The sequence below is a fragment of the Pagrus pagrus genome (genome assembly GCF_965226575.1).
Source record: "Pagrus pagrus genome assembly, chromosome: 11".
NCBI lineage: Eukaryota > Metazoa > Chordata > Actinopteri > Spariformes > Sparidae > Pagrus > Pagrus pagrus.
Window position 1 is genome coordinate 29,206,834 of NC_140195.1, and position 72,089 is coordinate 29,278,922.

The 72,089-nt window shown below is 38.8% G+C and overlaps 4 protein-coding genes across 7 annotated transcripts in view; 2 read left to right on the forward strand and 2 right to left on the reverse strand.

Annotated features, from left to right (window-relative positions):
* The first annotated feature begins 3,636 nt into the window (after positions 1-3,636).
* LOC311264987 (mitochondrial carrier homolog 1-like) lies at positions 3,637-18,701 on the forward strand. Of its 3 annotated transcripts, none has more exons than XM_084366255.1 (12): positions 3,637-3,945; positions 7,630-7,714; positions 7,803-7,909; positions 9,187-9,249; positions 10,650-10,707; positions 11,249-11,300; positions 11,491-11,550; positions 11,651-11,744; positions 12,130-12,177; positions 12,261-12,328; positions 12,993-13,068; positions 15,083-18,701. In XM_084366255.1, exons 1-12 carry the CDS (start codon positions 3,793-3,795, stop codon positions 15,155-15,157), a joined length of 939 nt encoding a protein of 312 aa, XP_084222381.1. In that variant the 5' UTR covers positions 3,637-3,792; the 3' UTR covers positions 15,158-18,701. The 3 variants fall into 3 exon arrangements, with proteins under 3 accessions (XP_084222381.1, XP_084222382.1, XP_084222383.1); XM_084366256.1 differs by having other exon boundaries at positions 9,190-9,249; XM_084366257.1 differs by having other exon boundaries at positions 3,858-3,945; positions 7,808-7,909.
* An 825-nt stretch (positions 18,702-19,526) lies between these two features.
* On the reverse strand, positions 19,527-38,345 carry LOC311265820 (sodium-coupled neutral amino acid transporter 3-like). Of its 2 annotated transcripts, none has more exons than XM_084367841.1 (16): positions 38,174-38,345; positions 32,712-32,846; positions 32,518-32,587; positions 32,217-32,332; positions 31,001-31,074; positions 29,485-29,577; positions 28,795-28,876; positions 25,788-25,870; positions 25,445-25,503; positions 24,892-25,008; positions 24,619-24,698; positions 22,911-23,011; positions 22,654-22,778; positions 21,792-21,936; positions 20,559-20,662; positions 19,527-20,415 (listed from the first exon to the last, which is right to left on the reverse strand). In XM_084367841.1, exons 2-16 carry the CDS (start codon positions 32,774-32,776, stop codon positions 20,311-20,313), a joined length of 1,419 nt encoding a protein of 472 aa, XP_084223967.1. In that variant the 5' UTR covers positions 32,777-32,846; positions 38,174-38,345; the 3' UTR covers positions 19,527-20,310. The 2 variants fall into 2 exon arrangements, with proteins under 2 accessions (XP_084223967.1, XP_084223968.1); XM_084367842.1 differs by lacking the exon at positions 38,174-38,345 and adding an exon at positions 34,118-34,220.
* Positions 38,346-41,176: 2,831 nt separating this feature from the next.
* dedd (death effector domain containing) lies at positions 41,177-54,165 on the forward strand. Its single transcript, XM_084367843.1, has 5 exons — positions 41,177-41,544; positions 43,939-44,579; positions 50,392-50,496; positions 50,734-50,871; positions 52,621-54,165. The coding sequence occupies exons 2-5, from the start codon at positions 44,015-44,017 to the stop codon at positions 53,025-53,027; spliced, it is 1,215 nt and encodes a 404-aa protein (XP_084223969.1). The 5' UTR covers positions 41,177-41,544; positions 43,939-44,014; the 3' UTR covers positions 53,028-54,165.
* A 4,600-nt stretch (positions 54,166-58,765) lies between these two features.
* The window catches only part of LOC311265014 (voltage-gated potassium channel subunit beta-2-like), a gene marked incomplete at its 5' end in the record, with an annotated part of 27,170 nt that continues 13,846 nt past the window's right edge, over positions 58,766-72,089 (reverse strand). Inside the window, 11 exons of the mRNA XM_084366295.1 lie at positions 58,766-59,351; positions 61,185-61,273; positions 63,182-63,302; positions 63,865-63,959; positions 64,838-64,958; positions 65,617-65,702; positions 66,899-66,985; positions 67,093-67,136; positions 68,222-68,266; positions 69,320-69,364; positions 71,291-71,370. Coding sequence (XP_084222421.1) covers positions 59,262-59,351; positions 61,185-61,273; positions 63,182-63,302; positions 63,865-63,959; positions 64,838-64,958; positions 65,617-65,702; positions 66,899-66,985; positions 67,093-67,136; positions 68,222-68,266; positions 69,320-69,364; positions 71,291-71,370 — 903 coding nt within the window. The 3' untranslated portion in view covers positions 58,766-59,261. The remainder of the gene's footprint in view (positions 59,352-61,184; positions 61,274-63,181; positions 63,303-63,864; positions 63,960-64,837; positions 64,959-65,616; positions 65,703-66,898; positions 66,986-67,092; positions 67,137-68,221; positions 68,267-69,319; positions 69,365-71,290; positions 71,371-72,089) is intronic.

The window sequence follows — 72,089 nt, forward strand, 5'->3', positions numbered from 1 at the left end:
CACTTCATCTACAGCCGACTGAAATCAATGGAAATAAAAACTGAGAGTTGACTTCAACACAGCTTATATTTCAGCATGGGGCTAATCCTTTTGTCTTTTGATTTTTAACTCTGTCAGTCCATCACCTTGGTCCAGACTGAAATATCTCAACAAATGTTGGACTGATTGCTGTGAAATTGCAGGCATCGGTGGTTCTAAGAGGATGAATCCTACTGATACTGATGATCCACTGAGCGCTCATATACTGTAACGACACTGGCAGGTTGACAATTTGTACAATAAAACATCTTGAAAGCTATTGGATGTATTGTCTTGGTCTCTCATACTGTAAATGATGATCCTCTCAGGATGAATTCTAATAACATTGGTGCTCCTCTGATTTTTCATCCAGCAACATCATCATTTTCTCCAACAAGCTACTTTAGACTAAAAAACTGCAAAAACTAATGACAAAAAACCCTCATCTTGCACAGCCTGTTATTAGATTTTAGGAACCAGTGAGCAGTATCCGTGTATCCAACACGAGTGTACACTGACCACACCGTCTGCCCCATACTTCTATTTTACTATTTGACAATCTTTTAAAGCTTTTCAAGTCTAACAAATACATGACCAACTCTGTTAAATACCACGATCATATTACATAAGCAAAATAGTCGTCATGAATGTACCTCAGTCCAAAAAGGCTAACTGGCGTGACAGTGCTCACGTTAGCCGCTGACTGGCTGTCGCTGCCACAGAAGCGCTGTTCTCCGGCTGAGGGACTGTGCTTTGTGTTACTCAGGGCCTGTGTACTGAGAGCGAAGCTCATTGTTGTCATCGCTAACTGTCCATTAAGGCTACCTCATGTCTCATTCAGATGTAAGAGAAGAATCATCATAATCAATGTAAATAACGAACATGGCTATTGTTAGTGCTCAATGCAGTCGAGCTACGTAGGTGTTTGAACATTTTGGCTGCATTTTATCTGCTATTCTAGTGCTACTAGCTAGCTTAGCTCTAGCAACGATCCACGCCGAGCTGATTGAGGCTTGTGGAAGATTCTGTTCATGTGCTGTGTGTCGGCCAGCAGGTAGACTGTCATTTGAAATGATTGAACATGCTTGTTAGAAGTCTGTGACTTTTTTTTCAGAGCATTTTATTTATTGATTGCTGTTTGGATGTTAAGAGATTTTCTGCAAATATCACAAAAACTAACTAAAATATAACTTAACAGCCCTTTCTTAGATATAACCATATTGATAAAAAAAAAATCCTGATTATTTAGCTTGTTTACATCTCTCTGGTGTGAATTCATACCAGACATGACTACAGCATAATACGTAGTGTCAGACTGACAAAGACGCATGAGGTGATGGAAGAAAGGATTGGCTCTTAAAGCCTCATTTTTACTACCACTGCATCACTGCTTACACAGCAGCCTTATTAAATAAGTGATGTATCCATCTTCAGTCTGAGGGCTTGAGTCTGTCAGCGTGAATGGAAACGGTCAGTGGGCTGAAACCAGCATCTGCCATGATGACAGTAAATCAGCTGACCCACAGGGCCGGCGACTAAATCACACTTGTTTGTGAGGTTTGTGTGTGAAAGGGAGTGTGTATGTGTGTGAATCCTCTCCTCATACCAATCAAACTGTTTGTTCCAGACACTTCATATCTGACTTTCTGGTCTGATTTCATATGTGGAAAAAGAGGCTGTAAGCATGCATATGAACAGATGTTGACTAGTTTGCCATTAATGAGATGGTAATAAACCATGCACGAACAATGACACCAGATGATATGTTAATTAAAGTGTCTCGTTGACATTTCCAAAATCTATTACTCTTTTGTCCATCACGGAATGAATGGTCTATTTCATGAATGAATCAGTGTTTCATTCGGACTGTTTGTAAAATCACGAGTCTGTTATTGGATAGGAGAAATGGGATAAAAGTCCACATTAGCCTTCATGCAGCATGAAGCAAGCCACACACCTCTAACATCTAACACGGTCTGTTTTAAGATCATTTCCCAGCATTTAACAGTCAGAAATAATAGTATGATCAACATCTTGATATCCAGCTTTGAACTAAGAACTGAACTTTTAATGCCACACTGCATCGTGAAGACAATCGCATCAGAGTCACTTAATAAACACTGAGACGGGGGGGCCCTGCTCTTGCTGCACCCACACCTTTAGAAGGTGCTGACTAGTTGGAGGTGACACCCTGTTCACTCAATGTATACTCTCAAAATGTGTATTTGTTGTGGCCTAGCAGCATAAGCTACTGAAGGTTTTCATTTTTGTTGATTCTGGCAAAAAAAAAAGACGATGAAGGTGAAAGAAAGTAAAACTTTGTCTTGGTGCTGTACCACCAGAGCACAGAGCAGCTTCTTTCCTCAGGCTGAGACTCAACTCATCCTCAACACTGAAACCATAAAAAAAATAGTTATAATGTCATGACATATTCAACTTGGACTATATTTTCATATTCTCACATTGTTTCAAGTGGTCTGAAGGTTTCCACAGCACGTTCTTTTTAAAATCCCAATAACTGTCAGTTTCAATCCACACTTTTACAAATCGGTCTGGTTGACTTCTGTATTTTCATCCCAACTCAATAAAAACAAAAACAAAAACAATAGAATCATTATCCAAAATGACAAACATCTAAAAACTTGATTTCGGTTGAATGTGAACACCATTTACATTGAGCCATGTGTTACACTACTGCTGCTGTTTGGGTCCTGAGATGAAGAGAGGACACCCACCGAAAGACTCACAGCACCACCTGCTGGAATTAAAGCACTTCTCTATTCAAACTCATCGTAAAAGACCCATGCCACATATAAACAAAGCAGAACAGTATGGAATTGTGTTGTCCTTTAAGGTCAGTTTGTTTATTCAGTTTATTCAGTCATGAAAACAAAGAGAGTTTGTTTATTTAGTTTCTTTCTAATCTGATTAAAATGTCTTCCCCAAAACTACATAGTGCACCTTCAGTTTGCGGATTGCATGCTGCAGGAGAGCTCAGATTTGATCAGAAATCAGATTCAAATTTGTTTATAAATAAAAAAAAACCCTCATTCCGATGTTCAAAATATAATATAATGCAAAATATTGGATCTGATCATTGGCCGGGGGGTGGAGGGGCTCTTATAGTGCAGGCTGTAGCATCTACAGTATACAGCACAAACACGTAGGCCCTAAATGTAGCCTATGTATAATTTACTTTTACTCGTACTTTTCATACTTGAGTAAATGTATTATTATTTATTATTATCATTTTATTATTATTATTTAAAATTGATTTGAGGTACTTGTAAACATTTACTCTAGTAGACTGCTATTTGTTTGAGTGACTTTCAATTTGAACCAACGCGTCTCTGCTGCCATCAGACTATCTGTGCTGCATGTCTCCGTGAATCACCTACCGTTAACTCATAACATCTGTCCAGGCTCCAGCTCGACGGAACTGAAGTCTGGACACTTCAGATAAGATAAGAGACAAGTGTGTGTGCGACACACGTGTGTTTATGTTGTGGCTCGTCAGACTCCGCCCATGTGTGGTGGAGCCGCTGTCACATGACAGACGTGCTATTTTTAGACAGAAAGCTCTGAAATCACAATATATGTATAATATGCGCCATAAAGTCGTGTACTTTAACTGCACCGAGACAGACAACAGGTCAAGTCACCGCTGAAGTGCAGAATATTATTTTGAAGGTTCAAAGCGGAAGTTGGTGTTGTAGTAGTCCGGCTCCAGACTGAGCGGTGATGAAGTGTGTCGCTCCTTCGAGGTAATTAAAGATGGAATCAGCAGAGAACCTGTCCGAGCAGGTAGTCGGTGCTGAGCAGGATGCTGCACCGGCCTCCGTGGATGTCGACACCGCAGTGTTGCTGCTGGGAGCGGGAGTGACAGCCATCACACATCCGCTGCTATATGTGAAGCTGCTAATACAGGTAGCTGATGTAGCTAGCTAACAGCGAACATAGTGATGTTATCAGAGCGCCGCTGCTGTGTTGTTTTCAGAGTCCTCCTGATGCTCATGTGTCTCATGTACTCATTCAACTGACCGACCCACAGCACACAGCCGGCCTGCTGGTCGGTACACCAGGGTCCATACCCAGGCAGAGAGCCGTACTGCAGTGGGTTCTTCCGGTAGCAACAGATGCAGGAGGCTCCGGCAAAGAACCGCTCCAGAGAACTGAAGTTTAAACACACTTTGTTGATGTTTCGTTTCTCAAACAATTTAGATTAGTAGATTAGTTTTTTTTCTTTCTCAAATAAGGATACATAACTGTACATCTGACCATATCTCAAACGTTTCCTCAGGTTTTAATTAAAGGAGCACTGTGTAGTTTTGGAGAATACATTTTATTGACAAGAGAAAGATCTTTATTGACTGATTTGTTTTTATGTCTAAACCAACTAAATAATCAAACTCTCTTTGTTTTCATGACTGCATAAACTGATTAAACAAACTGACCTTAAAGGACAACACAGTTTCATGCTGTTTCACTTTGTTTATATGTGGCGGACCCTGCCACCTCTCTAGCTTCAAACAGTGTTCTGGGACCTTATTTTCCTCTGAGAACAGCTTGTTTATTGAACATTTCTGAGATTGTATTATTACCTCATTTAAGTGTCTACGAGGAACATTTAAGTGTCTACGAGGAACATTTAAAGGATAAGTACCGTTTTTTACAACCTGGACCTTATTTCTGGCAAAACATATGGTCATTTACTCACCCAGATAACTTTGGTGTCATTCGGCGTCGTTCGGACGAAATTAGATCCAGTGTAGCGGCGATATATCCATATAATGGGAGAGACGGGGCAGCGACACACAGCCTCTATATAACGCATTATCTGCCACGAAACTAGTTAATTTCATCAATATTTTGTTATGAAATGCTAGCGCTATTAGCCTCTGAGTCCGGGCTCGTCTATTGTCAACATCCGGGGTCTGTAGGCTGAGCTACTACCTCTGACCTGGAGGATGTCGTCTCTGAGCTGCGCGCGCACCCGCGACAGCGCGGCTTGTTTACCTGTAGCTGCTACTGCTAGTTTGACCCCGGATGTTGATAATGGACGAGCCCGGACTCAGAGGGGAATAGCGCTAGCATTTCATAACAAAATATTGATGAAATGAACTAGTTTCGTGGCAGATAATGTGTTATATAGAGGCTGTGTGTCGCTGCCCCGTCTCTCCCATTATATGGATATATCGCCGCTACACTGGATCTAATTTCGTCCGAACGACGCCGAATGACACCAAAGTTATCTGGGTGAGTAAATGACCATATGTTTTGCCAGAAATAAGGTCTAGGTTGTAAAAAACGGTACTTATCCTTTAAGTGTTTATGAATCTTGTGATTCCGCTGATTATTATAAATGACCTGTAACAGCAAACGAGACCATCAGTGAAAAGACTGCTATTTTATATAGTTATTATTAATGCCTGTGCTCGGGTCCGATCAAATATATCACATATAAAATCACATATAAGTACATTACCTCGTTGCGATCCATCCTGCGGTCTCTCTGTGACTTGCTTCCAAAACAGCAACAAAGATCTTTACAACAGCAGACACTGTGCCTTTGTCAGAATGGACCACTAGAATCAACAAAAACGGAAAGTTCCCCATAGCCACTTTAATATTGTATATTAAAATTCTGAGTTTGAATTTCTTCTCCAAAACTACATTCAGTACCCCTTTAAAGTAAACATGTATCCTCTGCTTCCCCTTACTTCTATTAGCTAAAGGAACTGATACTGCATATTCAAACAATATTTTAAACATCCCAGGAATGCATTATCTATATATGTTCCCTTTTATATCAGCCCGATAACCAATTGTCCTGTCAAGTCGACAGTTGCTTACTGTCTTGCGTTGTGTGTCAGTGGAAGACGTTCAGCAACTCTGGGGCTTTACAATGTCCTGACGAATAGACTAACATGTCAGAATTTCCCTCTCAGTGTGACAACCTCTACAGCGAGTTCTGTGATACTAACCAAAAGGAGCACACAGCGCTCTTCTGTGGCAAATCAAGAGAGGAATGATCTTAGTGCTGTCAGTTAGAGTGGATCCCCAGCATCTCACCATCATCATCACATTGAAAGATGGCAAGCCATGTCTCTCAGCCAAGTCACAGCATGAATATGTGACTCTGTGATCATCTTAATGACAAAGTGATCATTTTAAAAGACAGAGACATAGTGTATCTGATACGAGCATAAATCTCTTCTTCTTTGGCAACTTTTCAATTGGCAAACTACAACACTGTCAACCTCTGATAAGAGGTCAGCGCAGTATAAGCTGGTTAAACCTCTGATTGTTCCCCTCCTGCTCCCTGTTGGTGCTGACAAGCAAATTAATGATGTAGTTATTCTCATATACACGGAGAAAATACTGATTTGATAGAAACTCCTGAATACTACATGTTAACCAGCAGGCATTCCCAATCAGCTGTGCTGCCATAGTAAAATCATGTTACACCTATTTTCCAAATAAACAAAAAAATACAACCATACACCATTTGAATTCAAGTTTCTTTACCAAACTAAGATGCCTTTTGCTCCCTGTTGTGTTCCTCGGACCATTCCTGACCAGTCTTTGTGGTGTGTCGGGGTGCATTATCCTGCTGGGGGGACACATTGTGGTCTAGGGTGCCGGGGCTGTACTTGGTCTGCAGTGGTGTTCAGATGGTTGGTGTGTGTTGGGTGCCGGGACACGGGGTTGCCCAGCAGAGCCTTGCACTGTGGTGGGGTGGCCAGTGTTGTTCACTCCGCCTGTCAGTAGTTGTGATGCTGTGGCTGATCGTTGTATATATATGTGTATACTATACACATGTATGCATGTATTTATGTATATATGTGACTGTGCTTTTGTGCTTTCTTTTTTTTGCCTTCTTGTTTAACTTGGACTAGATTGGCTTGACTGTTATGTATCCTGTTATCTTCCTGAGTGTCCTGTTTTAGTTCAGTCAAAGCACTTTGTAAACTCTGTTTAAGGTGCTCTTCAATTTCTTTTAATTATCATTATTATTATTATTATTATTATTATTATTATTATTATTATTATTATTAGACAAACCTAATTGCCTCTCATTCAACTGAGACATGAACAAAATAAAACTCATCAAAACAATCTTGTCTACAATCACCTCTGGTTTGGTCAAAATAGCAATTGCTGTAAATCGCCTCTGTACTGTTTTCCCTGTCTTCACACTGACCTCAGAGGCTGTTTTTAGTCCCAGTCTGGTGGCCCGCTGTGCTCACTGGGTGGAGGCTGAGCCTGGTTGAGCTGAGCCCTGTTGCCTGTGATGACTAACCCTGTAATCCAAGGTTGTGGTGCGGGCTGACTCCTGTCCCATTCAAATTCTGGCCATGTCTTACAAATTACACATTTAAGCATTATCCACTCTGGATACCCTTTTGGAAAAAGACTGTTTTGGGATCAGAAAAGGATACCTTTGAATGGACTGAGGCCATAACACAGAGAAAGAGATTCATTTTTAAATGTAATTCTGTGGAGATCCCAGGTCCATTGTGTTTTGAGTCATTCCAGCAGTTGTCAGTGTTATCATCATTCCCATTAAGCAGACAGGCTGTGTTTAATCTCAGTCACTGTTGTTTCCAGGTGGGTCATGAACCTCTTCCCCCAACTGTGGGCACAACTATGTTTGGACGAAGAGTCTTATACCTGCCTGGCTTCTTCTCTTATGGTGAGTGAGGTGTGATTGTTATCATTAGTCTTATTGTTTAACTGCGCACATGTAAAGAGCAGTTGACAGGAGATGAATGTGTTTTCAGCACAGTACATTGTGAAAGTGGATGGAAAGAGAGGACTGTTTCGTGGCCTCTCTCCTCGAATCGTCTCCAGTGCCATCTCCACTGTTGTCAGGAGCAAAGTTAAACAGGTAAGCAAGGACTTTACAGATATCATGTAAGAGATAATGCCTAACAAGGTGTCCATTGTCAGGAATTAATGCATGATTTCAAGGCCAGTGTTCGCAGAGTCCATTAAATCCTGATTATGGACACCTTGAAGGACATTATCCTATTGCCAAAAAAACCAAACAATTAATCATACATTGATTTATATTTTCATGCATTGTGCAATCAAAATCCCAAAATCTCTGAGGTTTGACCAACAGCTGGAAGAGACGTTATGATCTCATAAAGGTTCTTTTGAAATGGAGGTGTTGTTTACTGCTCCAGTAAATAGGACAAACTTTAGAGATGACCTGACAATGGGAGATAAACTAGTCCACTCAGCTCATAGAACCCTTTGGCTCATTAGGCAGAAAGCTAACAGCATGCTAGCCAGATTCAAAGTCAATAACACAGTGTACAGTTGACAAACAGTAAATATAATCTGACGGTATGTTTAATAAAAAAGAGTTGGTAGCTAGCCATATCACTGTCCTTAGCACTACCAATTTTCACGAACAAATGATAGATGATGGTTGTATAATACAAGCTAACTGCTAATATGAAGACTTGCCAATATATTTATGAAATATTTTGTATTCAGCACTTTTCACTGGAGAAAAAATCAATTATAGTTCAACACGGGCTAAAGACATTTACACAATATGTTCTAAGACATAAAATACATCATTAAATGTCCCAAAGTTTAATTATAAAGTGCTTACATGTCTTAATAATGGTGGTTGCTAACAAGTGGCTATAGGAGACTACAGATGTTGTCACAGACATTAAATGTCATCACACCGAGCATGGAGACTCATCTACTCACTAGTCAGTCTTTCCAGGCCGACTTCAGTTGCAAATTGATCAATTAATCAAAAATGTGTATTGTAACTGTGTAGTAAAAAGCTTAGTGGTGGTGAGGTTTTAGTCATGTGACTGTAATGTAATCTGTTTATAGCCTAACATTAGCTTTTTACTTCAAGCATTGTAATTTACAGTACACTAAGAAAATCACATCTTTATTTGTGAAAATTATCTTGCTGAACAAAACGTTAAAAATAAAACTTCCTCTTTGCCTCAGAGCTTATTTTCAGTGATATTCCAAAATCCAATTTAAAAAAATCCCACAGCCTTTTTATTGAGGGTACCGGGGTGATGCTAACTTCCGGGTTAGCCTACAAAAATCTGTCATCCCTACACAACACTATGCAAGATTGGGTCAAAACCTGTTTTGTCAAAGTAATTTGAGTTCTTGATTCAGCAGGTGGAGCTCCTATCCAAGAGTAATGACATGAAGACTTCACTGAGGAAGGTGGTCCAAGAGGTGAGAATTGGCCCTGAATTACATAAACAAGTAAAATCTGTGTCTTTCATTTAGAGTCGAACTGAAGTTATATTATTAAAATGATTTGTAACACGTTCGGTAATATGCCACTTAACTTTGGTATTAAAATGTTCCATTATGAAATTAATCTAAGTAGTTCCCAAACATGTACCAGGTTAAGGTTCAACACCATGGCAGAGAGGACGGATGACTGTCAAGTACTGTCTTGTCAGATTTGTACTCTTCTTTAATCAGTTTTGACCAGGCAGCTTAAAGATACAATATGTAAGATTTCTGCAATAAAATGACTAAAGACGGCTTGACCTTTGATATATATTTTGGCGAGTTGTGTACTTACATTATCCCAAATATTTCCAACAATGTTCAAACCCAGAGAAAGTTTACTTAAGGTAGGGGTGCGTTTCATTTAGTCACCTGTCGCTAGAACTATAGATATAGAGTCGGAGAGTGAGGAAGGAAGTTAGTGAACGAGATGAAACGTAATGTGAATAAAACTAAAACATTATCAGTCAGTAAACATTTATACACGAGTTGCATAAGATAGATTTTCAATACACAGGTGGTGGTTGTTTGAGAGGATTTTCCCATTGCGTGACTTGCACGAGTGTTTATTTGCCCCAAACAGCCAGATTACTTTCCTGTATATTAGCTGTAAGACGGGGAGCAAAGGTACGCACAAAAGGTGTGTGTGTGTGTGTGTGTGTGTGTGTGTGTGTGTGTGTGTGTGTGTGTGTGTGTGTGTTGAATTCATGTCAACTGCTCACTGAACTCAGCTCTCAAAAAGACTCAAGTTCTCTCTCTTTCGTTTTTCCCCTCTCCTCTATGTAACATTGCGTTTATGAAGTAAAGTAAATTTTCCCTCCAGAACTTGATAATCAGGAGTGAAGGTAAATCCACTTTTTAATCCCAAAAGTTAAAAAGCAGTGTCTGAGCTCTCCTGTTGGTTAATGGCTCTGGATCAGAGCAGCATCAGATGCGACTCCGGGTGTTTATTCCTCCAGAAAGGTCTGGCCCTCCCCACACAACACGCTGCTTACGTATTTTTCTAGTGGTAGAAATGACTTATTCTCTTATTTTGTTGATAATACATTTATTTCAGGCAAATTGTCTGTATAGTAATTTGTGCTTATTTACATATATTAATTACTTTAGTGTCTTATGTCAATTTAGAAAAAATATGTCGTTCCTCAAGATAAGGTACCTAAAGAAGTTTTATTTGGGATCAAAATTGAAACACTGGTATTAGTAAGAAGTTTTTTAAAACTATATACCTGCACTACTAGACACATTAATCCATCATAATGGACCTGATGCTATAAAGATTCCTTTATATCGCTTGGCTTTGGAACAAATCTTTTCAAATTTTTTCCTCTCTCCAGACCTCACATGAGATGATCATCCAGTGTCTTTCCAGAGTAGCCACTCATCCTTTTCATGGTATGTCATCACTGTCCAAGTTGAATTCATCATCAAAAGTGTCTTTGATTACGCAGCTATTTTCTGGAAGCATCTGCTTCATCTAAAAAAGCAATGTCACAACTGAAAGTAGGGCTATGGCTACTTATTTTCATTATCACTTGGTTGTTATTTTTTTCAGTTATTCCTGTAGTCTATTAAATGTAGAAATATTGTAAAAAATGGCCAGCACAAATTCTCCATGGTGACGTCTTTAAATGTCCCGTTTTGCCCAACCAGCTAAAACCCAAAGATACTTGGTTCCACAATGACATAAAACGGAAAACGAGAAAATCCTCACATTGAAGAAACTGAAGCCAGTAAAGGGTTGACTTTTTGAAATCATTCTTAAATGATTAGACCATCCGTTTGCACTGCCTACACTACTGTATGAGCCATGTTATCAATCCCCTTAAAGCTGATATTACAAGTGTCATATACTGGCTGAATTAAATGAAACATCTTAATATCAAAGAGGTAAGCGGGTTGTTTAGCTGTTCATCTGTTTTGTTTCCTTTTGCAGTTATGTCAGTGCGGTGTATGGCCCAGTTTGTTGGCAGAGAGGTCACGTATGGGTAAGACTAGTGCTGCAGATATGCTTCAATATTTCCCTTAAATCATTAGTTTCAAATCTCAGGTTAAAATTACAAAAAAGATTTCAGTGACCTCACCGAGCAATCCCAGTGATAAATACGCTACATGACATGTTCATTTTACACTGTCGACATTCTGCACATATTAAAGGAGTTTGTGTCATATTTGCAGGTCGATGTTCAGTTCGATCGTCAAGATTTTTAAGGAGGAAGGAGTCGCTGGATTCTATGTGTGAGCCATACCTATCATTTTACTTTTCTCTCATTTCACTCACATTTTTACCTTGACCTTTGACCTCCATCAGTCTGAGCAGCGCTTTGTGTGTTTGCAGTGGATTCGTACCCCATGTGGTGGGAGAGGTTCTCTTCCTGTGGTGTTGTAACCTCCTGGCTCACTTTATTAACACCTACGCTGTAGACGATAGTGTAAGTCTCTCACCTTTTTAGACCGTAGAGAAGTAAGTGTTAGAAAAACAACAGTAAGCCTAATTTTGTGTTAACACAAGGATTTCTTTATTGATAAAAAATATTGTATAAGTAAGCATATACAAATAAACATAAACAGCAGCATTTACGAGTGGAATGGCTGCTTTTGAACCGGTCACACTTAGAACAAGATAATGTCCACCTTCTCTGGGTCAGTCAACTTTTACAGTGTTCAGGGACTACAGCCAAATTTAATTGGGGGATCATTAATTTAGATGCAGTTTTAACCATTTTCCCTAATGCATTAATTTCAGTAGTAGTCAGGCTAGCAAGCTGTGACAGAGAAAGGTCTGCCTGTTTTCATTTGCTTGTTTTTGCGTTGCAGTTCAGTCAGGCCTCAGCAGTCAGAAGCTACACGAAGTTTGTGATGGGCGTAAGTTCAACATTCAAACTGTGACTCGAAAAGTTTCACATTTGCTGCATTACTACATATTAATGGTGTGTGTTTGTCCCTAGATTGCAGTGAGTGTTCTAACATATCCATTCATGCTGGTGGCTGATCTTATGACCGTCAACAACTGTGGGTGAGTCACTCTTTGAGACATTAGTACACCCACTATATGATAATCAGGAACATCTGCATTCTGATGGACAATGTACTGCAACAGGTAGTCAGTTCATTCAGTCTGGTAGCACGTAGAGAAAAGGGAGGAGGGAGTTAGCAACCTCAAGAAAATGATGTTCTGTAGTTACATATGGTGGATATATTCAAGTATATTTGGAATGAATCTGTTTAGATTTGACGACTTTAAGCATGTGATTCTGTTAGTGCTGGGTAATATGTTGTGAAAGCCTACCAGCAGCCATCCCTACCACATGACACAATATTGTTATCGAGGAATTCCATCAAAAACACTGTGATATTTGATTTTGTCAGCATTTGTAAAGCATTTAGTGCTTTAGAGGAGATTCCAAAGTAATGACGTATATATTGTATATTTCAATATAGGCTAAAAATATCACCATATCACCCTAGCCCCAGAATTTGGTTCCTGGCAGCATGCAGAACGCTTTAAACCTGCATTTAGACTTTCATATTGGGGTATAAAAATTTACAGAAAATATTAACAGGATTGAATGAAATCAAATCCTAATGACTGAACAAGTTCCTTTTGGTTCTAACACTCTTTGTATTACTGAAATCAGGCTACACTACTGACACTGATTGGTTCTGGTTTGTGTTCTCAGCCTTGCTGCAGGTCTTCCTCCTCACTCTCCCATCTTTAAGTCCTGGCTGCACTGCTGGAATCACCTGAGCCACAAGGTACAGTCACACTCATTCTATTAATCCTGTGGAAACTCACAACACCTCAGTCTTGCCTCAGACTGGCCCTAACTTTAGCAAATGTAGTGAGCCCACATTAGGGTTGCTGGGGTTGTCGGTGTTACCAGTGTTACACAGTGTTCAGGCATACACTGATTGCATTACTTGTCCTCATTTTGCTTTTTTCCTGACGATGGACACTCAAAACACAACTGAAAGTGTCTGCACCATACAGCAGCAGCAGAGCCACAGCACAGAGGACCAAGAGTTACATTTAATTTATCACATCAGGAGATTAAAGAGAGTTAAACAACACCAGTGGAGGAGTTGTTGTCAAAGCGCAAAAAGCACCCACAGTATTTGGTATTATTTCAGTGTTAATCCCAATGTTGACAGAGACCCTGATAACATTAATGAGGGAAAAGGAGTTGGTTACCTCACAGAGAAGTTGGAGGTGTGCAGCCTGTCGCCTGCAGCTCTGAATCTAACAGCTACCTGAGGCTGCTCCCCTTCCGTTACTCACACAGACTGTATAAACTACTCCCTGAAATTTTAAACCGACCCACTGTCAATAAATGCCTAGAAATGTTTTGTCCTGTAGATGCATTTTTGATGAACGATAGCAGTGAACATGTTGTATTTCCTGTGACTGTTTCATCATATGATATTCAATATTTTTTGGAGTCCTTTCCTGGCAGTGTTGATGAACCATACTGTTTGCCAAATATTTTTTTGACAATTAACTTTATTTTGTGCTCAAAGTCACAGAATTTGAGCTGTTGCTAATATGGAATAATGATGTATGACTATAGTAGAATCTGGGAGTCAAACATTGTCCTCCAATAGGGTTATAAAAGCAGCGCAGTGGTCAAGCAAGAGAAGGAGAGATAGTTCAGGTGGTTGCTTTCAGATCAGACCGGAGTTAGTGAGAGAGCAGAGGGGAAGTTGAGCAGAGAGGTTGTCTCGTGGCAGTAAATGTACAGTACAGGTTACAGTTTGATCATGAATAAACTCTGCAGCTCCTCAATACACAACAGGAACTTCAGTTTGAGTGACGGCTATCACTATCCCTGCTAATATTCATGCTGCTTGTCCATGCTAATATCGATGCCATCGCTAATCCATGCTAGTGATGTTTATCCTGCTAGAAGGGCAGTCTGGTTGCGATCGTAATAGCTACGTATGACTATAAACCACGCCCCCATTCTCTGAAAAAACATTGACCGTTAGACAGGAAGAAAAAGTGACTGGAGATGGGCTTCAAATGCTTTTAATGTGAAGCTGCAGCAGTGGGAAATGAACACAGTGCTCTACAGAGATAGTGAGCATCTTTTCTTTTATAAAGTCCAGTGTAGTCTGTAACACCAGGTTGGAACATTTCATCAACATGGCAAGCCTACACCGCATGACACAGAAGAAAGCACACCTTATGTTCCTACCTTGATCTTAATCTCATAATTGTTTCCATTCTGATCACTGATCCAAACCAGCCTCACCCTAGTTTGTTTACTTGTGTGGGTCGTTGTCTAGAGACAGCTAGAGTTGCCACAGCTAACAACAGAAGGTGGGTTTTTCCTGAAAAGTTCCAAATTGGTTTTGTCCTTGAAAGATAAAATTTAAAAAAAAAAGAAAATTGATCATTTTGATTCTGGTCATTCTTTGTGATGTCAGTTAATAACTTGTCAGTTGACCTAACTGCCCCTTAACTGTTGGGGTACAAATGGGGATACATCTTAAAATCCTGATGCTTTGTCTTCTAGTCAGCGACAGTAATTAATAGCAATCCATTATATTATTGTGAGTATATTAGAAAGTGTTTTTTCTATGTCGAGGGGAGGGTCCAAAGAACATTATCCAAAAAAAGCCCTGCTTCTTCAGAACTAGCCTCACCCAGATCATTTTTAAGACAGTCCCTGAGTTTGACCAGTTTTTTGAAGACTCTTATTTTGGATTGAAGTTGTCAATATTCAGTATTCCAAAGCATTTAAAGTCTGTATGTGTCCCCTCCTGTCAGGGCCACCTCTTCAGAGGATCCAGCTTCTTTTTCCGCCGGGTGCCTGCAATCTCCCTGCCTCCCATCGAGGAATGACATCATCATCATCATCAGCAGCACCTGCTGGGATGTTCTTCCTCCTCCTGCTCACAAACATTTCCCAAAGACATGGCCTCCACCACCCTGCCGATCAGCCTTTGCTGCTGTCATCCGCATGTAGCAGGAGCAGCAGAGACACAGTTCATGGAGTGCCAACAAACTTTTCTTTACAGGAGCTTCGGTTCAGATCAGCGCAGTGAGAACAGAGGTGGTTCTCTTCAGAACTATGGGGCAATGTTTTGTTCTTGACTGCAGTGACCAAACATTGTGAATCTTCTTCAACTCTAGCAACAGCTACTGAGGATTATGGGTAATGAAGTCATAAATGCTGTCACACAAACCAACAGATAGAAATATCATTCTCTCTGAGTGGAAACATTTCCAACGAATGGTCATAACACATGTTCCTATAGTGTTGAATTTAACCCTTAAAGAACCATATCAACTAATTACACCACTCCAAAGCACTTATACTTAAAGGTATAGTTGGTAATGTTGGAGAGCTAGCAAGATTTGAAAGTGGCACCTCGTCTAAGCTCCACCCCCTTCTCTTCCTCCCGTCAGTGCTCCGTCCAAAGCCCCGCCCCCACAAACTTGAACGCGCACCAGACAGTCTGTCAGCAGGGCAGAGGAGAGCCGTTAGCATTGGGCTAATACAAGCTACAAAAGTAACTAAGTTGGCTAACGTTACATATTTCATGAAAATAACAAATCCCCCCGAAGCAAAACAACTAATTACTTGTCCAACAGAAAGACAGCAACCTCTGCATCACTTCTGGAAGTGCTACTTTAGCTGTTTTCTCTGCCATTGTTGTCTCCTGCTAACTGTGCTAATTCTTCTTCTTCTGTTGTTTTATGGGTGTTGCCTAACAACTTTTAGGACAATATGGAGTGTGCTGAATATATCCGGCAACGGTGACACGTGATGAGTGCGCGCAGGGAGGAGGGGGGGACAGAGGGGGGTGCAGGCAGGACGAGACATGAAGGCATCTGATTGGTTCTTTCAACTCGGACCGAGAGGAAGGGATTGGTCAGAGTTTTTACAGGCCTGCAGCTGCCACAGAGGTCTGATTTATTTCGTTCCTTTTTCTGAACACATTATGTATGGACTACTCTCAGGGTGGAAAGACCATTTCACCCAGTATAACAAAAAGTGTTTCTGAACAGGATTACCAACTATACCTTTAATGACAACTAACCATTTTGCAAAAGGCGGAGGGTTTTTTGTTCAGTAAACCTGGCAGCTGTAGATATTCATTCATTTCTTTACATCTTAAAAGTCTATTTATGGAGTCTTTAAACTTAGTTGGCATGTATAATCCATCACAGTAAACATCAAATCTACACAGACCACAGTAAATTCCTCGTATGTGAAAACTTACTTGGTGATTAAAAAAAAAAAGATTCTGATTCTTGTCAAAGTTACATTTTCACTGGGTAACACAGTGCAGTTTTTAAATTGATTTGCTTCTTAATTGCATTGTCATGCAAAAATATTGTCCCATCAACAAAAGTTAATGCAGGGTTGGATAACACATGGGCAGCAAGTCTTGTTACAGACATGAATGGCCACCCGAAAAACACATTAAAAAAATCATACATGAAGTGTACAGGATTTGTAGTTGAAAGAGCTACTATTTGCATTCAACAATACACTTTTTAATCTGTTTTCGCCATGTTGATGTTTCCGAACATCATAATTAATGTTGCTTCAGGACCAGACAAAAAACTGACCCAAAAAAAAGTCCATGTCTGGAGCAAGCAGCTGTGGCTAAATGGGTGAAGTACAGCACTGTCCCCCAGGAGACCAGTGTTAATATCCTGTTGGAACATATTGTTACACTGTTTTTTTTTTTGTTTTGTTTTTTGTTGCACCAACTTCACTTAGCCATTCCCGTTTTTTTTTTTTGTTTGTTTGTTTGTTTTGTTTGTTTGTTTTCTGTCACTGTTTAACTTGGTTTAGGCAACAGAAATACTTGGTTAGTTTAAGCAAAATATGCTTTGGGTTTAAATAGACCCTTTCACAACATTAAACACATGTTTGAAAGGATAATTTCTTTAATGTGCCTATTTTCTCATCTTTCTCCCTGAGCCACAAAGCTATAACATTACAAAAACGTAAGTTGCAATGATTGTCCTGGAGCAACATTAACTATGATGTTCCAGGAACAACACCAACACAGTGATATCAGATCGTGTTGACAAGAACCTGGTTTTGTTATTTAAAAGCCTGACTATGCAACTTTTACTGAATAGCAGTAACTATTGCCACAAATAGTAATGACGGGTAAAAAAAAATCTAATTTTTTTAAGGTCATGCTGAGTCAGTTGCTATAAAGATCTAGGTGACCTGACTGAGAACAACATCATGTTAACAATACTTAAAACCCTGAATAGAAAAACTGTGTCAACATTTTAAAAAGTTCTCAGGAAAAGAAAAAGAGGTTGCTAACAGAAATGACACCTTTTAGTATGTCTGTCTCTGACATGCTAAAATATATTGTAACAGTAGCACAGTTAAAGAAGAGTCATAAAGTCACTACACTGACTGTCATAAGTTAGATAACATTAGCTACGATAAACTACTGGTCATAGTCTGTAAAGTCTGCAGCAGCAAAACTGAGCATGGGTGTGTTTTATTGCTGATAAATTTAGCTGAACATTTTGAAGTGGACAGTGTGTTATATCTTCCTACAAAAGTCAAATAGTCTGGCTTCATACTATTCTTTGCACAGGAAAAAAGACTTCCCCAACCAGCAGCGTCACCCACTGCTCTAATGAACACAAATAATAAAGTCGGTATTAAAATTTGCCCTCTTTTCATGTATTCTTGATAACTGATTCTCCACTCAGAACTATCTCCACGTTTTACTCTCAGCCTCTTATTACGAGTTATCACCCTGTCATCCATTCCAGTGACTATCCTCCATTTACCATAAGTGTCATTCATATGAAGCCATTTTGGAAGCTGTGCGCCTTGCATCTGAAGGCTTTGCTGTTTCTTTGCTATTTAAAATAGTTTCTGTTTATGGTTTTGCTGAGACTAAAAGAAGTATGTTTTTAAATAGCCCATATCAAGTTTGCTTGTGGCTGCCGTGTGTGTGTGTGTGTGTGTGTGTGTGTGTGTGTGTGTATTTATATTTAGTATAATAAAAAGTTTTGTGGCAACAATGTAAAATCTTACATATTGGGACAACTCAGATGAAGGAAAAAGGTATGTACTGTACTGCGGATGCATAGATTTACTATATGTATAAACAGTATAGTATAAACCTTTTCATTCCATCATACACAGTCTGTGTAAAATCTCTCTCCACAGGACTGTTTTAAAGCCATACATACATGTGTCCTTGTTGGATGATGTGTTGGTCACACTCACTTATGTGACTGATGAATGAATGATGTTCATATTCTGACATATTTTCACTTCCAGTGAAGTCCCATCTCCCAGGCTGTTGTTTGTGTTTTCATTCATGTAAATGTGTTGTGATTCACTCGTTGAATTCTCCCTCAGTCGTGAAAATAAAATCTATGCTACTCACCAGTGTTCATCTCATATTAACTATATGGGAACTGCTTTCTAATTGGGCTCCATTTATACTGGGTTCTCCAAACTTTACTTAAGTTAATAAAGAATTTGCAAATCAAGTTCAAGTACTTACAGCATTGCTAAAGTGAAGCAGTAACTGGTTACTTCTTGTACTGTGTATACCCATAAAATCACTTGCAGGTGGTGATCATCGTTGATCATCTCATGTGGGTGTTTTTTAACATGTTCCCAGCATCTAGACAGCTCTGCAGCCCAAGTACACCCCCACATGGCTATGACATTCCCTAATGGAAGTGCCAGTAGGAAAATGCACCTCACCACACCACAAAAAACATTCAGGAACAGCTTACAGAATGTGACAGAGAGCTCAAGGTGCTGACCTGGCCCTCATGGTGTGGTGGTTAGCACTTTGAGTTTGGATGTTCTACCCAATGCTTGCGTGAGTCTCCTCCAGGTACTCTGGTTTTCCCCACCATGAAAACATGCACACTAGATTATCTTCTTGAACCCTCGAATGGGTTAAATGCAGAGTACCAGTTTCACAATGTATGATATGTGATCAAATAAAGATTCCTACTTCTCCCTTCTTCCAAACTCCCCACATCTAAATCTGATTGAGCAACCACGAGATGTGCTGGAACGAGTCAGATGCAAGTTGTGGCTGATTTGAGTCCTGTGGTTTGCGAGTTGTGGCCTCTGGTTAGTTCTGGAATGTCTCAAGGAAGTGTGTTCAGATTGGGATCTGGGGAATTTCGGGGCCAGGTTGGTACCTTGAGCTCTTTGCCATATGTTAAAATCATAGCTTATATTCCATGCCATTAACAAACAACACAGGTTTCAACACTTGTGAACTTTTATTGAACATCATGAACATTCAACATCCACCTATGCTGTCCAGAATAAATTCACAAATAAACCATACCAAATTAATTGGTTCACAGCTGCATAAACTTAATGTTAGACTTTGGCTGATGGAAACCAAAACATTTTTATCCAGTTTGCCAAACACTGCTCTGCAGGATTACAATACACCAATACATCAATTGAAGTGAATTATCTGAAGGCATCTGTTTGGACACCTAATACTGTGTGGCTCTCAGATGAACAGAAATAATTGGACTATAATGTTAAACACTGTGATGGAATCTCTTTTTGAATAGCAGTTATATCAAGCACATACCAAATACATTGTCTCCATCAAACTTAGCTGATTATTAAATGCTTTTTGCATTTAGACATTTGTCCAATTTGCTTTTAATATTGCTGTTATTATACACCACATATAGCCTTTGTTAAGGCAAATAGCTTTTAGTGGTTGAGGGGCTTCCATGGTCAACATGTCCCTCAGCTCTTTATTTAGAACAGAGAAACACCACCTGTGATGGAGCCTGGTGGTATATATCAACCTGGGTGGGTGACGGGACAAAGCTGGACTCCTCTCATCACCCTGGACGGACGGATTGTCCTTATGATTAATAAAACAGTCCCACCAAAGCCATGAGCTTTCCAACAGTAGGTTGAGTCTTGCTTCCCTTTCAGAGGACTGGAGTAGGGGTGCAGCAATGGGCTGCTGTAGCTGTAGGGTTTAGGGGGTTGCACTTTAATGGCCGCCGAGATTTCGCTTTTCTCCGCTCATCCAGTCAAGCCCAATGAATGTTAGGCTCATGGTCATGAATATGAAACCCAGTGCTGTGAAACAAGCAGCCTAAAAACCAAAAGAAGATACAGTACATCAGTACAGAATCACTAGGCCCACTGTGCTCCTGGCTGTTACATTCATTATAACTCTTTATCTCAGCTGATTTTGTGAGTGTCTCCCCTCTCAGTCAGGGAGAGATATCAGCCTACCTGGATCTTTGGTCTGGAGTTCATGGGCTCCTGGTTGGTAGGGACAATGCGGATGTAGAAGAGTCCAGGAAGGATAAAGATCAGACTGGGAGCAGTGGTAGCCCCTGGGCACACAGAGGAGGCACAATAAGTCACTGTCACTGATTTGCTAAATGCACTTATCTATTGCTTGCTGGGTACCATAGTCATCTGGTGATATTGTTATCCACCTTATTCTTAGCCCCCATAATACATTGCTTACATGCAGTTTATGGGCATAACTTCTGGCATATCCAGTCACTCGACGGAACCAGAGTTTTCCATGGTAACAGGAGGGCGAATCCTCCTTCTTAGAGTGAATTGTGCGCCGTGTCATTCATGAATGAAGATCTAGGTTAGTTATTTTATCTAGTGAATACTAACCCTAACACTGTTACTATTGCCTAGCCCACTTAGCAAATGCTTCTAAAGTCTTGAAAGTGCCACCGGTGCGTCAGTTACTATGATACTTTTTTTAACTTACACTAGTTCCGTCGATCACCTGAAGTATCCCTCTTAATCATTTCCCCAGTAACCTCCCCAGTGACCTGCGCAGGAAATTTGTGGATATAAATCTGTGTGTCATCTGCATAACTGTGGTAAAATAGCTGTCTTCAATAATCTGAGCTAGTATGAGCAAGAAGATGTTTCACAGGAGAGACCCTACTGTATAATGCAGCCTTGGGGAACTCCACGTCATTTTTGTTCACTCAGATGTGCAATTACTGATCATCACATAGTAGATCCTGCCCTGCAAATACAAATATCTGGAACGATTTTCTGCACCATTTAAATAACCATCCAACAGTCCTCACTCTCATCCCGTTATGAACTTTCTTTTTCTCTCTTACATGTTCATCTTGTGTTCTTTTTGTTGCCGCGCCCTGCTGGTAGTGCCCCTTCATACACGTGGGTACTTTTCATGTCTAGGTGAGGCAAAATGTCACACTCTCAAGCTGCCCTATAGTGGATTGCAAGTCTATAACATGCTTTGCTGTGAGATTGGCCTAGCACGAATGCTAATGTAAACTTGATCTCATTGAACTCCAAATATTAATACTAAATTAATTTTATAAGAAAAAAACATGAACAATCTAAAATCTTAAAAACATTATAGAATTCCTCTGCATTTTTATTTCATCAGAGCTATGTTTCTTTTTCCTGATAGCCCTTTTCTTTCAGGCTTCCATAAAACTTTGAAGTCTAATATCTCACCAGTAATGCCAAAGATGTCTCTAATGTTGGGAACGAGGATGACCAGCAGGTTGACAGCAAACAGCAGACACATGGCGATGATGATGTGACGGAGCCAATGGAAGGGCTTCCCTGGAAACAGCAGCTGCAGTAGGGCACGGCGGATCTGGCAGGACAGGACATAAGGATGCATAATGCTGCCCAGGTATCAGACCGGGTCAGTGTATGAAAGTAGAACTATAGGACTGTGTGTCACTAATCCCAGCAGACCAAGAGTGGAAATATTTCATGCATGTATGATGTACTGTATAACAGTTCACTTATACATCATTTTGTCAGTAGTCAGAATTGTCTAAGACAGGAATTCCAATCATTTTAAACGAGGGCCCTATGTTTGCATATTTTGGTGTGTAAATGATCAGTAGATTTCCTCAGCCAGCAGTCTCTGGCAGCTACACTGACTGCAATGCAATCCTTTGGATCAACAAAGTAACATCTGCTAATTTAAGTCTTGCTCTGAAATATTTGTTGTTGTTGTTGTGACAGTTGTTGCCTCATCTACTGTAGATCCTGGTTCAGCAATGACTATAGTAATAAATTATTTTTGTTTCTCTAGTTCCTCTTTCCACCGTTGTCTTCCTGCAACAACTCAGCTCCATTTCAGAGTGACATTTGTCCTTCAGTAAGACTTTTTGGTTACAAAACGGATTGTAATCTTGTAGTAGTGGGTTGTGGTTGAAGTACTGTGGAAGTATGCACCCTACTGAGTTTACCATGTGAACTTCTGTACTGCACTGCCCACTTTACTAAACGCATAAGTATTTCAAGTCAGTATCAGAGAGATTGTCAGATGGATGTGTGTGAAGCCCAGGCATGTTCTTACGGGAAACAAGACCACAGGTACAGTCAGAGTGACGGCCACCAGGACAGCCAGCCGAACACACAGGATCAGAGTGTCCAGGGGGTCCACCTTACTGTAGGTATGGAGGAGCTCTGCCTCAGTGTTCTCTGCACACACACACACACACACACACACATACACACACACAGACACACACACACAGATATAGAACATGTGTCACTTCACTGTCATTAAACAGCGTTATGTTCTGCAGCTGAGGAAAAGAGACGTTGCCTCACCATAGAAGGTCAGATAGCCAAAGGTGGCAGTGAAGAAGTACATGATGAACATGCCCAGGATGGAAACATTGCCAATATTCTGCATTCTCTTCTTGGTTGGGCTTTGGGGGAAAAAGATACATAGATATAGTACATAAAGACAAAAAGCATGGCTATAGTTTATTTTCAGAATAGCCTTTATTTACAGACACACACCCTGGTTATCGCTGTAGTGCCCAAATGTGAAACTTACTGCATTTATTTCTTTTGCTTTTTCATTTGGACAAGTTGTAAGAAAATTGCATTCGAGGTGCTCACATTTTCATTTTGATGTTAAAATAATGTGGCCTATCTTTCCAACTTGTCAGAGCTTCTGATTTTCCTTTTCCCCAGATGTCATTTTACCTGGTGGTTACTGATGGTGGGCCAAACCACAAAAATAAGACCCAATTTGTTATAGACCAGAGTTATCCTTTTGGTTAATGCACAAAAGCTCCTCTGTTAGGTTAAGGCTCCAAAACTAATGGGTTAGGTTTGGGAAAAAGCTCATACTTTGGGTTAAAATGAGGATATTCAGTTACGTAACTCATGCCATGTAACTTAAGTAACATAAGTACATCACTTACGTAACAGGTTTATGTTATTAACATGCATTTTCTTACTTACATGACATAACTTCAAAACAAATCACTTTTGACTCTTAGTCACAAATGGGATGCCAACCCTAGTTTTCTTCACTAATTTAAACACTGACAAATGTTAAGCATGAGAAGGTTGTGCTATCCAGCCAATAAGTAGATTAATGATAATTGATGCTCTATCATAAGAAAGTAAACTGCAGTGTATTTTTACATTTCAAATTGGTTTAATTCTAAGTGACTTGAACCAATGCTGCTACACACGTATAGTACAGTGTGCTACTTACATGTAAACCTAGAACTAATGACAAGTGTGGTTTTCATGGGTTTCATTCCAAAACACAAACATTTCTTTCAGGAATAAAAGTCAGCTGATGTTCACTGTTAAACTACGCAGACAATTGTATCCACAAAAATGTTGTGTTCTATAAGAAAAGGACAATGAAAGGTGTCAATTTTCACAAATGGTACATATCTCTTTTTGAACGCAACTGTTCTTGTTTTAATATCACCAGTTTATGGACTTGCAGTATGTTTGCTGTTTGCAGCAATAGTGTTTTGCATTTAGCTACTGTAGCTGTGTATTTATATTGCAAAACAAGATATAGTTATTAATTTTAAAGATAAGCTTTATTGTGTGTTTTTGTTTTTCATATTGCATTGCAATAGCCTGTTTAAAGTTATCATATACCAAACAACTAATCAGTGCTGATAATACTCTATGCTGATAAGTAAAGTAGTGATGATAATACAGTACATGCTTTGAATTCCTAAGATATAACTATGCAGTGTTCTAAGCAGACCGGATGGCCTGCAGCACATGATAGAGCGCTCATTACAACCATAAGAGACTTGAGACTTGACTTGGACTTGCAAAAAAATGACTTGTGAGCATCTCTTTATACGACTACACCAGAGGGGTACTGCAAGAAGTGGCGTTAGAGGGATAACTACAGCATCAAACCAAGAAGTGCAGGGCCACTGATCAGGCTGCTGTATTTGACACATTGGGAGTGAGGGATGGTTTTTTGACCATCAAAGTGCATGATGTATACTGCGTGTGAAGAATGCAAGACTGGTATGCATCTTACTTGCTCAGTTCAGTGTAGATGGGAAGCACTTCAGGGTGACATACGAAGGCAAATGCCAGGATGGGAATGGTATATGCCGTCTGCAAATCAAGTAACAGAATAACTTCACGTTTTCCAGGAAGCATTTGAACTCCACACTACCCCATGTAATATGATGCATCCACAAATAGTTCCTGACAGTACACGGGTTCAGAGCACAGCACAGTCCTCTGAACAGAGCTCATCATAAATGAACAGTGTGCTTAAAATTGATTGAGGGAGTTTATGTCCAACCTCTTGGTTGATGGTGAAGAATTTGATGGTGCATGCGTCCTCTGGGACCACTGTGTTCACAGAGTAGTTGCCAAACACTTCCAGAGGGCAGGCAATGTTGAATCTCTTGTAGATTACCTGATGTGACAGAGAGAGAGAGGGAGAGAGAGACTTTGATGAAGTGAAGCACATGTTATATTTGCTGCCTTTCCTGACACTACAACTATGGCACTTTTTGAACCCTTTCCAATCATATGTTGTTTTATTTGGTAACTTTACTCTTCTCTGACATGTCGCTACATCTTGGAAATTGATATATTGAGAGTGTGCACCCAGCAACAGTTGTATACATTCCCAAAAAGAACAAACAGAACTCTGCAGCAGCTGTTGGAGGTAACTCATCCCTGTCCAACCAGCTAAAGCTATAAGGATTTAGAGCCCGACTGAGTCTTAGAGTATTAACCAAGCCCGACTCAAACTCCACAGGCATTCTGATTTACACCTCTGAACTCGACTTTGGGTATGTTCAGTGGTGCCCTGACAGTAGCCCTTAAGTCATGACCCACAGACTCACCGAAGAGAGGAAGAAGACCATGCAGGAGAGAGAGAAGCCACTGGTATAACCAAGGTACCCTGAAGAATGCAAGAACACAAGCCTCAGACACACTGTTACTATATTGAAATATTATTGTGATGACAATATTTCATTTGACTGCTGTTTGAGTGTCTGCAGGAGAGAACAACTAGAAATCTTTTGTGTCCTTCATGGCTTTGTGAAGGCTGTATTAAATTCAAGTCTGACCATACAATACAAGGAAACGTGGGGTGATTTTCTTTTTTATAATAAATGGCCTTGTTGTGCTTTCAAAAGCATCTCTCTCGGGAATTGTTGAGCATGACTGGGTTGAGGGACGTACCAAGGTGTTTCATCAACGTTAGTGGGAGGATGATGCAGACAGTGACGATGATGATGAGGTAGTTTCCATTCATGAACCAGTCGCTAGGTGAAGAAAACACACATAAAGTAAAGCACAAACACACACATAGTAGAAAACTGTGAGAACTGCATTAAGAGCAGAAGCGAGGTCGGTTCTGTTGTAAAATGACAACTTTTCACTGTGTCCCAGGGGCAGGAAGTCAAATATAGGTTTGTGGTATACTGTATTTACTACACGTAGATAAGTGGCTGTGAAGTGAGAGACATTGTTCATACACAAATTATACTTTTAAAGGAGAAATTCACCCCAAAATTCAATCATTATCTTCTCACCTGCAGTAACACATTTAGCGCAGCAGCTACAGTGAAGATTCCAGGCTTTAAAAGAAGGTGCAAAAAATGTCTTTTCAAATCAATTCCAGATTTCAGGTTGATTGAGCCAGAGGAACTGTATGGAGCCATTTTCTGTTCATTTGTTTTGGTTGCTTTTTACATTTTAAAAAGTCTCCAGCTACTTTAGTTGTTTAGGAGAATGCTGCAATGCTGTTTTGCTGTGAAGCTCCAGAAATGTTTTGTGGACTAAGAAGCTTCACCTGACTTTCTATCAGCATGGGGGTTAGAGGGTAATCATTACATTATCATTTTTGGATGAACTTTTCCATTAAGTAGTTCTTTGTTTCTTACAGTGCAACCAAAACTAAACATGGCGACAAATGAGAAAGTTACCATATAATGTTGATCTCTTAAATTAGTTTTAGCCTGTCCTCAAAACATTGCTCCAATTCTATTGTGGTTTTTTTGAGAGTGTGATGCTGACTTACTTCACATCCTCATATATCACCTTCAGCATTTCACTTGAGCTTAATTACATCTCACAGTTGCAAAGCATTCATTTCTGAGAAGGCACACAACCAACGCTCAGTGGGAATAAAGTCTGGTGACCATACAACAAGCAAGTTGTCTCAACAAAAGTAAGATTGGGTCAGTTCCAACAGATAAAACAATTCACACGGAGCAGAGAAATCGCAAAAAGTGAACAATGAATAAGAGTGCAGTTTGTATCCTGATAGATAAAATTGCACAAAGCAGGTTCATGGCACAAATAATAACCAAACACAGCGCATCTGTGTTTCTATTGGCTGATCATAAAAAAATGCTGTGAACAGGAGAACACCTGTTTGAATTTAGTCATACAGGCTTACATTTAAAGAGTAACCATACTTATTTTGCACTTTTTTACGCAGGTCTTGAGGAGTACTACTAAGTGAACAAAGTAGTATAATGCCTTTTGTTCTGGAAAGCAGTCCACTGGTCTAATGTTGCAGTCCTATAACACTCAGTACGTTTACATGATGTTAGAAAAAGTCTGACTACTGTGTTAGTCCGACTGTAACCGGACTTTAAAAGTCCATGTAAACAAGTTAGTCCGGCTGAAATCCTACTAAATCGACTTTCTCAAAGTCAGACTAACACACCCAGATGCAGTTGGAAGTCAATTTACTCTTTCATGTATATGCCTTAGTTGGACCTGAACTGGCCTCAGCATTCTACGCATGTCCCCATGCCAGGCGTTGAACCAGAAGTCATCCATGGCATAAATCCATAGCAGGAAGTTGGGAAAAACAAAAGAAGAAGAAGACGACGGCAAAGGTATTAATACAATATATAATATGTAATGTACAGCGTCGAAAAGTCATCCATGTTTTCACCGTTCGCTGTGCAGCCCGTTTGCGGCTTCTTAACTTGTTTGGTATGTGATGTAATAGGTCAACCGGATGAACGTCCAGTAGCAACTAGCTGTAATGATGCATATCACCACCTGCCGTGGTGCAGTCGGACATACTTCTGTCAATAAATCGATTCTCCCCTGGTGCTTGTATACTGAGACAATGGCAGATGTCCAATTAAATGGCCTAATCGAGCTATGACCGTAGCTTGACTAAAGTGTGCATGGAAACGTACTGACTGTTGGACTCCTTATTGACAGTCTAAAAACAAATGATCAGAATTGATACAGCAGAATCAGAGATATCACCTTTTTAATCCATGCATTCTTCTTCCTTTTCAAAATCTGTTTCCTACATTACCCACAATGCAACTTAGCCACTGAGTGACATCATTGGAGACAGATTACATTCAACTTCCTCTCGAGCCACAAAAGGTTTTGTACTATTTATTTTTCCACATATGCAGTAGTACTCCTCAAGACCTGCAAGTACACTTAAATGTGTAAAATTGGTGGAGTTGCCCTTTAAATGAATGAGAGTAATTGCAAGTGCAATGGGACTGGATCTGCTCACTGTGAAGGATCAACTTTACAACATTCAGTTGATTCTTTGTTGTCAGTGTGGTGAAGCAGCAGGGAGCACGCTCAGGTTAAGCTAATAATACAACATTACTCTTCAGAGCAGTGGTGTTGATGCTGATGTCATCATTTAATATCAGGCTTCATTCAGATGAGGCTTTATTGGGACAAACGTAGGACCATTCTATGGAATATCTAGGAGAGTGGACAGTACACTATGAAATTCTATGAGATGACTTAATAAAATCCATTTTGAAGGAGTTTTAAAGGAACACTGACATTTTCGTAAATGCGGTAAACAATCTCATGTTCAGAGCCAAACCAACAGTGAATGGTTTATGGGTTATCAAAGACTGATATGTCTTCTTCCCCTGTGCCTTCCCAAAACTATTACTTAAAACTACACATTACAACAAGTAACAAACAGTTTGGTAAGTTCAGAAAATTACATCACTTTACCATAACACAGCCTCTAAAACCAGGAAAAGACAACACTTATGTCATATCACGATAAAACGATATCCAAAATCTAACACAATATAAATTCTTGGATCAGGATAAGGATATGAAATCAATATGGTGCCTCACCCTATTTGGACCCATCTCTGTAATGGACACAGTTGAAACTGATATTGAATTTTATACATTTTGTTGATTTCAAAGATGTTAGCTCATTACTCACTCAGAGCTGGATGTCTGGCCAAGAAAGGCTTGGATGACCAGTGGTAATTCAGATTTTACTATGAACAGGTAGCTGGACATGGCTGCAGACGAGGAAGACAGAAAAAGCATTTATTAGTGCTGTGTATTGTTGTGGGTTGTCAAAAGTATCAATACTTCAATATTACATGTTTAAATGATACAATATCCGCATTCGATAAACTACCAAAAAAGGATCTACAATCAGATTTTCAAACCAAGGTTGTACAGATATTAACATTATGACAAATGTGTTGGTATGTTACCAGTTACTTTTTCTTTACCAGCACTGTGTGCAGGTTGTTGATTAAAAAAAGGAGAAGAAATCCTTTTTGGGCACTTATGAGGTTTTTTTTCTATTGCCATGCTAATTGAAGAGGTGTTGACAATATTAATTTTATTTTAGCGTTGTATCAAAGTTTAAAATTCTAGAAGCAGGAGCTGACTGTATTTGTAAGTCCTGAGTTGGAAGTTGGATGGATGGATGTTTCCTCATTTTTACTTGACCAAATAGTTGAATAGGTACTCAACAATTACAGTAGTATACATGACCACATATATTCACACTCCCATAAAACAAAGATTTCCTGGTTCCCTTGGAAGGATATATCATCACCACCTCCTCATCTGACATAAACATTTTAAATACCACAGCTCTATACCAAATTGTTACCTCCAATGTTATGTAGCGTTATGATGACAGCTGCTAGAATCTTCCCTGGATGACCGAAAGCTCTCATGCCAAGCTGCTCATAGGCACGTATACCTGAAGAGACCAATAACATAGACCCATGTTAACAAACTGATTGGACATTCGGACCAGCCTCTCAATCCCAACCCTCTTACTAGTTGACAAAGCAAACCAGTTAAAAACTAACTAGCCAGCTAACAACCCCGGGATGAAAATAACAGAGATTTCTTCCTTTTGCCTTTTTCTTTCTTTTTTTTTTTTTTTTTACCTCTAAGGTGGTTAATCAAGTCAAAGTCAAACAGGCAAGCTGAAATGATTTTGATTCAGTAATACACAACCTACTTACACATACAGTACATATATCTGTTGTGTATATTATTAAAAAGTTGTGAACAGGATAAAGTGTATCAGTTAAAAGTAGGCAAACAAAAATATTTACAGGAAATAGTAGTCTATTTACACATATGCTATATGGGTATGATTAAAATATAATAAACAAGAATAAACTTTATTTATATAGCACCTTTAAAAACAGAGTTTACAAAGTGCTTTGACAAACAAGCAAAAGAAGGCGAATCAGGAAGACAATATTACAGAATAAACACTCAACAGTCGAGCCAAACACAAGGAAGCCTTGTGTAGTAATTACAAGTAAAAGGAATAAAAGCAATAAAACAGGCAAAATCACAGAAAATGACAGACAGGAGAAAAAAGTACTGCAAATAAAGAGATAAATAAAAGAATAAAATCAGTAAAGGACGATAAGAAGACGACATCACATCAGACGAATTAAGAACAGATAAAAGGATTAAGAGCAGTAAAAAGAATAAAAAATAATAGATTCAAGATAAACAAATAAAAGAAGTGAAAGACAGTAAGAAAAAGACATCACATGAGAGGAATTAAGAGCAGATAAACAGACTAAGAGCAGTAAAATGACTAAAAAGATAGGAAGATGAAAAATCAGTTTAAAAAAGGTGACTTCACATAAAAGCAAGTCTAGAAAAGTGTTTTTAATAAGCCATTTAAAAGAAGTTACTGATTCTACAAGCTTTATAGTGAAGCAACATTAGCAACATCATACAGATAAGATGTTTCGGTTGTATTAAGATATTGCATTAATTACAATTTAAAAAAGCAAATTTGTGTTTTCAAGGCAGGGAGGAAGAGGAGCAAGTGAAGAGAAAGCCCAAAGACAAAACATAAAGTTTCTGATCTACATACTCACAAAAAAAAAGAAAAGTACTGATGATAAAGTCTCTCTCACAAACCTTTGGTGTTACTTTGTAGATATTGCAATACATTGAGCAGTGATAGTAATGCCGTTGGACTGAATGTAGAGCATATGGCTTGTCAAGGGGATATGGGCTGGTTTTTTATAGGCCACTGACCTGCTTTTGTTACACAGACCTGGCAGCCCTGATTCTGACACATGTAAAGGACGACTAGCTAAACTGGCCTTATATACAGAAGTGAAGTGACTCAAATGAATTCTTACCAACAACTCCAGCACTGCGTAGCAGCAGGTGGACGGAATAACAGGACAGACAGGCGATACATGTGAGCAAGATCCTGTAAAACACAAACATGTCTGGTAGGTAATGACATTAATGTCACTAACATGTTGATCAGAGAATTCTGTATTGCACTGCTTTCGGCCTTAGTTTGTATAAACTGCTTCTTCTTTGAAGCCTTTGAGATCAATTCTAAAAGCTACATGCAGTTATTACATTTTCAGGGATTAAAAAAAACATTCCACTTAAATGGTTGTTGTCAAATTTACACAATAAATACTTTAGTTTCTCTCTTGCTACATCCCAATTTAAAGGCAGCATAATAAGCACATGTTTGAAGACTGAATAGGCCATAAGCAGTCAGTCAACATGGTGCCATTCCCTACACATTATGCTTAGAAACACAGCCTTCTTCAGCCTTCTTTACCAGAGTCTGGAGGGACTTAACATGTCTTTTTCACCTCTTCTCAGTACATCATACATCTCCTGTGTTGCCACAGTTCAAGTTTGTCTATCAAAGTCTGTCTTAGACAACAATCAGGTGCCCACATCAACATTGAAACAGCTGGCTTGCTGACTCGCGACAAATATCACAACCTATATTGTCAAATGTGTGGGCCACACACACTGCTTAACGTAGAGTAAAATAGGACAATCTTAAAACCTCACTTGGATTAATATGGATTTATTCTGGTTTTGTACTGAGATATGTGGATGATTTCCTGGTTTTGGCTGGTAAACACAATCTTATGTTATCTTTGACACACGGTATTCATTTTAGTATGCAAATGATTGATGATTCAATGGGGTTTCCTGTTGGGATAATGTATGACAATCCAAAGAAATGTATATAAAAGGAAATATCATGAAAACAGACATTTGAAATCAATAACAGCATTCTTATTATTCATTTAATTGTAATATGAAATATTAAGTAATTCTCAAGACAAGTTGATTAAATTGTACATCAAATATTTGAAACAATAATTTAAGTAACTTTGTATATGTCATACATGATGGTGTGGCATAAGCGACCACAACCAGTGTTGTGTAATGTTTACCATGTCTTCTCACGTGTGTCATGTTTGTCTACTGTCTGCCGTTTTCAGGGAACTGCTGTGATACAGAACGTGTGTGTTTTTGTGTGTGTGATTGTATCAGTTGTACTATTGCACCAAAGTGTGTGTCAGTGGTACTCACAGGAAGAGGACAATGCCGGTGTTTGACATGGCGTATGACAGACCCAGAATGCCGCTGCCCATGATGGCATTGCTCAGGTTGAAGACAGACATCCCAAAGGAGGTTTTACCTTCAAACTGGAAAAGACATAAAACTGCAATATTAAATTCAAAGACACAATTACAATTATTTTTCTTATTTCATTTTGCGTAATGTTACATAAAAGCTATTGTAAGTTATTCTTGAGGCATAAATTCATACAATTAAACAGCGTTTGGAGCACCAACAGGCTGCATGGCCTCTGCCTCTCTCTCAAACTCACATCTGTGAACTGAGGTCTCTTCGATCCATCGCTCTTGTGCTGCAGGAACTTTTCCTCCTCTGGTGGGACTCTGAAATATACACCACAAACAAAAAAGAAATATTGCACTTCTTCAAATTGAGATAATAAGAACATATTATATGTATTGTGCATTAATAGCAAGTCAGCATGGAGGACACATAATGGATACATACCCTCCCTCCACAGACACAGCAGCATCATGTTGGTGATTACCATTTGATAGCTTCTGCAGTTCCATACTTATGACAAGTACAGAGGCTCTCTTATTTCTTCATTAAAAATAGAAATGTTCAATTGAACAATGAAATCTGAAAAATAAAAAACAAACAAACACACACAGATTAAACCACCTCAGTTTTTGTTTCCTTTGTTTCCTCCCATACCCAAACAGGGAGCCAGGTTACATGAATAAGGTGTGAATGTAAGTGTCAGTGGTTGTCTGATAAGTCCTACCCACTTTTTACATACACATACACACGAGCACGCTGCTCACATTAACTTGTTATTGATGCCTGAATGCCAGGCTGCTAAATTAATGGTGGGTCACACATTGTCACCACAAAATTCCTTGAATAAAGACAGTATAAGAGATTGGAAGATGGGAACATGACAGGGCAGAGGAAAGTAAGCTGGCAAATGAGACTAAAAGGGAGAAAGAGAAAGGAATGAATTGAAGGTAAAGAAGGAACAAATTAACAAAACAAAAAAGGATGAAGGATATAATGGAGAGGGGAGGTTTTTTTTAAAATAATTATCTCTAAATATTTCAGTTGTTATAGCAGGGCCACCATTACATTAGCTAATACAACTGGGCACCTGATAACTGTGTCAGGTTATAAAATCTATTCACTAAAGAAAATTGTGATAATTGGTGATAATGTGTCAATAACTGCAGCATATTAGTGTTTGGAATGAGTGAGAGATACTCATGACCAATGTCCAATGGTATATGCATTGACACTGGTACCTCTGGCTTACAGTCAAAGCTGAGCCAAACGATAACACATTCAACATGTGTTACTGTGGCACAGTTCAGAACACATCTGAGCAGCTCTTCTGGTCTTATCCTGTTATTTGTGAATAACAGAGAAAGAGGATGACACAAGTTTAGCAGCGTCATTCAGCCCCAGTTCATCAGTATCAAAGTGCACACCTATGAGTCATGTGTCTATGTTTGGTCTGAATGTACCAACAAATTACTTAATCCACAGACGCTTTAGGTCGATCGCAATGACAATGTTCTATTGACTTTTGGTTGCAATTGGTATCATCTTGTAATATTTGTAAAGTTAAAAAATTACCCCAAAATTTCAAGGCAAATGCATTAAGAGCTGAAAGCATTATTCAATTAGTAAATTCACAGAAAATCAATCTGCTGCAATTTTGATAAACAATTATTTTTTAAAGCCATTTATGAAACAAAAATGCCAGAATGTACTTGTTTCAGCATCTCAAATTTGAATCATCTGAAAAGTCTGCTATGATAATGAACTGAAAATCTTATTTTGTCAAGAACTACTGGTCAGACAAAACAAGACATCTGAATATTTCAACTGGGGCTTTGAGAAAATTCTCTTACTGTATCCAGTGGTAGAGTTAGGCAATAGGCAACTCTTCAGAGCCCCAAAAGCCCCAAGTTCACTCAAGCCCTTCGCAACAACATAGGATGTGCTTTCAGCACAGTAGCCTTCTCAGTAGTGATGTATCACATGACACACGCACGTGTCTCTCTCTCTCTCTCTCTCTCTCTCTCTCTCTCTCTCTCTCTCACACACACACACACACACACACATGCACACAAACACGTGAATATTGCTAACAGAGGACTATATTTCTACACTGACTAAGAGTGGACCTCTGTATCTGGTCATTTTGAAAAAACAAAAATAGAATCTTCTTTTTACCATAATATTACTTTAAATGTGTTTTGGTTTTTTTTTTTAAAAAGAAAAGAAATTGCCAAGACGGGACTTGCATTGTTATTATCCTTATTTTAGGACCAAGTTGCCAACGACCCAAGGTATGTAGGGATAATGAATGTATGTCCTCTATCAACTATTTTTTAGCTCTGTTTTTTTTTTTTATCTCCACCTGTCTCTAAGTCCTCCATTTTGTTCACCAGTTAGTTTCTATCAGAGCTTTTTCTCTGAAAACAGCTGATTTCTGGTGCTGCAAACAAATCTGATGAGAGCAATGAGAGTGAACTCAAACAGTAAAGTTGTGGACCGTAAAACCCCAACAGCAAACATAAAATTTGTTTAAAAGTTCATTAAAGCTGAGGGGAAGGGCAAAGTTGGTGGAAACTGAACTTTTTAAGTAAAGAATCTCTTTTGCCAGATTTGCTGTTCAACTAGGTTAAATGTCAGACAAATAGATTGCACACTGCTCTTTGCTAATAGAATGCAGTTGGCTAACATTAACAAACCTCAGACAGAATCATAGTTTGTATTGCTAAGCCAATTTCCAATCCTCAGTGAAAGGCAACGTGGCTCTACAGATAAGTGACTGGAGTGGAGCCATATGTGGACAGCTCCAGTTGTGGATATCTGTTGCCTGTAGGCTTCAATAACGACAGACAGAGTGATAACAGCTGAGAATGACCTCCATGCTCAAACATGACTGAGCTGGCTCCTCAGACATTGACATTTTGTACAGCGGTCGTCACGTGGACTGTATTTGTAAATACTGTCCCCACATAGAGAGACTTTTTACATTTCTATGCTGTTACGCACTTTATATGCAATACTTAACATATTCTTGTTTCCTAGAGGGAAATTTAAAAAATCTTTTTTTTAATGAGAAGAAAATACATTTATTATCATTATCAGATGGTGGCAGAGCAATCAGAGCACATATGCTTTTATATACTAGTCTCTACACTGATGAAATTAGTTAACTGCATTTTTCTGTGCTCGTAAGCTTAATTTAAAATGTCCATTCAAAGGTTATTAGTCAGACGGCACTGGTCCTACTTTAATGACACATGTTTAAACTGTTTTTCATCGTGATAAAAAGGCACAATTTAGCCTGATTGGTAGTTAGTATATTGATTTGATTTGGGTGAACTGACACCTTTTCGTTGCTTAGCCAATGATTATTACACACACAACCGAATAGTTGTTTGAACCTGCTTTTATATCAGGGGAATATGTTGAACCGTAGCATTCAATATACAACACTAAATCTCAGCCAATCCCATGAAAGGAAAAAGTCAGTTACAGGAGAGTAAATAAAAGTCAAAGTGTTTCCTGTGGCTGTCCGCTCACCTGACATTATGTGACTTATTGTGATGCAGGTACACCCACCCACCCCATGCACCAATCACGTTCAAGAGTTTTTTGCCAGCGCTTTTTGGCAAAAGACACACACAGCTGTAACTGTTGTATCCTTTTTTAAAAATCTGTCCACAAACAGAAATATAAAAATGACAATTTGGCTTTATTACATTTATGTTTATGTTTACAGAAACCATAATTGTGAGTTGAGCACACTTTGTATTGTATTTATTACTACTATTCATGTTTTCTGTTTGTGGTATCCATCTGTATATCTCACTCTTGAAGAGAAAGTGAATAACTTTTATACTAAGGTCCTTTTAAAAGTGCTAGTTAATAGGTAATAAGGCTTTTACAAGTCCTTATAAGATACTTGTTCACATTATTTTGATATTTTTTGATTGATGGATAACTAAGATTATAGGACATTTATAAGCACTGATACTGTAAGAATAAAGTTATAGTTATAGACAGCTGGAGAATGTTATCAAAAACTTTGAGTTTCTTTAAAATGTTATATTGTAATATTTATAATTAATTAATATTATATGTTTATATTTGTAATTGTAATATTTGCATACTTTATTAGGTATTTATTAGCAGTAAACAATGCACTTATTAACATTTTAGAAAACTTTTTGCAGCTACCAGATCTAAAGGAAGAACAATGATTTGTTCAGGGTAATAAATCCTTGATAATGCACTAAATAACAGATAACCATGCTTTTCCCAGCTACCCTATCTGGAATACTGCATGTTGTCAAGGTTGATAAAAGATGAATTAAGAAAATAGACTATTGTAGCAGTGAAGCATAAAAACATACTTGAAGACAAACTGTAAAAATCATATCCTATAAAATATAGCCCCAAATAGGAAGGAAAAAATATATAGGAAAAAATAGTACAATTATCTGGACAGTTACAGTATCTTTAAACACTGAGGAAAATTGTATGTTGTAAAAGACATTCTGATGATGTTTAATAGAACATCACTAATGGCATCAACACAATTGCCTGTAACTATTGGTAATCTCTTTAGAAATAGGATGCCTAATTTCTATGCAGTGGTAGAATAGAAAAACACTGGAAAAGCATATTGTTTTTTCCATTGCTATTGCTCTTAGGACCCATTAGTTAGTTAACCTCAATAAACTGGTCTGTAATGCTATTGTAAACATTATAAGAAACTCAGGAGGTTTTTATTCTAACATTCTAAGGCGTCTACTAATTGTTAACACTTTTCTTATAAGTCTTGAACTATAATCAAACAATAAACGTGAAAATTATGATATTATTACACCTATATCATCTTATTAAAACATAATAAAATAAGAGTCCACCAAGAACTTATAAGGACCTCACTACCTGTTAAATACCACTAATTACAAGGTCTGTAATACAAAGCGTTACTCTCCACAGTTCTGACATTGATAAAAACTTTTTAAAACCTTCATACATTATTCAAAGAGTTTTGAAAGCCAACAGAAAAACACACGTGTTCGTGTGGCTGGGACTGTATATATAGTCCCCCAGACACTGAGTAAGATGGAACATATAGTGTACAATGTGTGCCAGAATGAGGCCCTGCCCTTCTTTCCAAGCATGGAATGTGTAGATATACAGCTTATGTAATACTGTCACCTTTTTCCATGTGTTTCAGTCTTTTTTTAAAAACATGCAGCCCATTAACCTGAGATCGACAGTAGGACAATTGTCCACTGAGGCTCACGTTAACTCAAAACTGTTCACTGTTTGTTTTGTTGTTGTTGTTTGGTACGTTCTACATTTTTTACATTTATGTGTAGTAGTTAACATAGTCTATGCATGCATGTCAAGAGTACATTAGTGCATTAATTAAAGCTTTCCCTCATAGTCTGTCTTTTACTTAATTTTTTACTCCACAAATGTCTAAAAATGTACTGGAAAAAATATGTTTACGTCAAGACTCTCCATTTGTCATTTAAGAAGAGAAACCAACTAACCTCACTGTTCAGAAAAAATCATATCACTGCGGTTACCTTCTGACTTTGTTAAAAAAAAAAAGAAGAATTGTGCTCATGCTCATTCAGAGTAAGTTATGTTACTTTAAATTTAAAGTAAAAGTAATTAAAGGGCTGCCAATAACTGACTCTCAGTGACAAATTGTTGGGAAACAGCTGGATAACCTATGCATACAACTTATTTAACGAGTGTGATTAAACCTTTCAAAATCCAAGCCTCTGAGGACAAGCTGGTGCCACTAACAAAGCTGTGCTCTTCTCCCCATGGTTCCTCACTCCTCCTGTGGAGACCTCCTCAAGTTTCTAAACCACGTGGCAGCACAGTAGCTCCAATGCAGCCAGAAGAATGGACAGACTTACCTCCAGAAGCAGACCCAGCTGACTCTACGAAGCAGAGGGAAACCTTTGGGTGAAGTCCTGGGATCAGAGGTGTAGTTTGGCCCAGGACGAATGGCAATGCTGGCCTGTTTTTGGAGCCCAGCAGAGAAGCAAGGGAGAGGTTGGGGAGAGGGGAGCAAAAGTGGGAGCAGGCAGTGAGGAGGAAGGGCTGCTGAAAATGACGGTTTCAAGTTTCTTGTGATGTCACATGTATAGGCACTCCTCTTCCTTTCGAGGAAAAACAGAGAAAGAAAACAAGTTAACTGTGACTTTCTCTCAGGGCTCTGGTGATGGAGGGCTCTGTGGGGAATTCACCAAGCTCCTATGGCCTGCTCATACATACTAGGCCTATTGAATTGTTTCCATGTTCCTACTTTCTACTCTCTTCCCCTGCCTGGGAGTTGAGGTATAGGGGAAATATAGTGAGGTGATACGCGAAGGGTTGCATAAGAGCCTGGCTGCTGGTGGGCAGCCCTGCATTAGAAGCAAACTGGAAAAAGCTGGCTCTATTAGATCAATGTGGGAACGTTTAGTAGAAAAGTAAATATGTAAACCAATGTTCCCGTGAAGTGTCCGAGGTGACCTGACTCCTGCAGCTGAACGGAACTATTTGAAACAACACATGGTCCAGGATACACACATTCCCGTGGTTATTTTGGTGTATTGTTCCACACAGGAACACTGTCCCAGCTGAGTGTCGGTGCTGATTAGTTCCATTAAGTGTGTGTGGAAGCTTGGCTGCTTTTACAATTATGTATTTCAATAAAATCTTTATTGTACAACTTAAATGAAGCACAATTATTATACCATCAGATCAATGTATTGGAGTACTGTTGAGCAGTTGGAGGTTCTTGCTGGTGAAAGATGAATCTAAAACAAATCTTTAAAGGGGCATTGTGCAGTTTTGGAATAGAAATTCAGAATTTTAATATTTACAATATTCATAAGATAATAATACAAACTAAGAAATATGTATTTTTTGCATAAGTGAATAAACAAGCTGTTCTTAGAGGAAAATATGGTCCCAGAACACTGTTTGAAGCTAGAAAGGTGGCAGGGTCCGCCACATATAAACAAAGTAAAATAGTATTAACTGTGTTGTCCTTTAAGGTCAGTTTGTTTATTCAGTCATGAAAACAAAGAGAGTTTGTTTATTTAGTTTGGTCTACACAGTTAATCACTAAATAGGCCTACTCAAAATCACAATATGGCTGAAGGGAATACCCAAATCACAGAAGCTAAAGCTAAGCCAAGATAAAAGTAAAATGTGACAAATCAGCTAGATAATGAAGTAGGTCTACTGTAGTGCTGTAGAGATCCCCTGGCCTACAAAATATATTCTCCAAATGTAAGAAAACATGTCTGTTTTATACAAACCCCAACAAATGTCACATCATCACTTAAAAATGATCATTCCCATGGTCATCACATGAGCTGTCCAAATAATTGCAATATGATAGTTTTAACCATATCCTACAGTCCTGTCAGAGAGAAAAGAAATAGTTGTTGATGCTGCCAGAAGATTTTTGAGTAGGCCTATTGTTGAAGTGAGTAGAGAGTAAGTGCAGGGCCTGTTGAGAGCAGAGTCAATGCTCTCAGAGCCTAATATGAACAGTACTATGGATGGATCATTAGAGAATGGGAATAATGCTGAGAAAAAAGCTTTAACTTTGTTCTTTTTTTTCTCTTTTGAGTTGACAGAAAATTGAGTGTTATTTTCAATCCAGTGTTGAGCGGTTGTGAAACGTTTTGGGTGCAAATTGCCTCTAAATAACCAAGAAGAAGAAGAAGAAGAAGAAGAAGAAGAAGAAGAAGAACGTGTGGTAGCAGATACTATTTTTTTAAAAAATTTATTACACACATAAACAAACATATATACATTCATACAATAAACAGACAATAAACAAACAACATATATACAAATATATACATAGATGGGGGTATTAGCAAATCATATTGTTTTTAATCATTTATAATATTCCAAGGTTCTTATAGCTTTTCTGTCTTTCATATTTTTTTGTAGCTGCATGTAATATCTGGTTTCTATTTTAAATTCCTAAAAAATTGTTTTTTTGGATAACCATTTGCATTTATGGATGTAATATTTTCCTTGTAAAATAAAAAGATTCAGCAAAAACAGTTTTTTCCATCATAAGTGAGAATTATGTCTTTTTTTTAAGTTTAAGCTTGATGCCTGTCAAAGATTCAAACATGTTTTCCAGTTCCATCCAAAACAAATAAGTATAACGACATTAAAAAAAAAGATGACAAATATTTTCCTCCCCCTGTTCAAAAAAAGTACAGCTGACATTAACATCTTTATATCTAGAGATGGCCTGATTGACAGGATAACTTGAATGTATGATCTTAAAAGAAACTTCCTTCATCTTGTCTGTGACACAGTATCTGCTGCTTGAAGTCCACACTGAGTTCCAGTTTATGTCTATGAATTTTGAGTTCCAGAGTAGTTTAGCTCATAGGGTTATGATTTCTTGGCAAAGTTTCCTTATATGTCTATTGGTGCATTTTTTGTCTGTTAAATTTATAGCATCTAACATTAAATTTGCCTCAAAGTGTACATTTAGCTGTGGTCTACTATCTCCTCGCAATAACATCAACAGTTCAAATATTATGGCAAATTCTTTAGGTTTAATAGGAATTGCATATTTTTTTAGAAACTCAGTGTAGTTGTACAAATGTCCATTTTCATTCAATAACTGTGTCACAAACAAGATATTTTGGTCAAGCCATCTCTTGAAAAACAAAGATTTGTTCTTGTATAGAATATTTTGATTATTCCAGATCAGACACTTGTGCATCCAAGAAAGTAAAGCTTGTTTGTGAAAACTGGCCAGATTGACAGGAAGTTTATCAACACTATAATAACAGTTTAAAAGAAATTCAATCCCCCCGATCTTCTTGAAAAGGGCAGTTACTAGGTGGTAGTCTGGAGCCGTGTCTGTGCGCGCTACCGCACGCTGCAGGCGGGACTCCGCTCAGCGCCGGTGTTACCGGAACTGAACTGCACTGTGAACCGGAAGTTCTTTCATTTTAGCTGGAGAACGAAAATTGTCTTCTTATTTTTCCCATGATGTCTGTTTGAGGACCAAAACCGTTAGCTAAACGGACTCTTATTCCTGGAATGGAAGACGCCGTGCCGCACACCGATAGCCTGGAAACATACGTGTTGCGCATCCGTCTTGTAGTTCACCAAAACTATTCAACGGAAACGTGTTTTATGTCCAGAAATAAGCTTTGCTTTGCTATTAGACAGTAGGAAGCTAACTTCGCGTTAGCTGCCTACCGAACTGTGATATTGTCCAACTTGTCAGGAACATCCAGGAACACAGGAGGTAATGTAAAGTTATTGAAAGATAATGACATTTCTTCTTTTGATGGTGTGTTTTGCTTGGCGTTATGTAAGTAAGTTTGGATAATGTCAACGCTGACAGCAAACGTGGACTAAAGCTAGCTATGAGCAGTCATAACAAACCAGGACGCGAATCAAGGGGAGAACGTTATCCCAGGTGTGTTATTATGTGCAGACTAATGGTTACGTCAACGTTACTGACGAAATAGCACACTGTTAGTTATTAAGTCGTAAGTAGTGTAACACGGATCAGAGATCACTTTTGTTGTGTGATGACCACACGTCGGCATTGTGCATCTGTTTTTAATTTCCAGACAACTATCGTTAGCTTGCTAGCTAACTTCCGCTAGGCACCCAGCTTAGCTGGTTGTCAGCTTGTTGTGTATCTTACTAAACAGCTGGACGTGGGAGGGTGTGTGCGTGTGTTTGATCTATACATTAGAAACGGTCTCCTAAGACTAAATATCCAAGTGGCAGCAGTGGTGTCCACGTTACAGAGAATCGGCTCTTGTGTTTACATAAACTCCGCTTTCGTTAGCTGAATTAGCATTAGCTAGCTTAGCGTTATGGTAACTGTAACGTTAGCTGTTAGTCCAAACGGCCTAACAGCTAACTATTATGGTTGTGATCAAAATCGTGATTTCCTGTGTTCATAAATGCATTTTTGCACCATGTGTACTTCACGAACAACGTAGACGTGACGCTGATGAAGTAAAAAGACGAGATAAAAACGTTATTAATGACAAAATCTCAATGTCAAAACCGGAATGGTCGATTTTAACTCACTAATTCCATTTCTGTCATGTTTTTCTTCCATTATGCTGCTCTTCTGTAACATTTACATCCCCCCATTTGATCTATAATTGAACAGTACTTAGTGTCCTGATAATGACTGTTCCATTATTGAACAGTCCCTCAACCAAACAGCCAATGATTCCAGGTTTTCTCACTGCAGACATGTAGACTTTTTTATAAAGAACATTGATGAGGGTCACCTCAGTGTGAGAGGTGCTGTCAGCAGTGACAGTGAGTCAGCATGCTCAAAACCCAGACCCTGAAACTGAAGCAACTCAATGCAATATAGTCGTCACTCATTTTATTGTTAAGGCAAAACCTCTCCAACGACCCCGGATGGGTGGCTGCGGTATAGGTCACAAGTCCCTCCTCGTCCATCTGAGCAAATGGGGCATAGGCCAGACCCGTCAAATACATAAAATATGCTTTCCGTCATTTCAGGCAGACCAAGTTCTTATCACACCGATGAACCAGACCATGGTATAATATTTACAATGTTCCAGGAACAACACCAACAGGGCAATGTCAGGTCGTGCAGCTGTGTGCTTGTCTGAGACTAGAAGTCACAAGAAAAGAAAAATCTGGATATTATGATTGTGATATGATTCATGATTAATAATAATATCCAAGTTGATTCATGATTAGTGGGAATGATCATTTTTATGCCATAATTTTAATTTCCCCCCCCAAAAAAACATTAAATCATGATGATGGAACATTTGATGGGGTCAGTACCAAACAGATACGTTTTCTTACATCTATACAATATACTTTCCAGACCATTGCATCTCTGCAGCACTACAGTACTTCACTACAATGCTGTTTTTCACATTTACTCTTATCACGGAATTGCAGCTTCACAAAATGAATATGCATATGAATGCAAGTCACACGCAATTTTGGTATCTTTTCTGAACTGCACGTCATAAACACTGTTGGCACAAGGTCACAGGACACATTACTGGAAGTGGCTGACAAATAAAACACAGACGGACCAAGAGATACATTGGACATCTAGGTTAGCAAGACAGACACAATAGAGAGAAAGTTGTAAACATTGACAAAAGCTTTGGTACGAGGGGGAGGTGGCAGAAGTGACAGGGCCTTGGACAGAAGAGAGGGGGAGAGAGAGCATACAGCAAGCGGCGGGGGGCTTGAATGACTGGGAGTGAAAGATGCTTTGCTGAAGTAACGGCTCAAAAAACAGGTGGATACAGAGGACATATCTAATGCTACTATGAGAAGTGAACAATATTTTCAGTTGATATACTAATTAGACTGTGGTGGCCTACCACAGCCTAGGTAATTAATGGGGAAACAGTATTGTGATGTCACCCAGTCGTAGTCCAATCATTTGCCACCTTCTTTAAACAGTTGGCCCCTCCTTTTTTTATGTTGTGTCTCTGTTCTGTTTCTCTGAATGTGATATTTTCCATGAAAGAGTAATCAGCAATTCTGATGTTGGGAGAGGGGCCTCTTGTATCATGTAGCTAATTATTGGTAAATAATGTTAGTCACTGATGGTGAGCTTGATCTAAAAGAATTAATCGATAATATGTGATTCCCCACTCTCCCAACGTAGCTCATAAGTTGAAGGCAGACGAAGACAGCAGGAGCTGAAGGGATTCAAACATCCCTCTTCACCATCGGGTCCTGAGATGACATCACAGCAGCCACAGGTCCCCAATGCTGTTATTCCTCCCAACCTTGCTCAGAACTCCTCTGCTCAGCAGGCCCGGCCTCACATTCAGGCTAATCAGCTGGACTCGAGTCAGAACAGTGCAGCCTCAAGGCCTCTGGACCACAGAGCTCTGACAGGCAGGCCGGGCTGCTCCGGTGTGGCAGCAACCAGCGGGGAGTCAGCCAACAGGAACGTTTCTGCATCCTGCACCAACTCCAGCTCGTCCAGAAGAGATGGGGGCTTTGAACCGTGGCCTGAGGAGGCAGCGGACGACTCCCACGGGCTGTACTCACTCCACCGCATGTTTGACATAGTTGGAGCCCAGCTAACGCACCGGGATGTCAGGGTACTGTCATTCCTGTTTGTTGATGTGATTGACGAGTATGAGCGTGGTGGCATCAGGAGCGGAAAGGATTTCCTGCTGGCCCTTGAGCGCCAAGGTCGCTGTGATGAGACCAACTTCAGACACATTCTCCAGCTTCTGAGGATTATCACACGCCATGACCTACTGCCTTATGTCACACTCAGGAAACGGCAGGCTGGTGAGTACAGCAGTGTCATCACTATGTTAACACTCACGCTCGCTTAAATTAATTATTAATTAATAATGTATATAAGGTGATCCACTTTTTGACAAAAAATATGTAGAGCTTCAAGCTTCATCACATTGTGTCAAAACTGAAGCGCTCGAGTGCTTCAATCTGTGTCAAATCACTGCAAATCTTAAGTCTTTCTTGGCCGCTCCAAGCACTGGTATGGTAACAGTGTGAATTAACGTGCATCAAAATCTGTATGGCTTGATGAGTTTTTCACAAATGACAGCTCATTTGACCTGGTTATCCTTACTAGCTGTGCTTCTTACATGCTTGTTTGTCTCCAAGATTGACAGCATTGTGTTAAGAACAGTGGTAGGCTTACAATCAGAGTTAACTCAAATGTGTCCGTTTGTATAATACTATTACGATATTCTTCCCAAGAGAACAATATGTCACAACTAGTGATGTTGCTATGTTTTAGATATAGTGAGTCCTTGGGACCCACCAGTGGTCATTTGATGGGTCCCCAATAACATTTGTGATTTCTGACAAATTGTCATGCTTGATGTTATACGGTTATAATCACATAACCATCATATAATCATGTTTGACGAAAATGTATATGAAAAGTAAACAAATGAAAAACAAATAAAATCCCAAATCTGAAAACAAAACACTGGCACATCTGCAGCTGCCCCCTGAAAGTTGATGGGCCAGTCAGGCAGAGACAGATTTTGTTAGTCAGAGTACGTTAGAAAAACAGGATAAAACATAGAAGCTTACAAAAATGCACAGGGATAACATCTCATTGAGGAATTATAAATAAAAGGAACCATAAACATACTTTTATATTATCTGCAACATTAGTTAAAAAAAATGAACTGATTTAACAAATGAGAGAAGCTGAAATTTGCGGGCACCAGATCCTAATCCACATTTTTAGGGCCCCAAAATGTGTAGCAGGGCCGACAGCAGCCGGCAAGAGAGACACTACATGATGTGGGATTTTATAACTGAACTGTGAGCAGAACACACACTTTTACTCTCTCTGACTGTGTGAAAATCTGATGTTTTCACATCACAGATGATGAAGAAAGGTGTTAAACTGCGAGTCTGAGGCTGCAGGTAAAACACACTCAGTGTTTCCTCTAGGATTTTTTTCAGCAGCGGGGGCAGGCTCTCCGGGGAGCCGTGGCGGCGTAAACAAATGACACTTGACTGCAGATTTTACTTTTATGCCCAGCATAATCCCCCTTTTTATTGAATGGCCAGTTGAAAATGGCTTTTTAAAGGCTGAATGTAAAAATAAAAAATAATTTAAAAAACACAACAATAAAATAAAAACAATAAATAATCATTTCTTGATGGGGCTGTAGAATAAGTGGCAGAGTTTGCACCCAGGCTCAGGACAATTATTTTTTCTGGATTTTTTATAGAAGAGCTCTTTCTGTCATTACTAACATACTGTTAATAATCAAAGAAGCTCTGAGGCTTTGTTCTATATGTTATAAAACAAGATTTCAGTATTGAGCTACAATCAGGCAACATTCATGATGTTGTACAGTCAAACTAACCAAAAGCTTCTTGTTGATCATCATTATAAAGTGTCAGGGCGTTCCTGTTACCATGGTAACTCATGGTGCCAGAGGGGAAGGAGAGACGCTGAATGAAGCCGTTTACACAGATACACTGCAGACAAAGTCCAGACTATAGCTGTTATTTCACACATGTAGCACACAACAGGAGACTCTCCGTGTCAGACGACTTCTCACGTGCTGACTAAACTCAGCTGATAACGTAGCAGCCCGACGAGTCCTTGCTAGCTAAGCAGCTAAACTTTAGCGCCGCTCCGTGTTGAGATCCCGCCCTGTGTGGGTCACTACACTGTCATTGGTCAGGCGAGTACGCACTGTTAACGATACCATTGGCTGTAGAGTGTGACAATCTGAGCAAGATAGTTATCTAGTTTACCTCAGCACTCGCGACACCCGACACAGTGCAGGACTCTGCCGTGAAGGTGGAGACATGATGCGGCGGTGGTGTATTTGCGACAATTAAAAAAACAAAAACAAAAACGAAATTTGAAGGAGCAGCGGCTAGGATTTAGGAATGGCGGCCCGCCACTCCTAAATGAATGTAGAGGAAACACTGACACTGATGCAGGCTGATATATAAGTTTAGTGTGGAGCTGAACTGAAAAAAATCCAAATAGTTGAACCTTTTTATTGAAAAACGCAATCTGGTAGTCCTACAGCCCTGTCACATCATCCTGATACACTTGTCTCAACATGGCCTGTCTCCTGAACGGCAAAGCATCATCTGTCATTATCACCATGACAGAATACAGAATCAATCAGAGCTGATTATTCTTGACAGTGACCCAGTTGGTTTATTCACCAATACCCATTTTCTAGCTTTGTTTGTTGGAATCTGTGAGTCAAGGATTGGTCTTGTTGCAGCAGAAAGTGTCACGATGATTGAGATATGCACAGTACACAGATGGTTGTAAACTGTAACCAGCAGATGTCTCCTGTCATGATAATGACCCATAGTGTCCTTTTATAATTATTTTAAATATGGATTTGTGGTTCATGATGTAGCATTAACTGGGATAAACTACAGTGCGTACCTAGCAACATCATTGCATGTCAAAAGGGATTCTGCAATACACAATACTTAATATAACAAATAAAATGTATATCATCATATCAACAACTGAAAAAGAAACAAATTTATTTCGAGCAGCAGCACATATTTTACATAATGTACAGTAGTGCATCCTGTGTCTCAATAGTAAATGTGTTTGGGACTAGCAGAGATCTTCTCTGGGACACCTCTGGGATGAAAGCATTTTTGTATGTGTACAGTATGTATGACTGTCACTTAGCAAATGACAAACCGAACCGAGCAATGGAGCATGTCTTCTCATGCTGTTACTGTACTTTTTTCTCTGTCCAAAGTCGCTGGCTGGCTACTTGGTGCAAGACCTAGGAACAATATGATGTGCTGATATCCAAAAAGACGCAGTAAACTCTATCGATGGGGGCCAGATAGTATCTTTCCCTGATAATGCTGCATTGTGAACGATAAATCTGTTTCGAAGTTGGCAGTAGTAGAGCAAGTTAGCTGTTACCTAGCAGCAGGTGGGCAGCAGAGTCCTGCAGTATGTTTGTTAGGGTTGGGCCAATTTACACGTTTTTCAAACCGGTTTGATATGAGGCCAAAGACTCAACCAGACCGGCCCTGTTTTCATTTCGCAAAACATTAATTCGACTTAACTTAAAAGTTAAACAACACAATGAGTAATAAAATCATCAAATGAGTGAAGCTGGAGAAAAGATGGCAGCAGCAACATTTCAAATAGTCACACGTACATGTACCGTGCAAATCAAGGAGTTTTCCACAACATGCCCTTCATGTTTCACCATAAAAAGCATGGTTAATGAAGGGTTTCTGTCCATTGAAATGCTAAAGGGCTTTTAATGTGAAATGGATACAGGAAGTGTAAAGCAGTTACTGTAAGGGCGATTAGGAGCAGCGAATCAAAACAAGGCTTTTACTGCAGGCTACAAAAACAGTGTGCAGTGCTAATAAACTGCAGCGTAACCTGCACCAACATGTTACTGATGAGAGCGTTCCCTTGTCGACTTTGGTCTGAGTAGTATAGTGTCACTGTGGCACTGTGTGCACAACGCTCAACTCTAGTAAAACATAACAAAAGCAGTATACCACCTGTGGAGCTGAGCTAATCGGCTATCCTCGGTCTCTTGCTAACTAGCCACATGTTGCTAGTTCTGTCCGCCGGTATGTGATGACCTGAGAGACACACAAAAATTCAAAATCGCTTAATACTTTACCAACATTATATAGTGTTGCCTTGATTGTCCTCTTAATGAATGCAAACTGGCTTGCCTTGTCTTTCTGTTTTCTTTCTCCCTGCAATGTTATCTGCTTTCTTCATCAGCAGTACATTTTATACAGATGCCCAAAAAACACACTATGCATTTAGCCACCTGTGGCTTGTGGAGGACCAATTATGTATCAGATCAATACTGACATGCACCAAACATCATCGCAACAACCAGGTGCACTTACAGGTTTGAGCAAAACAACAACATAAGTAGGCCTACATTAAGTAGGAGAGGTCGCACCACAATCAGTGCGTTTACAGGAGCGATGTAATAACACAATGCATCTTTCTCTCTCTTTCTGCAAAGCATGCATGATTGTCAGTAGACTGGCGAGGAAGAGCAAAGGCAGATTTTCCACTGGGTATCGATTTGCGAATTGCGACAGATAACAAAAATAAAAATATAAAATGCTAAAGTGGGTTGCCAAATATAATTGGAGGGACATTGATATACCTAGGCAGACCATCCAAGTAAAGTTTATGTGTGGGGAAACACTGCCAGTGAGCTGCGGTTAAATGTGACCCGCAACAAGTTTACCACATCTTCTGTCAGCTTTAATGGTGGGTGTCAGACCAGCTTAAAGGCCCATTACTGCCATCTACTGGACTGGAGTGTGGAGCAGGAGATCGGCAGAAAAAACAAAATTGTATCCTCTCTCTTATTGCCATTACTCTTATGTAACTTATGTAATTAATAAGTAGATTGTGTACTTTCCAGGATGTCTTTCAAAACAGATTCCACAATGTAATGTGTTTTCTATCAATTAATACTGATATCAATTCCCTTCTTTCTTCATCATACCTGTTGCAATCTATCAGGTAATGTTGACACTTTCCAGTTTAGTACAGTGTGTGCACAGTCCAGTAGGATGCTTGCCTTTTCTGTGGAGTGTCTGATTTAACAACAAGTTTATAGTGAATAAATATACTGAAGTACTTCAGCTAAGTACAGTTTGGAGGTAAAAGTACTATTAATGCTAATACTTTAAATTAATAATTATAGATGATAACAAAGTAAAGAAAAGGCATTTGAATATGGGGATGGTTTTCATTCACTTTGGGCCAGTTAAAACAGTTTTTTTGAGATGGGATGATAACAAAAAATATATTACAGATCACAATTAAAAAAATGGGACACTCGTGAATTGTCAAGTCTGTCACCATGGCTGAAGGCACAGCCTGCACATTGTCGCCCTCGCTGAAACAAGTTAAATTAGATGCGTATAAATACTGCACATACCAAATTTAAAAAACCACAGGGAGATGAGGTTACGTTTCCATTTCTTTATACTTTATTTGTGCAGAAAGACCTTATCATTTTTGATTACTTATTTAAGATCCTTTGATTGTTTTTCACAAAAAAAAGATGTGTGTCCCATCTGTGATGCAATGAAAATGTTTCCTAACAAAATGTAAGGTTAAAGTGTTTCCAGCATGTTTTCGTGCAATTTTAGTTTTAATTGTAATGTTTAAGAATATTTTGATGATTAATGTGATAATATCATGAATCACAATAATGTTGGACAGGATAACCATGCTATTAAATTTTCACATGGTCTCATGCCTTGCCTGGAGCCCTGCTCAGCTTCTATCAATGTCACAACAATGATGAATTTTGTTCTTCTTGTACAACGAATATACCTTCGAACATTTAAAAGTTACATAGTTCACTGCAAATTGCTAGTAAGTAAATTATGGTTTTATGCAAAAATAGTAACGATATAAATACATATAAACATAATAAACATGTTGGTCTGTACTTGACTGGGGTGAAGGCTCATGTATCGACCTTGGCAGTACACAAAACTGACAGCATCATCTGCTTTCTGTGTGATGTATTACACTGGTTCAAATGTGATGATCAGCACTGCACTTAAACTAACATCAGGAATCAACGGTTGTTTTCAGTGTGCCCAGACCCTGTGGACAAGTATCTGGAAGAGACATCAGTGCGCTACATTTCACCAAGAGGAGCAGTGCAGAGCACAGACACTGCGCCTCACAGAAGAACAGGTGTGTGTGTGTGTGTGTGTGTGTGTGTGTGTGTGTGTGTGTGTGTGCGTGTGCGTGTGTCTGTCTGTCTGTCTGTCTGTGTGTCTGTGTGTATGGTCAAGTTCTTTTTGTTACACTTTTATTTCAGCAGGACAAGAGTAAGATTAGTAATATGTGCAGTGAATGGAAATTAGTTTCCAATAAGTGACTGTGTGATGCAGAAGCTTGATTAACATCAATATTAATGTCATTTTCTAGGTCCTCAGCCAGTCATATGCTGTTCCCCGTCAGGACCTCATGTTGGCCCTCCACGAATAAAGCCGGCCCCTCCTGTATCTAACCGTAAACGGAGGAGAAGTCATTCCTCAGCTGACTGCAGAGAGAAGCAAACATGTGGTAAAATGAAACACAACACAGAGAGGGATTATTGTTTTTGTCTGGACTTTACTGGAAATGAGCCCAGTCAAGAGAGTTTGGTAGAGACAAACCTAGGAACACCAGTGACTAACCTGATGTTTTAAATGGGTAGACACTTTCAAAAAATACTATAATGGAAGAACCATCTGTATATCACAGTCTATGACTTACTTCAACCAATGAGATCAATAAAAACCATGACATAGTAAATTAAACTCACCAAAGTCAGTTGGGAGAAGAGTGAAAACATCTTTTCCAGTGAGAAAAGCTTTCAGTGTCGTTCTTTGCTTTTCTTTCAATTAAATATACTCTACACTCACTCGCCACTGGTGTTTTCAAATGAAAAGTCACTTTGTCACACCTAAACCATGACCGTTGCTGCCAGTAGCTCCTTGTAGAACCACTGTGGTTCAGACACAGGAGCAGCTCCCTCTGTAGATACAGGGCTGATTCTAATGTAACAAAAACACCATTCTTATTTTCAAGTGATTATTCACCAGTGAAACATCATCATGAATGTTATGTTCAATTTGTGTTAATAGAGCCGCCTAAATCCTTCACAGCTTTAATACTTCATATAATCAGCACCCTTAAACTTGCTAAATAAGGAGACCTGTTCAGTTCATTTATGGGCACCAAAAAAAATGAGAGTTTCCAAAGAGTAAAAAGTTAATTCTTAACTTGGGAAGCTTCACGTTCTGCTTTTGGAAATCAGTCGACAGAAACAGATAAAGCAGTGTCAGAAGTGGTATTAGAGGACCTGAAACAATTACAAAATATTACCATTTCATAATAGTACAGTTGTCAATGACATGTCATCAGAGCAGAGCTGTTCTGTGACAGAAACAAGACTTGAAGTCATTTCTAAAAATGAGTTAAGTAATATGGCAGTCAAGGGGACATGACTGTCACAAAAACATAATAATATCATATCCTGCAGTAGCTGATGGGTTCAGAGGATGATACTGGACAGCAACTTGCATAAAGCTCTAAGGTAGCTGTCTGAGTCAGAGAAAGCACCCAGCATCTGCAGATGTTTAAATCTGTCATTATCCTCTACAAAAAGGCAAACCAAATTCATGATATGTCAGAAAGAGTATACATATTTAATAAGTTTGTCTTAGTTATATATTTCATTTTAAAGGGGCATGTCAAATTCTTTCCCAAACAAAAGGGGCCAGCATATCACCAGAGTAACCACTAACTGCTCCTAACTGTAGCTGTCATAAGCTAGGCAGCTCAGTTAGCTGTGCAGCTAGCGGTCCGGACTGGGACAGTGCTGGAGCTGAGGACAGTGACGGGTCGGGGCTAGGTGGTTAGCATGCTATCTTCAGTAGCTATCACTGCAGCAATACATAGATTGAAACTGTTATTTGTTGGTGATCTTTTTAAGTTTTGAATGTTCAGTTAAAATTCTTACATGTTGCACCTTTAATTACTTTATTGTATTTAAACTCCAAATTCATTTTGATTAAGACTGTGTGTGTGTGTGTGTGTGTGTGTGTGTGCGTGTGCGTGTGCGTGCGTGACTTCAGCCCTGTGTAGACGCTGATACAACAATTTGGAAGCGCTTGTGTGGAGTTTTCAGGCTTGTTAAGATAATCCTTTATTGATTCCCAGAGGGGAAATTCAAGACACACCCCTGGCAATTGTACAAGGTCAAGCTGGTTGCCATCTGTCGGTCAACTATGATTTTCATTCTAACTTTGCGCTCTTCTACTCCTTCAGACATCCGCCTTCGGGTTCGTGCTGAATACTGCCAGCATGAGTCTGCTCTTCAGGGCAACGTCTTCTCCAACAAGCAAGAGGCAGTGGAGCGACAGTTTGAGCGCTTCAACCAGGCAAACACTATCCTCAAATCCCGAGACTTGGGCTCCATCATCTGTGACATCAAGTTTTCTGAGCTCACCTACTTGGATGCCTTCTGGAGGGACTATATCAATGGATCATTGCTAGAGGCCCTTAAAGGGGTCTTTATCACAGATTCCTTAAAGCAGGCTGTGGGCCACGAAGCTATAAAACTGTTGGTCAATGTTGACGAGGAGGACTACCAGGCCGGTCGACGCAAACTGCTTCGTAATTTGGTCACGAATGGCGGGAACCCACCAGGAGCTAGCAAAGACTCTGTATCTTAGACACACTCTCCAGGAAGTAGCATAAGGGAGGACCGCTGCTGTGCCTCCCCCACAGGGAGAAGAGTGAGATGTGGTTGTGTCATTTGAGGTGCCTGAAGTGCGTGCCTGAAAGGAACTAAAGAACTTCTAGCCACCGCATTGATTCCTTGAGAGCCAAGGTCATACGTTATCTACTTGGCACCCCTTAGCGTAGCATGCGAGGTGATTGGGAACTATGTTAGCATAAAGAAGTAGGCGATTCATACAGGTTGACATTATTTTGAATGTTGAGCTGTTCATTTCCTTCACGGAGGAGAATGCTGATTCATGTGTGCATTGAATTGAATTTATTTCTTGTTTCTGGTATGTTAGTTCATTGAAACACGTTCGTTAACTCTAATGATACTCTTTACCCCTGTTCAAAAGTGGAGTTCTTTTCAATCCAGAAAACATGCATTACTCTGACAAGTTACTCCCAGTGGGAGTTGTACCTTATCAAAGTCAAACTGGGTTTTCCAGGTTTTTCAGGTACATTACCAGTTGATTGGAATTAACCCAATGAGAGTGTTCTGTATGTTATAGGAAAGCGCAGGCTGTAGTTGACTTAAAGTTATTTCTATTTCTTTCAGTCTTTTATCCCACTGTACCCAAGACGTTGAGAGTTCCCTTGTCTGTAAAAATGAACCCTTCCAGAGCATTTTTTATTGACTCGTTTTTGGTTACTGTCGACGTTAATGTGTCTTGGCTTTATTTTAACAAATGATTTGTTTTAAAACATGGCTTATTTCCAGCAGCTGTTCTTCTGGCCTAATTTGAAATTTCAATTGTCCAGTCACTGCTAATATTTAAAACTTTGTGGATTGTTCTAATGTGTCAAATCTTATCCAATGACATAATGAGTCATACCCTGGTGTTGTAGATTTGTGTGGATGATTGCAAATCATTGCCAGTTTCATTGTCAGCCTATACCTCTGATCCCCACTCACCCTCTCAAATATGTTCACTCCGTATATAACACTGAACTTTTTAAGTTGTTTTTTTTTTTTTTTTTTAATTGAAAATACATTTGATAACAAATCAACAGCAGGTGAAAATCACAGCCAGTATGTGTAGAGTCATCTCAGTTGTGCAGGTAAATAAAATCCCAGAACAAAAATAACTCACAGGGCTTGTTTTTGTGAAGTTGCAGATGTTTCATCCTACTGTAGTTGAATTCGCACATTAAATTCTTAGCAGTCAGGCATGTCATACCTCCTGATGGATAAGGATGCAGTTGAGTTCACATGCTCAGAAGGGGGTATGAGCAGGTGTTGCCATCACTTTCTCATCCAGTTGCCTGAATGGTTGTCCGGATACTGGAATTTCTAACTTTGATACAATACCTAAAAAATTAACGATATTCAATACCATGTTCGATACCACAGGGACATATGACATAGTATTGAGGTAATACAATCTTAGATTTTTATTAAAAGATAAATGTGACAAGGTGTGTTTACTGTGTGTTAAGCACAACAGCATCTACGTCAATTTACGTCTGGAGGAAGCGAGGTTGTATTGGCACCACAGCAGTGCATGTGTCAACTCGCTGTCAGAGAGGAGAGCAAAAAAATTAGTACTGAAACCATTTCAAATATCCAGAATTGATGTTTCAATATTTAGATTTTTTTCCACAACACTAGTTGCCTGATAGCCTGTTGGATGTGTTGGAGAAAGCCGGCTCATTTAGAGCTGCCGTTTCAAAACCAGCAGCGTTTCACCCTAAAGATCAGTTTGTGGAGATGAACGTGAACACAGCAGTTGCACTCAAACCAAGCAGGCCGAGATCACCAAGAAAGGCTGGTCTTGGACCACTTCCAAGTGCTTTCTGGTGTGAAAGCAAGTGGACCAACCACACCATTTAGTACACATCATTTTAACACAATTTCACAAGTAAAACTACTAATAAATTTACTTTGCTCATGAGATCTGTTCAGGAAGCGGTCTTCTAATTGCTCTTTATAAGCCACATATATGTATATTTATGCAAATCATTTAGCGAAAATGAAAATGGGTATGCACGTTGGCACAGGTTTTCCCTGATTAATAGGCCAAAAGCTGTTAAAACGGCTGTGTTTTATCCTCCTCTGTGTACTACATCTGTTCAGTCCATTAAAGTGTGTGACAGTGATCCCACGCTAATCAGCCCTGAGTCATTACTGTATGAAATGCATCCTTTTCGTCCTGTCTCTACATGTTACTAATTATTCATAACATGAAGTCAGTTTGCAGTTGAATAACACTTATGATGTTTATAGTCAGTTATTTCTTCGTCAGCTCTTTGTGACTCCAAAGAACATAATTATACTCATCAGCTGCATTAAAATGCAGCATAAACTTCTGTCATTCACTGGAATTTGATTTCCCCACGTGGGTCATAATGATGCAGGATGAACTCCTTTTGGACCAAATGAACCAAACTGAAGAAGTAAATACACCCTTAGTATCTGGACTGAAAGGACGAGTGTCCTCACTTACATCCTTCTCCATCAGGACGTGTGACATGTCCACAGGTGTTCATCAATCGTTTTATTAAGGGTTTGAATATAAAAAAAAGCACTGCCAACGAACGTTACAGCAAGGTAATGCTGCAAGGCATGCTGACCAGAGACAGTAAGTCTGGTGGTTACCTGTGATAAATGTGTTGACGGTATTACTGATAGTGACTTTAATTGTATACAGTCATAAAACCACTCAGTGGCCACATTATTAGGCACACCTTTCTGGTTCAGGGAACAGCAGGAAATCTTCATAGCATGGACTCAATGGAGGTTATCGAAACCCACAGCAGTGGCCTCAGATTCTGTGGCTGCAAAGCCTCAGATTACATTACTGTCTAAGCTAAAGAGGACTTTTTTTTTTTTTTTTTTACTCAGGAGTGAAGGATTTCACAAGGTTGGTGGTAGAAAGACTTAGCTGATCTAAGATGATGTTTAGCTGTGACCAAGTTTTCAGGAGAAGCTCATATTGTCTGGTACATTCACGCCATAAAGCTTTTAGTATCTTCACCCTTTCAGTTCATTAGAGTTGAAGTGTCAGCCAATCTTACCCATTATCAACATTTCATTGAGTCACTGATTTAATCAATTGAGTACAGTTTATCCAGTTTTTTGCTTTTTTAAATGACATTTCGAGCATATGGCAAAACTGTTTAATTGGTTTGATGGTGGGATGAAAATGGTGAGCTTGTTTGTTTTGTTCATCTTTCTGTGATACGTAGGATCAAGTCTACAGACTACATCGGCTGGACTACCATGCTTCCATGTATGCTGGTGGCCAGCTGGCTGTGGTCTATTAAAAAATCCTGGATTATAACAACATTCCTGAAATTCTTGTTTTCTACAATTTCTGAGCACAGCAACACGCATGTAATAGTAGTAGACAGATTGGGGTCAATAAATAAGCAAATTTTGATTGGAGGTCAGCAACAGTTTGCAATTTGTACTCTCAGACTCTCAGACAACCTTACTTAACCTTACTTTTTGAGTAGCTGCTTGTTCCTAGAACATCATGATTAGTGTTGTTCCAGGACCGTCCTTGCATCTGAGCAATCATGTTGTTGTGATGTTATATCTTAGCGACTTGTGGCGGTGTTGTTCCTGGAACTTTATAACTAATGTTGCTTTAGGACCATCATTTCAACTTCAGAAACAGCGACAAAGTCCATCTACGAAGTAATCCGTCATGGCAGAGTGGCTTAAGTAGACCCTTTCAGAACATTAACTACGTATTAGAAAGAATAACTTCTCCAATATGCCTATTTTTCTGGTATTTTCTCCAAAGCTAAATAACAAAAACATGATTAGTCAGTTGTGACGATGGCCCTGGAGCAACATTAATTATGATGTCGTAGGAAAAACACCAAGACAGCGATATCAGATAGTGTTATAAAGGACACAGTATTTCCTGATATGTTATTCAATGTTGCTTTTATCAGAATGGAGAGGTACAAAATCATCCACATATGGACACATTTCCTCAGAATGCAGGACTGGAGTAAACACCAATGTCAACCAGCCATCCTAATCATACATTTTCAAATGCTGCAAATCTGAAAAAAAAGAAGAAGAAATTATTTGACATCTTGAAACGTCGTAGTTGGTGTACTGGGACTGGTTCTGACTCAAAGTAGCTTTGTTTTGAAATGTTTACTATTAAACTCAAAGTATAAGCCTAATGCTTCTATGTGATGAAATTATTTTTTGATTTGTTTTTTGATAAAACAGAAATCACATTTTAGTAAAAAGTGTCATTTGAATTGCCAGGGTCTAATGCTAATATTTGACAGTTTTCCTTATTTCTGTTGCTTAGTGCACATAGCCAAATGATTGACATAAACAAAATCCAAATGTACTCAGTGTATGTTTTTACCAAATATATTCCTCCTGCTAAAAATCTTATCTCTGCTAACATCAATGGGTAAATATTAGAAAACACGTCATAATTGACAGGCCACTATCACTGTGAATTACATAGAGTAGGCCTACATCTGATATTTTTACTCCAGTGGAATTTCATGTAAAGGTTGCGAGCTAATGTCTATTATATAGGCTGGTGTATGTTCTGTTGATTGTATATTCTGTTAGTTGTTCAATGCAGCCGTCTCTTAAGCAAAATTGCATGTAACCTGTTATGATCTCCAGAAATGTCATAGACACTCACAGTGCTAACACTTTGTAAAATACTTTATTGGATGCCAGGTTTTCTTACTTCAATTTTGCATTTCTTTCAGAAAACAGACAAGTAGGACTATTAATAAATAAAATGGATGGGAACTGTTGAAGTCCCAGTCCTATTTTTTATGTCACATGACATGATAACATTTTATAATAACCATCTTTAATAAATGGTTTATAAAGCATTTACTTGTTTGTTAACAGTGAAAAAACTTTTAACTTAAGTTTAAATAACTATAGGTTTACCATCCAGGACATTTAAAAAACTAATTGGCTTCCTGATATAATGCTTATTATGGGCAATACCAGCATTTTAGAAATTTGGCTCAAGCTTATACTGCTTTGACCCACAAAACCCTGTGTATGATGAGGAATGTCTGAACACACAATCACAAGCCGCTGCATATATCTCCCAGCTAAAAGTACAGGGGGCTGTCAAACTATCGCCTCTTGAGGTTTAAAGTGGTTTTCCAAGACAGGAGAGGCTGGGGCTAGCTGGTTAGCACGCTAACTTCAGTACACATCTCTGCAACACAGTACATAGATGTCTTTTACATGACGTCAACATTGTTGTTTCTTCACAATCTGTTGAAAATGTTATTTGTTTCAAACTGGAATTCTGGCCATATCTTACAAATTGCCTGTTTAAGAGAAAGGTTGGGATGTCCATCTAAAAATGAACTAATATATCATATTTGTGGTGTGTATGGTCATTTTTCCACACTGGCTGAGACAAAACAGCTAAACAGGCTAACACATAAATAACTAAGAGATAAAAAAGAGTTTTGAATTACCATCTCTCTGTGAATTGTTATTATGATGTTAAGGATATTGGGCTTTTTTCAGGGAAAACTTCAGTCACCACACCAAAGTATTTGACAAAAGGTCACAGTAAAGATTTTAATGAAAGTACAACAGATAAGCAAACATGCATTGATTAAAACAGAGCTAGATTTATGTAACTAAAACAAAATGCCCAAACTGTGAAAAACTAAAACGAATACAAGTCTTTGGAAAAGACCAATTCTAACTAAATTGAAATACTAGTATTCACAGTGTTTGAGCAAGCCTCATGTTATTACACTACAATAGCTGAATGTGTTGTGCTCAGTAGGTTAACAGGTCATGTGCAACATGTGTTCAATTGCACATAAATCCAATTAATTAATTCTGTGATTCTATGTGATATGTTGGGGCAACAATCTGTAGTCAGTGAAGAAGCTGCACCTTTAACTAGTGTCATCAGTGCTTCAGTGGCTCAGCTGATTGAACACAGTGTTTCCTGTGGGATTTTTTCATTGAAGGCGGTATTCAAACTGCATATTGTAGAACCTGATATGATTAAGTGGCAATAAGTGCAAATGTGATCATGAAAGTAGCCTGACAGAACATTGACTTGGCCTGATATGTCATTTGAAAACGGAGTCCAGACGATTCACTGTTCGCTACACTCTTATATTGCACGTGTGTGTTGCTGTCTCTCGTTCATAGGCGTCTTTTTTCCAGCAACAGAGGACGTAGTGACAGTTCATCACTGCTTCTAGGATCGAAAGTCCTTTTTACTGTAGGGCTTGTTTCCCAAGAGGTTCTCCACTTCAGATATGATGGACAGTGATAACTTTGGAAGAACCTGTGGAATGAGAAGAGACAAAAGTTAACTCATTTCTTTAATTACCTGAAATGCAGAGAGAACCAGTTTTTCTACTTAAAATGGCCTTTTATTAGAGACAGGCCTTTATTTCCTGACTTTGTTGTGTTTGTCTGTTTGGTTCTGGTCATTGCTGCTGTTGTGAAAGCTGTCATTTGAACTGGACCAAGGGAGACAATCCATCTGCTCATCATCAGCTTCAGTGTGAATTCCTTGTGTGCTTATGAGCTCGTTTCATTTTGACACACCTGTGAATCAGGCCTGATACAGTACTGTATGTACCTAACACAAGTGCAAAACAAACTGACACATTTTAAATAAAATGTAAGACGGACCCATTTAGAAGCTGTAGAGACGTGCAGTGATCAGTTACTACTAGAAATTTAAAGATCATCTGGAATGTGTGTCTGGTGCGAAGAGCAAACATTGAATGACAATGAAAAAACTCCTTCACATTGCTGGTATAGAGAGCCAATGTTACTTTTCCAGAAGTCAGAAACACAATCAAAATGAATTTAACTTGAATTGAAATTCAGGGAAATAAATGTAACCAAAAAAACACTTAATATCTTACGAATCAAAAAATATTCATCCATAATTTTAAAGAGTGAAATACTGACAGCCTACAAAGAACTCAACTAAAACAAATAATGTACAAAGAAGAACTATACATGTTATCATGTCTCAAGACAAGTCGAGTCACAAGTCTTTAACTTCCGAGTTGGATCTCAAGCCATTTATTTTCTGTCCAGTCAAGTTCTAATTCATCAAAACAGTGACTCGATTCGACTCTAGTCCAAGTCATAATGACTCGAGTCCACATCTCTGCTGATTACCATCCAGCACTGCCTTCAACATGCTACATTTTTGCACAAATGATGATTAAAGATGCTGTGTCCCAGTGTCTTGACAGAGACAGAAACATAATATTGGAGAGTCTGAGGAACAACAAAAAAAAATACTGAAACACCCTTATATGTAGCAACAAGGACTATTCTCAAGCACTAGATTTCCACGGCCATCCCTGCACTGGAGGATACATCTATACCCTTTGGGACAATTTGGGGCTGGGGCCTGGACTAACTTTCAGAACTTTGGTTAGTCACCGCCCTCAGCACACTGTTACTCTTATTTGGTGCAGACCTTGAAGGTTTAAAGTGTGAAGCACCTGATAATGCAATCAAGAATGGGAGTTGAGGCTGTAAGTCCATATGACTTTGGTCTGTCTCTAAAAAAATCAGTTTGAAAACAGACCACAACTAAAAGGCAACAATGGATCAAATATTTATTTTATGATTGAAACTGTCCCGATTGCTTTTTTCTGTTTGTTTTTTATTTGACATCATTTAGTTTTTTTCTTTTTTAGGATGCTTGCCCTGTTAAATTTTAGTGGATGACAAGCTTAATAATGGTGTTGTCCCCACTGTCACAGCTCCAGCTATCCATGGAGAGCAATGATACGATCATTGCTTCTTCCAGGAAAACAAAAAAGAGCGACAGTGATGTCACCAGCACCTTTCTGAAGAGTGAAAAGAGATTTTCAACTCAAAGCGCTCCGAACGGCCGCACAAAAAAGGCACAGCACTCTGAAAAAGGATTGTAGGTGCAACACTTTCTCTGGGCAGCTGCGTGCTGCCACAGACGCTCTCCTCACTGCGAACAACTGAAAAACGACACTGGCATTCGGAAAAAAACGCTACATGGACACAGGCCCTCGAGCATATCAAACACTGACTAATCTAGACCGCCTGGTACCATTTAATGTTGGCTGTGGTTATGGAAGTGTTTCCTCCTGCGGCCTGTATGTTTTCTGACCTGTATTGCTCTGATGTTCTCCATCAGCTGGTCAGTTGTGGAAGCTCCCAGCAGAACAGAGTTCACCCCTTCATTCCTCAGGCACCATGCTGTGGGAATTTGCAACACAGGAAGAAAAGCTGAATGCAGTCGCTCAGCAGCCATTGTTGAATGAACTCACCTGGGCTTTATTTCAGAAAGCAGGTTTAGTGTAAACTCTGAGTTTGTTAAGCCTGAGATGAGGGAAACTTTTCAGGCCCAGAAAGAGCTAACTTAAACTCAGTAACAGTGACAGTTACCGAGGTAACTGACTAACGGCATATTACTTTTCTTTTTGAGCCACTGATTATTTTCTTTATTATTTATTTTCGCAGTTTCAGTCCTCCATACTCATGGACAGATTATTTGCTTTTAAATATGCATTTATTTGAATTTATGAAAATGTAGCTTAGTCTTAGCTGATTTTTGTTATCAGGCAACTGTCTCAAGCATGACGAAATCTGACAAAAGAAATATGAGGGAGCCTGGACAAATAAAACCTAAGCTATCTGCATGGTTATGTACGCAGGTGTGTGTGTGTGTGTGTGTGTGTGTGTGTGTGTGTGTGTGTGTGTGTGTGTGTGTGTGTGTGCGTGTGTGTGTGTGTACATACAGTACATCTAGTGGTTGAATTTGATTTGCTGGAGATCAACTGACTGTTTTACCTTTAACTGAGCAAACCTTTCTATAGAAAGTGCTCTGACTCTGACTTATGTTTGTAGTTAACACCTACATTACATCATTGTTACAGACTTGGGATTTGTATCGACGTCAGTGGTGGATCAAATCCAGCTGCATTGAAGCATTGATTTGGAGCTCACAATTAAGCTGCATGTATTTTGAATGCGAGGGGAATCAGCACAGACAGCACAGGGAGAACATGCAAACTGTGCCGTCCCAATGAATAAAAAATGATACCGTCATAGATATTCAGAGAATTGATTCATTCATACATTCTGATCTGGGTTATATTATGTGGAGAACACAGTTTCTGGTTTGCCCTCTGATGTCCTCCAGCTGCTCTGCCTGAAATCTGAGTCCTGAGTGATTTACGGAGTTTCCAGATGGACACATAACTTAACTTGTTGTTAAAGTATTATCTACCTGCTGCTAACGCCATCATCCTCCTCATTTTTGATTTTGAGGTCACAATTCGATTCAATTCTCGATCTTATTATACATATATATATACATATATATATATATATATATATATATATATATATATATATATATATATATACATATATATATATATATATACATATATACATATATATATATATATATATATATATATATATATACATATATATATATATATATACATATATATATATATATATACATATATACATATATATATATATATATATATATATATATATATATATATATACATATATATATACAAATCCCAGGTCATATATATATACATATATATATATATATATATATATATATATGTCAAAAGTCTACTTCTTTATGATGCCTGCGGAGATGTCCTGTCAGCTTATGTGATTGGCCACTGCAAGTTGACTCCATCTAAACTTTTTCGGCATGTGCAACCGCAGCCAAAATGGACTACCCTGATTAAAATGAATGCAAAACTTGATTTCGTAGGTCGAGATTGTCCGTCAGGTTGTGACACCCGTACTAATTAGCATTTTATTTGAGGTCTGATAAACAGTAAAATCAGCAAATTCGTTGTCCAATATCATTATTGTCCAAGCTGAAGCTGTCATACTTTAGGGGATCCACAAAGCGCAGAGTTATAGCATGGAGGATAAAAAGCTCCTCTAGTTACAGGTTACCATAATAAAAGACATAATTATGGAACATGAGAATTAGTCAAACCATGGATAGAGTTTTCTGTAATGTGTGATGAAGTTTAATAATGTTATTGTGACAGAGACGGTACTGTAAAAAAACATGGACAACTACACTGAAGGATATGACTGAAGACAGTTTGTTTTTACCAATAGCCAGTTGGGGCAGAGTGCAGCATAGTCGCTCTGCAACTGCCTGCAACTCTTTCAGCTTCACCTGCTGACGGTGCCCCTCCTCACTCAGGATCTTGTCCTTCATCCATTGATAACCCTGTTGCAGACAACACATGACAGAGCTCAGGGCTTAAAATTACACAGGGATACTAGTGCTGTATCTAATCCTGAATGCAACAAAGGATGACCTGCCCAGCACTTCTTTCTTTCTTCGATGAAGCTGGTCTTTGTCACACTTTGTTACCTGTGAACAGGTCTTGGATGAGGAATACGACTTTTAATGAGTCCTGCCTTCATCAACATCAAAGTGTAAAACTCAAAATTGGTTCAAACCAATTTGCTCCTTTAAAAAAAAAATTATTTAAAAATTGTGATTCAGATTGTGAGCACCATGTACACCTCAAGCACCTCAAACCCTCAACTAATATTACGCAACTATTTGCATGGCTAAATACAATGGTGGCTAAAGTGAGAATGATGTATTTGTGTCAAACATATCTATTCTGTGTAAAAATGTTTTTGCTTACTTGCTAATATGTTTATTTCTGATTGCTAGTAAGAATTTAGTAAAGGTAAGACAAAGGAAGTGGGTAAAGATGAGGATTAATCAGATGTAAAAGCGATGTCACACAATAGAAGAACATAAGGAGAAGTGGTACCTTGAGCGAGGCTCGTGAATAAGGGGGGATCCCTTTCGTATACTTCCCTGAGATGATCCCACAGGCCAGTGGAGACCATGTCATAGCTCCAATGCCTGGAGGTAATGGACAAAATCACATAATACAGGGTTAGCATCCAGATTTAAAGTAATGCAGTTTAAAAAAAAAAAGAATCACATGGCTTAAAGGTATAACTTGCAAAATATATCCAGAGTAACCAACAACTGCTACTCTTTGCTAGCTATCCTTGGCTGTAGCTAGCTACCTTTAGCTAGTTAACTAATGGCTCAGTTAGCCGTGGAGCCAGCAGCCCTAGAATTTGCCTCAACCAAGGACCTTGGGCCATGCGAGGACGGGGGTCAGACCTAAGACACCGAACTGGGACTGAACACAGCCTCTAGGACCATAGGCATGGCAGGCATAAACGGCCAGATGAGAGAGAGAATCAGGCATCGGCAGCAGCAAACACTTGGTGAATTGAGGATTTATTGTGACCATGCCAGAGGTGATTGTTTCATTTCATTTATGTTGAGTTGGAAGGCAATTAAGGTTGTCTTAGTTTGGTAAAAAAAAAAAAAAAAAGAGAAACTTGAATTGACCAGTTGTGTGGTTGTATTTTCTGTTTAGTAAGGACAAGAAATTTAATGAGTATAGAAAGTATTTCCTTTCTTTACATTTCAGTTGTTTATTTTGTTAATTCATTACAGTAAAAGCTAAGAGAGCCTGTGAAATGGACTTGCTGCTAGCGTATAACACAATTTCCCCGCTGGAACTATGGGGCCTTATCAAATTATGGTTAGCATGCTACCTTCAGTAGATACATAGACGTCTTTGATACAATGTCAACACTGTTGTCTCTGTACATTCTACCGATAAAATTGCAAACTAAAATTCATAATACATAATACAAAATACTAACGAAAAGACAATGTTCTTTTGTATTCAGTTTATCAGGACTACGGCAGCTGCTTACCTATTTTGTGGAAGAGATCAGGGAGTTGCACTTCAACCTTCTCCCTCTGGAACATGTGGTACTCTGCCTGTTCACAGATGGGTGGGATCTGGTTGAACTGTCGTGCCACTGAGTATGCCTCCTACAGCAAGCACAGGGAACAATTACTGAACAGTTGAGCACCATTCAAGTCATTTGTCCACAGTTTTTGACCCATTCAAAGAAACGGACCCAAGGAAAAGCCTTTTTTTAAACAACATGTTTCAAAACTCAAGTGCTTTACAAAGATATAAAAACAAGAGAGAAAATATTTACCAGATAAAAAACGAAGTAGCAGTGATACAATAATAATGATGAGCAAGGTGTGAATTACTAAAACACAATAGAACAAGTAAATTAAAAAACAGATGAATGACCAGTTCAAAAGAACATCATCATTCCTGATCTCTCTCAGCATTCGTCCAGTAACATGGAGCTCTGACTCCGAATGAATTACAAACAGACCTCCGCCGCAGGACCTCAGGCTGCATTCAGGCTCATAAGAGGATAGTAAGTCAGTGATATAATAAGGGGCTAAGCCAAAACGTGCTTTAAAAAGTAAGAGTAAGAGTAGTCCTGCTGCAGCATTTTAAACTAGTTGAAGTTTGGAGCAGTTGTATTGAGTGAGACAGAAGTCATTACATCCTGAATGGAATTTTGACGTGGCAGCAACTGAAGTAGTGTTGAATATCGGTAACAAAGAACCAAATGGATCCATCTATGCATTTACTGACTACTTTGAGACTTGTGTGTGAACTTACCATGATCTCCATGGAGGTCCATCGTGACGTCCCCCAATACATGGCCATCCCCTGGTTGATTACATGGGTCATTGCCCTCACCGTCTCTACCAAAACAGCCCAAATTAGCTGAGTTACAAAGTTTGGCTTGTGGCATGAGAGACTTGGTTGAGGTATCCCACTCCCGTGGCCACTGACTAACCTTTCAATGAATTATAAATTTTTATTTCCCTCTCATGCCTCCACATTGGGAAGTCATGGGGAGGTTCAAGTTTTATGCAGCTGACAAAGGCCCTTTGATCCATCTAAATCCAAATGCATCTTTCACAAAGTTTTCAAACAGACATTCTGACACTTTTGGAGAACACTGATCTGGAATAAAGAGGGTTTCATGAATTCTCTAGTACGAGTCTGTATGCATCACAACTTAGCACAGCTGCCCTGGAAGCCCTGGACTTTTTAATTTTTTCTCTGCGGTCGCACTTTGACCAAACTACTGCAATACACATAACTACCATTTGAATGAATTATGAGTTCCATTCTTACTTTTTTCATTCCCCTTAAATCAGGTTGGCTCCGTTATTTGAGCTCATATCCTTTTTATGAAAGTGCAGAAAGGTGAACATTCTTGATAATCTTACTATGAAAGCAGAAATATTAGTGATGACCTAACTATATGACTAATTTCTTACAAATGTTACGACGATATTAAAGGTGTTATTGACTGGCCCGCCATGTGTCTTGCCCTTGCCCAGGACAGGAGGATGTCATAAGGCATTCAATCTCCCCTTCCACTGCATTCACATCACAGAATCGCTGTTGTTCCAAACATCTGCCCCCTCAAGTGGTTGCCAGTGTTTTGCAATAGCTATTGTTGCTTACACTAGCTAGCAAATGTTAACTTTGCTAATGCTAGCTAGATAACGTTAACATTGCTAACGCTGTTATGGGCGCATACTGTAGAATTTCAGCTATTTTTTAAAAAATCTGCATCATGCTCCACACCTTGACTAATGAAAACAGAGCTGTCAGTCTTTCAGCTGGGATGGCTGTGGCAGAGAGAAACAAGATGAAGCCAGTTTGACTGACTGCGATAATATCTGTATTACATGATATCATATTATATTTCATAGTGTATTTGTAAATTAAATCATGTCTTATTTATAAACTTATACATATGCATTTTAGAATGTAATCTGGACAACAAGCATTCCCTTGTCTTGCTGGAGCAGGTCAAACCTCAGATCATTTCCTCACATAAATAGACTGTCACTGTGGTCTGTTGCAGGATAAGCACACCCACCTTCTATAGGTGTGTTTGGATCTGGTCGATTGGCGAAAACCACGTCTATGTACTCCAGCTGAAGTCTCTCTAGCGATGCCCTTAGACCTGTTTCATAAAGATAGTCATATATTTATTGCACTATAGCATACAAGCATGCTGTGGTGACACATGCAGCTATGAACAACTTGGTTGTGCTCCTTTTCAAACCTTACCTTCGATTATATGTTTTCTAGATAATCCTCTTTCCATTTCTGCTCTGAAAAACAAACATGTTCATTTCAGAACACCGGTGTGTAGAATTCCATTTGATATTGGTCATCACTATATTGAATACATGTAAATACTACAGTGTGTCTAAGTCTCTCTTTGTAAATATGATATTTTCTGTCAGGACTCAGGAAGGTAGATGGTTTAATGTGGGATGTAGTCACCTGTGAGGTTGACAAGCAACTGTTTCATATTGACAAAATAATAAGATTGAATCTGGATGTTCTAAGACCACATGGGAAATCTAGCACCTGACAATGATGGCCCTACAGACAGAAGATGACATGGTAGAGTAGATAAGATGTTGCAATTTTGAGAGCACCTGTTAACTAATTGCTGCTTTTCTAATAAGCTTAAATGCATCAGTGCTGGGAAATAAAAAAAACCTAAAACATTCCTTTTTAAACTACTCTGCTTTTCCCTCCACCACAAAACTTTGCCTGCTAGCAGCGGGTTTGGTTACAACAGTGAGCAAGTTTTTTTTTTTTATTAAAACCAAAGTGAAGAAATGCATGCAGGTCACTCCACGCCAACTCACCCAGAATTCATAACTTTTCCTAGTTCATGTCATGGATTTTTCTTGAGAGATTTCAAGTAGAAACTCCAACTACATTAATGGGACCTTGCAAAATCCTACCACTGTACTCCAAATACTTTTTAAGTTATGAATGAAAATCTTATCTCCTTTAGTTTTTACTTTCTTGGAACCAAATGTTGATTCTGTGTAGTAATAAAAAAGTTCTATCACATCTAGATGTTATTTGGCCCTGCATAAAAAAATGTGCCACAGATCTTTTTCAATCCATTAGCTGGGCTCATCCCATGCCTAGTATGAACAGGAGGACTGTTTGCAACAAGCAAAAGCTCGTATTGCAGATCATTGATAGATAGATAGATAGATAGATAGATAGATAGATAGATAGATAGATAGATAGATAGATAGATAGATAGATAGATAGATGTTACCTTCACTTAATACCTTCTAATACTTAGCTCGTGGCAAGTAGGATGCTATGCATTCATTGCAATAACAGAATGATGAAAAGAAGGAGAGACAATTTAACATATACATACTTTCCACCCCAGAAGATTTTGGTGGTGATGACTAAACTGGAACGTCTGCATTTGAGAATATAAATAAGAATACAAATTAAACTGTGGTAGTTTCCCTCTTTCAAAAATGACACCCAGAATTAATGACAACAACTAAAAACAAAACACTATATTATCAAGCACATCGGCTAATTCAACTCAAAAACTGAAAATGAAAAATGAAATCGTGAAAAATTGATTATTGATTATTTCTGTGGACAGACAAATAACATGCAGTCTTTTTTTATTCTATTTAGAAATTTCATAAGAAAAAATATACATCCACCAACATAGAAATAAAAATCTGAAAGAGTGCAGTGAGAGGCAGGAGTGTTAAGGAGTTTACTGTCTTGACAAAAACAACAACAACAACAACAACAACAAAACACAACCGCTAACAATGCTCTGTGAGTATCTCACTCGGCATCTGTAAACCTCTGGCACAGAAAACAACACTGTCCTGCCAGTCAAAGAAGGTTAACTGTTATACTGTTCCTGTTTAATATTGCTTGTGAGGTGAAATAAAGAGTTCTACTCTCTTTCAAATGAAGATAACAAAATGATAATCTGAAGCTACAGTAATTTGTCTTACTATCTAACTGCGGATTGTAGTTTGAAGTTCACCTTACCTGTCCACAAGAAACTGCATTACATCAGAATTTCTGTATCTTCTGTATTTTAATTACTTCCACAGATGGCCTCTGTATAGATTACTGAGTGATTTCTGTTTGTCTTCCTTATCTTCTTTGCTGTTCTTATATGGAAATGTTTCTTTTCTACAGGAAGTACAATGTGTCAAAGCCTGGTATGTCTCTGAACAGGGGGCAAAACATAAATTATAGCTTTTATTACTGCTATTTTATCAGCTACTGAACTATTTTTCGATTATACTGTTGAATAGAATATATAAAAAGATAAATGGTGGAATACATGTCACCATATCAATGCTCCTGTAGGGTATTTAGCTGGGAACACAATTTTAGGAAACAAGGAAAAACCAAATAAGAACCTTCTAATAATATGATATTACTTTTGAACAAGTCTGCACAAACAAGAAGACACACAATATGAAAAATCTACCTCCATCCTCTCTTCTTTATGATATTTCCCATGACAGTTTCAGCCCTGAGAGGGAATGAGAGAGAGAGAGAGAGAGTCTTTTTGTTATTTCTTTCTTTCTCTTTTTAATAAAAATGTAATACATTTCACAAGTCATACAAAGTTACACATACCCAAATAGTAAGGTAAAACAAGCGCCGGACAGTAGTGAGAGTTGTGTCAACGTTATAGTTCAAAATGTTTGACCGTTACGTAGACTTCAGAGTAGATCCAAGAAGTTCTTGGTGGTGAATTTGAATGATTTAAACAGATGGACAGAACTGCAGTTTTTGGCAATTAGTAAATGCATTAATTTACAATATTCATATCGCATTCAACATGTGTATGTAGTAAAATATATATTATATTATTATATATCATATTATATTTTAAAGTCAAAATTCGCTAACATTTCAGGATTAGTGAGTGTGAACAGCTAGCATTACTTGCCTTGTCGACATATTTCAGGGTAGCGTTACCTACACTGTAGGTTAAAAAGCATTGTCTGTTATCAACATCCGGGGTCTGTAGGTTGCCCTACTACCTCTGACCTGGAAGATGTCGTCTCTGAGCTGCGCGCGCACCCGCGACAGCTGGCTTGTTTACCTGTAGCTGCTACTGCTAGTTTGACCCCGGATGTTGATAACAGACGAGCCCGGACTCAGAGGGGAATAGCACTAGCGTATCGTAACAAAATATTGGTGAAATGAACTAGTTTCGTGGCAGATAATGCGTTATATAGAGGCTGTGTTTCAGTGCCCCGTCATTCGCATTATATGGATATACGGCGCTACACTGGATCTAATTTCGTCCGAACGACTCCAAATGACACCAAAGTTATCTGGGTGAGTAACTGATCATATTTTATGCTAGAAATAAGGTCCAGGTTGTAAAAAACGGTAGTTATCCTTTAAGATAAAATGAGGGAGGACAAGAAACAGGAAACCAACCATGGCGATAAATTAAGCAGTATAGGGGCCTGGACACAAGTATTTTAAGTCACTGAATCCCAACATGGCCTTCTTTGTCTACAATATCATTTGGTATATACACCCTCACATGTGCACATCCACCTTTGTAATGGTGTCAGTAATGTTATTGAAAAAAGTAAATAGCAAGTAAAGTATAAAAAAAATAGTCTTAAATGTAGGCTACTATAAAACTATGAATAAACTATTAAAAATGATTCAGTTGAATTAATATTTTCTCTTTGGTATTCATGTCATATACAGATGCAATGATGATGTTTGCTGGGTAATGTGGGTATGTTGTTGCATTGTTCACAGGCACATTGCTGTGAGCAAAAATTGACCCCAAACACACTTGCACCTTGTGCTTTAGACCATGCACCATAGATTGTTTAAATATTGCCCTGTGTATTTGATCTTTACTGGACTGATATGTCATTACTGAAGCTTTGTTGTTTATCATATGTTTTATTACTGCATTGCTGCTTATTGTATGTTTTAGTCTAGTTCCATTATATTCGAGAGAAGGCAGGCATTTCTACAGCCTATATCTCCAAAACTCAGCAACTCACACCAAAACAATGTAAATGGATTAACAGCACTACAGGTACAGGTGTATGACTTTGGGGTGAACTGCTCCTTTAATGGTGCGATAAGCAATTCTGGAGAAGGACAGTTGATTCTTTCTGGGACGTCACATACCAACGCCTATGTTCTGTTCTGTTCTGTTCTTGCCTTTGTTGATTAACTGTATATTTTTATGATGTAAGGTGACCTTGGGTGTCATGAAATGAGCCTTTTACATAAGATCTATTATTATTAGTGTTGTTATGTGTCTGCGTATGTGACATTACAGGTACACCAGACTAAAAACAGCTGCCCAATTGAAACTGTCTATTAGACTAGACTATATACCCATTAATGTGGATTTCTCCAGATTTAACAGACTTGGATTGACAACTTTAAACTTTAAAATAATACTTACTTCCCAGAACTATACACTTCTGCTGTGTCGAACAGATTGATTCCATTCTCATAGGCCAAAGTCATCAGCTCCTCTGCCACCTTCAACAGCAACATTTGAGATGATAAAGATGAGCAAAGTGTGCAAACTGTGGTATTTCCTCTCTCACTGATCTCTGAGGGCCCTTTCTGCTGACAAGGTTCCTCAAAAGGCAAACAGTTATATCAATAATTCTTAATCATATAGCATATTTAAAAGAGATTTTTATAAGTTATGGAAGCAGCGGTACTGTTGGTTGCTTAGAAGGTCCACCACTTCAGACCTAAACATCTATTGGATGTATTTCGATATCTGCACCACTTTTTTAAAGATATTCAAGGTCCCCAGGGGATGGATTTTGGTGATCCCTGAGTTTTCCTCAGAAGACCATGAGGTTTGAATGAGATATAAGCAAATCTGTGACAGATACAGCATTTATGGTCTTTACTTTGTACTTTGTAGACTTCTTCCAGATCCCTGAATTGCCAACAAAATCTCTTATTTGTTTGACGATTGCTGTGCTGATGGATAGTGATAGGGACACATTAATTGCAGGCATGAATTAAGATCTTGGTAACTGCCTCTGTTGCATAACGATATTTATGCAAGATTATCAGTAATTTTTCAATGTGATGTTTTTGCTGATGTACCTGTATGACTGTATGTATTCAGGCAAGGCATTTGTGTCTATGCTAATAACATTAGAGGATTATAATTAAGAGTGCCCTGATCAGAATTTCTCAGGCTGATTACTGATTCCTCGAAGCAGTGTCGGCAGATA

Excerpts from the sequence above, each read along its gene's own strand:
- LOC311264987 (XM_084366255.1), top strand. The coding sequence starts at position 3,793 with ATGGAATCAGCAGAGAACCTGTCCGAGCAGGTAGTCGGTGCTGAGCAG. Across the intron at positions 10,708-11,248 it reads AGCCACTCATCCTTTTCATG|TTATGTCAGTGCGGTGTATG; the intron begins GTATGTCATCAC and ends TTCCTTTTGCAG. Across the intron at positions 11,551-11,650 it reads GGAGTCGCTGGATTCTATGT|TGGATTCGTACCCCATGTGG; the intron begins GTGAGCCATACC and ends GTGTGTTTGCAG.
- LOC311265820 (XM_084367841.1), bottom strand. The coding sequence starts at position 32,776 with ATGGAACTGCAGAAGCTATCAAATGGTAATCACCAACATGATGCTGCT. Across the intron at positions 25,504-25,787 it reads AACGTTGATGAAACACCTTG|GGTACCTTGGTTATACCAGT; the intron begins GTACGTCCCTCA and ends TGCATTCTTCAG. Across the intron at positions 24,699-24,891 it reads TCTTCACCATCAACCAAGAG|ACGGCATATACCATTCCCAT; the intron begins GTTGGACATAAA and ends CTTGATTTGCAG.
- dedd (XM_084367843.1), top strand. The coding sequence starts at position 44,015 with ATGACATCACAGCAGCCACAGGTCCCCAATGCTGTTATTCCTCCCAAC. Across the intron at positions 44,580-50,391 it reads ACTCAGGAAACGGCAGGCTG|TGTGCCCAGACCCTGTGGAC; the intron begins GTGAGTACAGCA and ends GGTTGTTTTCAG. Across the intron at positions 50,872-52,620 it reads CAGAGAGAAGCAAACATGTG|ACATCCGCCTTCGGGTTCGT; the intron begins GTAAAATGAAAC and ends CTACTCCTTCAG.